This window comes from Salvelinus alpinus, chromosome 10 (genome assembly GCF_045679555.1).
Source record: "Salvelinus alpinus chromosome 10, SLU_Salpinus.1, whole genome shotgun sequence".
NCBI lineage: Eukaryota > Metazoa > Chordata > Actinopteri > Salmoniformes > Salmonidae > Salvelinus > Salvelinus alpinus.
Genome location: NC_092095.1, coordinates 17,835,075 through 17,905,468, shown reverse-complemented (window position 1 = coordinate 17,905,468; position 70,394 = coordinate 17,835,075). Strand labels below are relative to the sequence as shown.

Genomic DNA, 70,394 nt, shown 5'->3' with positions numbered 1-70,394 from the left:
AGAGTGGGCAGAAGAATTTCTTCTTATGGCTGGGTTGGTATTTATTCTGATGCTCCCCGGCTCCTCTGGCTTTCCGGATAGCATCCAAGTCCTTTTCCTCCTTGTTGTCCTCCTTCACATGGTGGAAGCAGATGTGAGTCCTCAGGGAGCCCTTGGATAGGTAGCGTTGGGGGCAGAGTGGCACTGGGCAGGCATATTTCGCATCAGTGCAGCAGCCGGTTTTATGCTCCAGTAACTCGCTTCGCGACTGAAAGGTGTTGCTGCACTGTGGGCAGCGGAACCCTGCCACCCTCTTTTTCCCCTCCACAGTCTGACCTTTCTGTCTCTCCCTCTCTTCCTCCCTCGCCCTCTCTGCAATCATCTTCCATTCGTCTTCCTGGGTTTTCCTCCTCTCTTGCTCATATCTCCACCATTGCGGCCCCGGAAGCTTTCTCCGTTTCCCCTTTTCCCCCCACATCTCTTTCGTCCTGCTCTCTCCCCCTTCCTCCATCTGCCATACCTCTTCCTCCCCTACCACATATTCTGTACATTCCTCCTCCTCCTCTGGATTTGAGTTTTCTATCACAAACACTCCCTCCACCTCCCCCTCACGCCCCGTCACATTCATTTTCTCTTTCCTGTGAATCTCTGTTACCATGGCATCATAGCCTCCATCCTCTCCTTCATATGGGTGAGTGTGTGAGTATTCCATCCCATACTCTCCTCCCTCATCCTTCCTCTCTCCTGTGTGTGAGTCTCCTATTTTCACCACTCTAATCTGGTCATAGCTCTCTGCAATGCTCTCATCCTCCCCAACATCTTCCTCTTTGATTGAACTAAACGACTTGTTGAGGGAACTAAACGACTTGAGGGAACTAAATGACTTGTTGACTGACCCCAACGAATTGTTCCAGCGATTCATCTGCGAATCCAACTCCCTGTCCACTGGCTCCTCCTTGATGCCGGCCATTTTTACTTCCAACATCCCAGTCCCCTTCGCCCTCTCAGCGTACACCTGTGAGAGATGAACAAGAAGTGTTTCATTTAGAAGCATTATTCATTATTATATAGAACATTATTCAATTCAAGTTATAGTGTTGAAGGTTGTGCTACAACAGTACATGTACCTCTAAAGCCCAGAAAGCTCAGATTCGCCCGCTCTGAAAGCTTTATAATGTCAAAATATGTTTGTTGGTCAGCGAAAATGCATATTTGGTGATCAAAGGACGGATTATTAACTTTGCATATCTGCTAAATGGGAGTTTGAATCAGAGCTTCCTGGGGGCACAGATAGATACTACTAGTTCAGGGCTACACTTGGTTTAATAAACTGTAGGCTAGGCCTGGAAGGCAATTTTAGATAGCTATAACGTCTTTCAAGATCAGCCTATAAGAACTAAAAATATGTTTTTGTTGGTGGAGTGAAAAGTTCAAGAAATGAACTAGTTAATTGGCGGCAAATGTTTGAAGCAATAACGCCGCCATCTTCTCTACTAAAACCTTTTCAGTCTACTGTCTTTGATTAATGATCCTATAGCCTATGCTACTGTCTTTGATGCTATAGCCTAAACAACAGTTTGGCACAATGTTAAATTAAGTTCAATAAAACATGTACAAATAATAATAATAATTGTAGGCTAGCCTCATAGCGCGAATATCATACTCACGGTGTGTTTCCGATAAGCCGATGTTTTATCAGTGGAATAAATCGATGGGATTGCGTCAAGATTTAATATTAACCTCGTGGTGAAACCGAGATCAAGTTTTGTGAAGCACTCTTCTGTAAAGTGGTCGCCACATAAACGGGAAACATCTGGAATTTGCTCTCCCGGGTTGCTTCCATTGATAAACTGCAGCCACCGTTGGCGTCTCTGGGGCTCCTCTGGTAAACTGTAATGAATAATTGTGTCCGATTGATTGGCGCATCCTCTAACAATGCATTTATGTATTTCCATTGCGTTCTTCTCTTTAGCCAGTTATTTTGTAATGAAACTGAGTCACAACTTGATGTACGTTTTAGCTACAAATGTTGTGTCGTCGCCGAGGTGTGACAGCTGCGTTTGCACACACTGACCCGGACTACCAGTATCTTTGTTATTGCTGTCTGCTAGCAGTTAGCACTGTGGCTAAGCTATCTACAGTGTAGAGTAACTAATTTATATCCGCACGATGACTTTCCACTTTCTCTCTATCTGGCTATGAAGTTCGAACAGTGGTGAATTCAGAAATATCCATGGATATGTGTAAATTCAACCACAATCATAATTTCCAGCTACCAAAATGTTATAATTTATCATGGATTGCTAAAATAGCTAGCAGGTTGTTACTTCTTCTGTTTTATTATCAGAAAATGTGCTCTATCGCCACCTACTGTAGTGGAGTGTTTCTACTGAACGAGCATTTAACCTAGGCTATATTATATTTATTCGAATGGATAATATAAAATATAAATATAAAATGTATATTTAATCGATAGGTTTTATTATTCTAAACACTTACCCAGTTCCAGCATATGAAAATTTTAAAATATTAGTCAATACGTTCCATATGTTTCCACTGTGTCTGTGGTCCAAGTACATTTACAAAGATATTTTCAAATTAATATATGATTTGTGTAATGGTTTGGTGTGTTTGATTTAAACGTGTAATATTGTTGCATTCCGAAACTTAAATGATAAAGGAAGACAGTAACTAGCTAGCATGGTGTATTGCTGTTTCACATGTGTAAATAAAGCTTTACCATTTTGTATGACATGTCATGCGCATGCGTAAACCGGTGCACAAGTGGTGAATTGGTTTTTCGTGAATTGTGCCGGGAGAAATTGGCCCGTTTTTCTTTCTCAGTATTGTTCATATAGCAGTAAGCGCCACCCAGGCACGAAGAGAAGATCTGAGCTGTAAAGAATATGCCCAAGAATAAAGGTAAAGTGTTAGAAGTGCCGTCTATTCCCGGAACTTGTCCCGCAGTCTCTGACTACTTCAGTCTCTACACGCAGTGAAAACGTGACAGTTGAATAGCTAGCTAACATAATGACTAACGGTAACCACCAGGTTCGTAGCATATATTTTCACAAATCTAGGTACGTACAAACTAGGTAAGTTAAGAGCAGCCAGCTCGCTGTATTGTCGTTCTGACGTTAAATTGTACTGTTAAGGGCGCACATGACTTGGCTTGCTAGCCATTTACGGTGCTAACACGGGCATTTTAATGGCAGTTAACGTTATTTACTCAATGAACCCATTCAAACCGCAGTCAGCTAGCTACATTTGCCTGAAGGATTTTAGCAGGAAGGTTTCACGTACTGACTGTAGTTGGCCATATGGTATATCTGCGCTCTATTCCTGTAAAACATGTTCAAATGTTGCTATAACACATCATGTACCTCCTGTGGTTGGACTCCCGAGTGGTGCAGCAGTCTAAGGCACTGCGTCTCAGTGCTAGAGGCGTCACTATAGTACCTGCTTCGAATCCAGGCTGTACCATTGGCCGGAGTAGACCGTCATTGTAAATAAGAATTTGTTCTTAACTGACTTGCCTAGTAAAATAAAAGTTGTTGATGTGGGGTTGACATTGAAACACTATAATAATACAGTATAGGTTAGCTATTGGGTGTGGTGCTGCGATTTCATAGTGAAAACTCAACCTTTACCGAACATAGCTACAGTAGTTAAATACAGTCTGAGCGAAAGTGTCTGCTAAATTACAAAAATGTGAGTGGTCTGTATGACTTAATTTTTTTCTCTCTGTTCTTTCCAGGTAAGGGAGGAAAGAATCGTCGACGTGGAAAAAATGAGAACGAGTCAGAGAAGAGAGAGCTGGTGTTCAAAGAGGACGGGCAGGGTGAGTGGAGGACGAGCAGGGTGAGTGGAGAGTGTAGGGGTCTCTGCCAGGGCTTGTGTGGGTGTAGGCTTTTGCGCCAGCCAAATGGCAACATGGCTGAATCAAGTCTTTGTTGAAGACTATGATTGGTTGATTAGTTGGTGTGTTACTGCTTTGGCTGGAGCAAAAGCCGGCACGCACACCAGTTCTAGAATTAGAACTGCCAGTCTCTCCCCTGTGTGGAATAACTCAAATGCTCCTAACAATGCTCTAGAATGTACAGCTCCCTTTTCCCCAAGTTTCTGGAATGCAGATAAAAATGCAGCCCTGTTTTTAGAGCAGACGTGCGTTGTATTGAGGGTGAAGGTATACAAGCATAATGATCAACATGGCCCTACTCCGTGGGAGCAATGTAACCCTCTCCCCTCTGCTGTAGAGTACACTCAGGTGTTCCCAACTCCTGTGATGTTGTGTATGTTAAGTCGTTCTCTCTTTCCTGTAGAATATGCTCAGGTGATTAAGATGTTGGGTAATGGGAGGTTGGAAGCCATGTGTTTTGATGGCGTTAAGCGGCTCTGCCACATCCGAGGAAAACTCAGGAAAAAGGTAGGAACACACACACACGCCCATCATATTGACACACAAGGGGAAACCCTGAATGATGCAGACTCAACGTTTTTTTCTTTTTTTTTCTCCCCACTATGGACTGTCAACTGCGACACAGCATGGGCTGCAGTTGTGTGTTAACCAATTCTTTAGATTGTTATCCATCCATCTGATTTAAGTCCTTGTAAAAGCGTTCTTGTTTTTCTTTCAGGTGTGGATTAACACGTCAGATATCATTCTGTTGGGCCTGAGAGATTACCAGGTGAGATGACCGGCAAGTTTACAACTGTTGTTGTTGTGGGTGACTGTGCATTTGGTTGTCACTTAGGGCTGGGCGATTTATATAGAATTAATTAGATTAATTCAAATGTGTTTTTTAGCACACAATGCCTGTGTCGCAAGAATCAAATTTTGTTTTTATGAGCATTTATGTCCACTTGTCTTTTTGGTCTTATCTCCTTTGCTCCGTCTGTGCCTGTGTGTACATTCCCACTCATACACCAAGTCCCTGCCACTCACAACAACAACAGAAACATCACTTCTTCCTCTATGACAAAAAGCTGTTTCAACTCGCTATTTGCATTTGAGGTTTGGTCCAACAGAATGGGTCCTATGGACACTGAAAGCCACAGAGACATTATTTGAGTAATAGATGAGAACTCAACCTTTCTAATGTTACCTTTTTATCTCTCAACTCATAAAACGCACAGAGAGTAGACCTATCAATGAACATTGTTTCTGGAAAAGAAATGCGCATTTTCTGTGCAACGTGCCAGTAGCAGAATTTTTGCCACCGGCTGTGCTAGCTATCTAGTTGTTTTATAAATGTGCAATGAGAATAAAAATACACATTAATATCAGGAATTGGCAACTAATTCTGAGAAATAAGCATCTTATCCAGGTAGGCTACTTGATTTCAACACCTGAACAAAGTGGACAGGCTAGCATGCTGTTCAAACAGTTGGAGGCAGACAGGAGGGTGTGTTCATAGGAGTTCAACTGTTCTACCTTGTTAGCTAGCAAATAGATCCCAAGTTGGCTAGACTTGAAATATAAAGATTATCTGACTACTCATTAGCATGTGGGTTTGTGCTTGAGAGATTGTTTATTAGACCTGTGTTACACAGGAGGTTGGTGGGACCTTCATTGGGGAGAACGTGCTCGTGGTAATGGCTGGAGCGAAAATAGTGTAATGGCATCAAACACATGGTTTCCAGGGTTTGATGGCATTCCATCCCAGGCATTATTATGAGCCTTCCTCCCCTCAGCAGCCTCCTGTGCTGTGTTAATTTTCTATTGTGCCTGCTACAATAAATGTATTAGTGGGGATGTGCATGGTTCTGGTTCAATTTGTAACAAAAGGACATTTTCATAGACTGAGTTGAAAGCCAGATCAGTAATTATTGCAAAAAAAGCTGGTTAAACTATTTGGATTAAATAATTACATTATTAGTTGGTCTTATGGTTGTGGAAGGCTTATATTTAGCCTAGGTATACTTACACACTCTCTGAATTCATTAGGTTATTGCTAACTGTTTTGAATGCAGTTTATTGACCTTTTAATTGTACAACAACGCTTATTCAGAGAACATGTAAAAAATCGATATATAAATCGGAAATCGGCCGCTAGTTTGGGAAAAATAAAGATGTTTTTTAGGCCATATCGCTCAGTCCTATTGTCACTGTATCATAAAAACAGGTTTGAGTTTAGTTTTTTTTTCTCCCGCTATAGGACAACAAAGCTGATGTGATCCTGAAGTACAATGCAGACGAGGCCAGGAGTCTGAAGGCCTACGGCGAATTGCCGGAGCACGGTGAGTACTATGAAGAGGAGCTTTCCCTACGGTAACAGCTAATGTGATTGGAAGAGTGGTCATGCAGGAGAAGAGACAAGGAAAGAAAGCTAGAAATGATTGAGACAGCCCATGATGACTACCGCTGGCCCAATGATTGGTTTTTGTAGATATTAAATTCATGGGTTGTTTTGTTTGCACATCCTTGTTGTCTCTCTGACTCCTCCTCTTCCTGTCTCCTCCCCTTAGCCAAGATCAACGAGACGGATACTTTCGGTCCCGGGGATGATGAAGACATCCAGTTTGACGACATCGGAGATGATGACGAGGACATTGATGATGTAAGTGCTCAATCAGTATCTTTTATTGCTTTCTGTAGGTTGGAACTGTTGCAATGACAGGATTAACCATCTTGTGTCCCTCCATCCGTATCTCTCTCCCCTCTCTCTCCCCACCTCCTCTCTTTTGTCCTCTCGTCCCCTACCCACCTCCTCTCGCCCACCTCCTTTCCTCTGTCATTATCCTCCAGATCTAAGGACCTTCTAGGGGAAGGTGTGATTTTTACCATCCGCTCTGAAAATCAGCACAGGACTTCGATACTTCTCTACCGGAATCACTGTACCCTCTGCCCACATTTGTGGCTGTGTTAAGTAGTGACGACCCGGCCCACACAACATACTTCAAGGACGTTCAGCCCTCCCACTAACTCATTGATAACATGACTGCAGCTGCTCGCAATTTCTTGCGGTGTCCTTTTAATGTATTTATATCGATTTCATGTGGAGTGGAATTTACTTACAAGTATAGAACCTCTAGATTTGAAATAAAAAGATTAACCATTTTATGTTTTATCCTGCGTTCTTTATATTAGGATTAAATATGTTTATTGATTACGGGAAACTGATTTCTCCTGAAGATGCCTCTGTATCCTTTGGAATGTTTCTTTAATTCTATATCGTATTCCGGTTAGCCATATTGCAGTTAGAGAACGTTTTGTTTCTATTGATCAATGCCAAAACGAAGGCTACATATCCCCACCTTCTGTTTTTCAACAGTCTGTATTTTCTTTTGTTTCCCCATGTGTATTTTGTCTGTTGGTTTTATGTTTTGATCAACTACCGGAGGAGTGTGTCACAAAGCATCACTCGGTTCAAGGAAGTTAGGCCCACCTTTGAAAAACATTCAGATATAGCTACTACTTTCTGATTTATTTCCTAAAATAATCTAGAAAATTTGATATTTGTCAATTAAACCAATGTCCATTTCATGTTATTTCAGAATATTTAGGAATGCTAATTGGCTGTTCCTGCTTTGTGACCCCCCCCCCCCCCCCCCGGCTGTGGTTTAGAGACTGCTGAGTTCTGTCAGAGGAAATGGCTACCTCCTAACTAGCCTGGTGGCCCAGTCTGTTGCTGCTGGAGCCAATTCCTTTGTTCCTTCACTGTCATGCCAAAGATGTCATGTAAGGCTTGGCATCTACAGAGGAGTTGGCTGCAGCTCATACACAATGGGACCAGGCTAGCTAAATATCACTGAACTGTGTCTTTAACACCATAGACAGCACTTGAGCTACTATGATGTAATAAGGCTGATTTATATAGGGATTTCCAATAAAGAACTTAATTCCATGGACTTTTTGATGTTACATTTTACACAGCATCTTTTTTCCCTGAGAAAGACTGTAGCCTGCGCTTGTATGTATCAACCACTAAGTGGTACCACTGAGCTACAGCTCAACCTCATCCACAGGGTTGTTGGTGGTGAGCATTAATAATGTTATGCGTTGAAGCCTTTTTTTGTAACTCCAGTAATACAAAGCTGTTGCAATACTGATATTTTTGTTTTTGCATCGAATGTTATTGGTGTTTACATTTGTGATGTTTGTGTGTAAATCAATGTCGGAGTGAGGATGACGCAGCAGGAATGAATAGGAGATGGTGACCTGTAATCTTATTTTATCCTCTCCTTCTCATATTATCACTGCTTCTGAAATGTAGCCTGAACAGACAGACCCTTTATAAGCAGGGCAGACGTCTTGTTTCTATATCCAGGGCAATGTATAGGTTAGTTCCTTTAGAACATACAGTATCTGACACACGTGTGAACTGTTATTTGGTGCCGCTGTTCTGCATAATACAAATCAAATTTGATTTGTCACATTCACATGGTTAGCAGATGTTAATGGTCACATTCACATGGTTAGCAGATGTTAATGGTCACATACACATGGTTAGCAGATGTTAATGCGAGTGTAGCGAAATGCTTGTGCTTCTAGTTCCGGCAATGCAGTAATAACCAACGAGTAATCTAACCTAACAATTCCACAACTACTACCTTATACACACAAGTGTAAAGGGATAGAGAATATGTACATAAAGATATATGAATGAGTGATGGTACAGAACGGCATAGGCAAGATGCAGTAGATGGTATAGAGTACAGTATATACATATGAGATGAGTAATGTAGGGTATATAAACATAGTAGCATAGTTTAAAGTGGCTAGTGATACATGTATTACATAAAAATGGCAAGATGCAGTAGATGATATAGAGTACAGTATATACATATGAGATGAGTAATGTAGGGTATGTAAACCTATTAAGTGGCATTGTTTAAAGTGGCTAGTGATACATTTTTACATCAATTTCCCTCATTATCCATTACACCCCCACGAGGCCCAGTGTTATCAGATCACTGCACGTGCCATGTACAACGATGCTCTGGTGCAGCACATTCTCTATAAGCGCTTACAGTAGCCAACCTTATTCAAATGTATACGTTTTCATTTGCCTAAATAATGTGCCTTTAAACGCTCACCAGGGAGTTATTTGTAGCTGGGTGAAAAGGGAGAGAGGGATGAGATATATTCTCTGACCAGCCATGGTGTAACTGCTGTGAAATGGCTAGCTAGGTGTGCGCTAACAGCATTTCAGTCGGTGACGTCACTCGCGCTGAGACCTTGAAGTAGTTGTTTCCCTTGCTCGGCAAGGGCCGCGGCTTTTTTGGAGTGATGGGTAACGATGCTTCTTGGAAGGCAGTTGTTGATGTGTGCAGAGGGTCCCTAGTTGGAGCCCAGGTAGGGGTGAGGAGAGGGACAGAAGCAACACTGTTACAATGGCTCGGAGAGAGAACCAATGGAGAAAAGATGGGATAATCGGATTTCTGCGTGAAACAGAGGTCTGAAAGAGGCTGTAAATTGCATTTGAATGAATCCCACCCCAGAAATTGGCTTCAGGAATTATAGTGCTTTCTTGTCATTCCATTCTGTGTGCCGCATCATGACTAAACAACTACACAGGGGACTATACCAGCCAGCCTGCGTAATGTAATTACAAATCAATGGTCAAGTATAAAACAAGTTTCATTTTGAGCACGTTTTGGCAACAATCAAGCGGCTCCATAAATATTTTCATGGAGCCAAACTATGCAGTAACAGCTGTTCCAGGTTTAACCATGCATGTGGCTCCTAGTTGCCTCCAGCCCTTCTCCGGGAAAGCCTGTGTGCCGTCAAGCTTCTATCTTGTCAGTGGGTTTCAAACCTTTTATGCTGTCCATTATGGGAGTACTTTCCCCCGACATCTTTGTCATAGACCCCGCTGCTGATTCTCTGACTATTAGTTGCTGTTATTCACTGTTCCCTCTGCGCTATTTTTAGTCCATGAATTATCCAATCGGGGTCTGCGTGTGTGGGAGAGACATGTGAGAGAGAGACAGACCACTGAACCGACATGTGTGGACTATTTGACGTAAATAATTATGTAATTTAGAGCCCTCTGGTACGTATGTGATAAGTGACTTAAACCTGGGAGATATGGATTAAACTCTCATTAGAAATAATACATTATTTTTTAAATGGCCAAATGTATCAGATGGATTGACTTTGATTACCTTCGAAGACACTCCAAAACATTAATTTCCCCCGTTGGTTTCTCTCTCTCGCTCTCTCTGTTTCTCTCTCTCGCACTCGCTCTCTTTCTCTCTCTTTTCCTGGCATCACCCCACTCTGTTTCTCTGTTATTTCTCTCTCGATTCTGCCGCAGTCGTGTTCAGACTGGTTTGATTTTCTGCTGCTGTTTTGCGGCGGCCGGCGCGAATCAGGGACAGTAGTGGTGGGAACAGAGATGACCACAGTCAAACCAGGCGCTGGGCACCAGGTGACAGGTGAGATGATGATGATGGGCTCAGGATTTACTGGCGGTTGTTTTGATTGGATGAAGGTAGTAGGCTTGGGATAAGGATATTGTTAGGGGATTGTGTTTTTTGCTCTATTCAATTGTTCTTCTTTTGCTTAAATTAAATATTTCCGTATTGATTAATGAACGGGCATGTTTGTATTATAGGGAATGTTACTATAACTCACCTGACTCAGTGAGTGTTAGCAGATTTGTTTATTTATTGATGTTAAAATGTGACTTATCTCTCAAGGTGAAGAAACCATTTCATTTAACATAAGCTGTGTTAATACCCATGGGGCAGATCTGACTGCATATGTTTACATAAATGTACAAAGCTTATGACAGGAAAGAACAACAGCTTCTTGCTGTGTGCATATAGCGTGTATATACACTGAGAATACAAACATTAAGAACACCTTCCTAATATTGAGTTGCACCCCCCATGTAAATAGTCCGGTGGTCATTTGATTAGTTGTTTAGCAGTCTTATGTCTTGGGGGTAGAAACTGTGGTTAGGGGTTAGGATTAGGATTAGGATTAAGAGTTTAGGGTTAGGGATTAGGTTAAGAGTTTAGGGTTAGGGGTTAGAGTTTTAGGGATTAGATTTTTGGGTTAGGGTTAGGGGTTAGAGTTTTAGGGGTTAGAGTTTTGGGTTAGGGGTTACAGTTTTGGGTTAGGGTTAGGGTTTTTGGTTATGGTTAGGGAAAATAGGATTTTAAATGGGAATCAATTATCCCACAAGCACACACGTAAAACAAACGTGTATGTTTGAGCATAGACATGATCCTGCTGCACGTCGTTGTTGTGCTGTTTCTGTCTATTGACAGTCTGTCAGACAGACAGCCATAAACCACACAATACCCTGCCCACTGTCCTCTAGCTAAATGGAGGGATGACCTCCAGGTCACCTGGACGATGTATATCTCTCCCCCTCACATACAGACTGGGTCAGGTGTCATCTAGGCCGGGGATATAGTGTCTGACCGACCGGAAATCAAACATTGAAATAGAATTCTATGGAATCGAACCTGCGTGTGTCCAGATTGACTGTGTGAGCCCACTGTGCTAATGTTTAATGTTCAGTTCTGGCAGCTGTGTGTGTCTGACTCTACCCTCCAATCAGCAGTCATGACCTCGCCCATCATCACTGGGACAAGACCACTCACCAAAGGGCATGTGTCCCCTTCTCGTCTGTCGTCCAATCACAACAGCCCATCGGTTTTACGTATTTTAATGATCTTCCATTGTATCTGTATGGGCTAGATTCATTAACCAGATTAAGTTTACTCCTGGACTAAAAAGCATGTATGTGCTTAATCCGGGTTTGAGTAGCTTTCTCCAAGATGGGCTAAATATCTACTGTAGATCCAGTTTGTTGTTCATTTAATGCATCTTAGTAGTGGTGCAAGCAGCAGTATACTTCGACCTCTCCAATGTGTTTCTAGCAGTATGAAACACGTGACGTTCTGTGAGTTTCCCTTCTGTTCGTAATTGCGCTCTATATGCTCACTGACTGTCTCTCTTCTTCGTGTGTGTAAGGGTCACCGCAGATGGACAGAGTGCAGCTAGTGAGAGGGAGGAGAGAGGAGAGAGAGAAGAGTCATGGTATGAATCACTGCTTCCAAATGAACTGACTGGATGGCTCTGTCATCTGTTGTTGTGACAAACACACCATGTTTGTTTTACTATCCTTGTTAGGACCAAACAATTGATTTCCATTCAAAATCCTGTTTTCCCTAACTCCTAAAACTAAACATAACCCTAATTCTAACCCTAAACCAGTGGTGCGTGGATAAGATCACAATCACTTTGGTGCGCCAGGACCATTCAATGTTGAGCTCGCTCAGTTTAGCTCAATGCTGATTGGCTATTATTTTATACTTTTTTTTGTTGAAGCCAAATGCTCGCTCGCTTCCCTTGCATTCAATGCTACCGGCGGCAACAATGTCATACTTTTATTTTTATTTAAAAAAAAAATTAAAATCTTGTTTGGACCAGACAGCATCAGATAAATGGCCTACACTGTTTTGCTCGCTTGGATGCTTTCTCATGTGAGATACATTCAGCCTCTTGCTGAAACATAGAGGGAATTAAGAATTTTTGTTTTTTCTTGGTCCATTTTTTGGGGAAGCCCGGCTTCCCTTGGCAGCCATGAATACATGCCACTGCTCTAAGCCTAACCCCTAAGCTTAAAAAAAACTGTTTTCCTTCTGCGGACAGGCGAAATGTCCCGACTTGTGTCACGAACGTTGTTGTAAGAATCGGACCAAGGTGCAGCGTGGTTTGGGTTCATCATCTTTATTTAACGTGAACCGGCAAAAAAGAAGAAAGAAACGAACGTGAAGCTATGCCGTGCTCAAGGCAACTAACACAAACAAGATCCCACAACCACAGTGGGGAAAAGGCTGCCTAAATATGATCCCCAATCAGAGACAACAATAGACAGCTGCCTCTGATTGGGAACCATACCAGGCCAACATAGAAATACAAAAACCAGTACCCACCCTAGTCACACCCTGACCTATCCAAAATAGAGAGTAAAAAGGCTCTCTAAGGTCAGGGCGTGACAGTACCCCCCTCCCCCAAAGGTGCGGACTCTGGCCGCAAAACCTGGCCCCTGGGGGAGGGTCCGGGTGGGCATCTAGCCTCGGTGGCGGCTCCGGTTCGGGACGTAGACCCCGCTCCGCTCGTGGATCCCTCCGCTTCCGTGGAACCGGACAGTGGATTGTTGCCGGAGGCTCCGGACCGTAGATCGTCGCCGGAAGAACCGGACCGTAGATCATCGCCGGATGCTCCGGACCGTGGATCATCACCGGAGGCTCCGGACCGTGGATCGTCGCCGGAGGCTCCGGACCGTGGATCGTTGCTGGGGACTCCGGACCGTCGCCGGAGGCACCGGACTGGGAACCCTCGCTGAAGGCTCCGGACTGGGAACCCTCGCACGAGGCTCCGGACTAGGAACCCTCGCAGGAGGCTCTGGACTGGGAACCCTCGCAGGAGGCTCTGGACTGGGAACCCTCGCAGGAGGCTCTGGACTGGGAACCCTCGCTGGAGGCTCTGGACTGGGAACCCTCACTGGAGGCTCTGGACCATGGATCATCACTGGAGGCTCCGGGCCCTGGATCATCACTGGAGGCTCCGGGCCATGGATCATCACCGGAGGCCCCGGACCATGGGTCGGCTCCGCCGACCACCCCGTGTGGACTGGCTCTGGTTCACACCTCGGCTCCGCCAACCACCCCGTGTGCCTCCCCCCCAAAAAAATTTTGAGGCTGCTTCTTGGGCCCACGTCGTGGCCGCGAACTCCGGTGTCGTCGCTGTCCTTCCTTCGCTGCTTCCGCCTGCTTCCATGGCAGGCTTTCGTCTCCTGCCATTACTTCCTCCCAAGTCCAGGATGTCCTTAACTCCTGGATCTCCTCCCAAGCCCAGGATACCTGCTCCTGGGCACGCTGCTTGGTCCTGGGTTGGTGGGATCTTCTGTCACGAACGTTGTTGTAAGAATCGGACCAAGGTGCAGCGTGGTTTGGGTTCATCATCTTTATTTAACGTGAACCGGCAAAAAACAATAAAGAAACGAACGTGAAGCTATGCCGTGCTCAAGGCAACTAACACAAACAAGATCCCACAACCACAGTGGGGAAAAGGCTGCCTAAATATGATCCCCAATCATAGACAACGATAGACAGCTGCCTCTGATTGGGAACCATACCAGGCCAACATAGAAATACAAAAACTAGAGTACCCACCCTAGTCACACCCTGGCCTAACCAAAATAGAGAATAAAAAGGCTCTCTAAGGTCAGGGCGTGACAACTTGTCTGAATGTTTGTTGTTTTACTATCCTTGGATTGACTTCTGGTCCCCACAAGGATAGTAAAACAAAACCACACTGTGTGTGTGTGTGTGTGTGTGTGTGTGTGTGTGTGTGTGTGTGTGTGTGTGTGTGTGTGTGTGTGTGTGTGTGTGTGTGTGTGTGTGTGTGTGTGTGTGTGTGTGTGTGTGTGTGTGTGTGTGTGTGTGTGTACCTAGAGGAGTTTTTGCGTGATAAAGAGCAACGTGTACGGCAGCAGCTGGAGCATTGTGCAGACAAACGAGGCAGGAAGATGGAAAAGCAGAAAAGAAGGGAGGAGGAGAGGAGGGCAGCAGTGGAGGAGAGGAGACGACAGCAGGACGAGGAGGAGAAGGTCAGAGGTCAAACTACTATGCTCCCTTCATAGAATTAGGAATTTGAATACTAGAATGGACAGGAACATTCTTTTGACAGTATAAAAGGTCAGCCATTTTGGTCAGGGAGTTGGTCAACCATGGTCAGCCTGTACTGTGATAAGATATTGTGTGAAACAATGAATTTGAAGAATTTATCTGCACTATTATAGCTAGCCAGACAGTTTTGGAGCATTTCGCTACACTCACATTAACATCTGCTAACCATGTGTATGTGACAAATAAAATTTGATTTGAACGATTCCATAAATTGGTCAAATGAACTGCCAATATGCCAACATCCCATTCAAACAGTGCAGTCACAGCCGTATTCTGGCTGAAACCAGCTGATGATAGGACTCAGACAAGTTGTCAATGCAACTGATACTGTATCATAATATAACTCACAGCTTTCCAAGAAAACAAACAAGGAGACTTTTATGGTCTGTTTACACATACTTTAAAGGCTATTTATACAGAACATTGTTATAAAACCTGGATAAACTGTATATATAACAATATTATATAACAATATTTTAGGTTGACAAAAATTCTATTACACAATTGCTGATATATCACATGCCTTACTTACATTTTTCTGCATAAGTAAAATCAGGAAAATAATCACTTATGCCTCTACTGCCATTCATTCCAATTTGTCTGGTTTGGATTTCTCCCTGACCAAAATAGCTGCCATCATCATATCATTCTGGAACTTTCAGGGTTTATGTCAAAGCCCCTCTAGTAATTTAACAGGATCACCATGGTTCTCTTCTGCTCCCTCTGTCTCTCTTGTCCTTTCCTCAAACACTCCTTCCACCTCCATCACTATTTTACCCCCACCCTATTTTCTTCATCTAGTCTCTCTCTCTCTCTCTCTCTCTCTCTCTCTCTCTCTCTCTCTCTCTCTCTCTCTCTCTGTCTGTCTGTCTGTCTGTCTGTCTGTCTGTCTGTCTGTCTGTCTGTCTGTCTGTCTGTCTGTCTGTCTGTCTGTCTGTCTGTCTGTCTGTCTGTCTGTCTGTCTGTCTGTCTGTCTGTCTGTCTGTCTGTCTGTCTGTCTGTGCGTGTGCGCGCGTTGGGTTAGTTTAGATGTGCTTCAAAAGTTAGCCATTGGTGAACATCTCAACTGATGATTTGAAACGGTGGACATTTTGTATTCCGTCTAAGCCAGGGCTGTGCTGGTGCGTTTAGAGTTAAGAACTCCCATCAGGGTTCTAACCCCAAGATTAAACTATTCTCTTCCCGCAGGGTGGGGGTTGGGGAGGGGGCATTGTGTGTCTATTGCATACAGCCCCTCCTCTTTATGTTAACGACTTAATGATTGGGCGGTCTCTGGGGCTGCATCATGACATCATCGCTAGCGTATCATATGTCATTTCCTGGAATTAGACAGTACATGTTGCATATATCTGTCATCATACACACTTCCCTTACAGAAAAACATTTGTTTTTGGAACACTTCACATGTGAAATTCATGTGCTTTTCAAGACACACACAGACAGAAATACATACACACACACACACACACACATAAATACACATACACACACATAAACACACACACAGGGTGTACAGTACCTGCAGGGTGTAGTTTCCAGTGTGGGTCTAGAAGAGGATCTAGACATGAACAGTAGTTTCCAGTGTGGGTCTAGAAGAGGATGTAGACATGAACAGTAGTTTCCAGTGTGGGTCTAGAAGAGGATCTAGACATGAACAGTAGTTTCCAGTGTGGGTCTAGAAGAGGATCTAGACATGAACAGTGGTTTCCAGTGTGGGTCTAGAAGAGGATGTAGACATGAACAGTAGTTTCCAGTGTGGGTCTAGAAGAGGATCTAGACATGAACAGTAGTTTCCAGTGTGGGTCTAGAAGAGGATCTAGACATGAACAGTAGTTTCCAGTGTGGGTCTAGAAGAGGATGTAGACATGAACAGTAGTTTCCAGTGTGGGTCTAGAAGAGGATGTAGACATGAACAGTAGTTTCCAGTGTGGGTCTAGAAGAGGATCTAGACATGAACAGTAGGACCAGCTAGATGACAGTTTCCTAATAGGATGTGATAGAATGGATATGAAGCCAGGGGTAGTCTATACAATTGATGTTGGTTGATTATTGCTGATCGATTAGATTTGTAAACAATACAAGTTAATCTATTAATAAAAAAAGCACTCAACTGATTAAATCTGTCTCTAGTTATTTAGAAGTGTGTGTGTGTGTTTGTGTGTGTGTTTGTGAGTGTGTGTGTGTTCTTCTGTAGAACTCTGTGGAGGTTCTATTTTAGGCTCCGGTTGGGTTCTGGGTTGCCGTAGCGACATCATCCACTATCACCTCAGATTACTCTGCTTCTCCCTCTCTCTCTCCCCCCTCCTACCCCTTTTTCTCTCTCTCTCCCCCTCCTACCCCTTTCTCTCTCTCTCTCTCTACCTCACTCTCTCTCTTTCTCCCTCTCTCTCTCTCTCTTTCTCCCTCTCTCTCCCACTCTCTCTCTCTCTCTTTCTCCCTCTCTCTCCCAGTCTCTCTCTTTCTCCCTTTCTCTCCCAGTCTCTCTCTCCCTCTCTCTCTCTCTCTCCCTCTCTCTCTCCCCCTCCTACCACTTTCTCTCTCTCTCCCTCTCACTCTCTCTCTCAATTCAATTTGCTTTTGCTTTATTGGCATGATGTAACAGTGTACATATTGCCAAAGCTTACTTTGGATATTTACAATTTGAAAATAATGAGAATCAAAATTGTCAACGGGACAACAGTAACAACAATAACCAAGGGTCAAAATAACCATACATTGAACAATAACAATAAGCATACAGTAGAGTACATGTGCAGGTTGATTGGTCTGTCAGATACTGTCCCTCAACTTATGGCAGGCAGCAATGTATTGCGCTGCCAACCCACAGCTCTCTGCGTCCTCCCCCAACAGGACGGGTAGCCTACTCTCATCAGAGAGGTCTTTGAAAACTTGAATAAGGGTTTCAAATTTGGGGAAATGACACTCTCTAATTGTTTTATATTTTTGAAATTTTGTCAGGATGTGCAGCTCCGTCTCAGGTTCTGCTGTGGTGCAGTGGTTGCACAGCCTTTCCTCTACAGCAGGGGTGTCAAACTCATTTCGCATCGTGGGCCACATACGGCCTAGGGAGATGTCAAGTGGGCCGGACCATTAAAATTATACCATACTCTGCTATAAATAACCAAAATATCATGTCTTTCCTTTGTTTTGGTGTAAAGAAGCACAAGAACATTAGGAAAATATTGAAATTTGTTTCCTCAGACCCGCCAGCAATTCGTTAATCTTATCTCTTCTCAGTTGTCCTTGCAAGCCGTCATATTTTTCGCTGTGATGAGTCTCGTAGTGGCGTCGAATATTATATTCCTTCAATACCGAAACTTGTTGCAAACACACCAAGCACGAAGGTTTTCCGTGCATCTCTGTAAATAAATAGGACGTGGTCCATTTTTCTTTGAAAATTCTACACTCCTTATCTACTTTTCTCCGTTTGGATAACGACATTTTGGCTAATGAGGGTGTAGCGGAGAGGTAGAGACCAAGGTATTAACAACGTCGTAACAAGCAGCAGATGGCGCATTGATACCGTCTGCTGTTTTCAGTCTGTCTCAGTGATGCGGCTTGTCTTCTACTCTGATGGAAAGAGTGCGCCCCTTAGCGGATAATCCATGAATTGCAGCGAATTAAAAATATTAATTCCATGTCTTTTATGCATTTTTTCCACTTTCAAATTATCCTGCGGGCCTGATCGAACCTCCTTGGGGGCCGGTTCCGGCCCGCGGGCCGTATGTTTGACACCCCTGCTCTACAGGGAGCCAGGTTTTCCTGTGTCTACCCCTTTCAATGACAAGGCTGTGCTCACTGAGCCTGTACTTTGTCAAGGTTTTTCTAAGGTTTTGATCAGTAACCATGGTCAAATAGTTAGCCATGGTGTACTGTCGATTTAGGGCCAGATAGCACTGCATTTTGCTTTGTGCTTGTGTTTCTCTCTCTTTCTCCCTCTCTCCCTCTCTCTCCCTCTCTCTCCCTCTCTCCATCTGTTCCCTCCTACCTCTTTCTCCCTCTATCTCTCCCTCCCTCTTTCTCCCTCTCTCTCTCCCTCCCTCTTTCTCCCTCTCTCTCTCCCTCTTTCTCCCTCTCTCTCTCCCTCCCTCTCCCTCTTTCTCCCTCTCTTTCTCCCTCTCGCTCTCCCTACCTCTCCCTCTTTCTCCCTCTCTCCCTCCCTCTCTCTCCCTCTTTCTCTCTCTCTCTCCTCCCCTCGGCTTCCCTCTATGTCTCGGTGTCTCTTTATCCTCTCCCTCTTTCTTTCCATCTCTCTTTCATCGGTCTTCACACCCCTCCTCCCTGCCTCCCTCCTAACCATCTCCTCTCCTGCGTGTGAGTCCCTCTTTCTCTCCCAAACTGAGGTGGGGTTTTCCCTTCATCACAGAGAACACTGCAACCTCAGCTGGCTCTTTCCCCAACACAGTTACAAAGAAGATGTATAGCAGTTTATGCAATGCGTGTGAATTGAAATGTGTGTAGGAGACGGATTGAAATGAGAGGGAAAGAAGGGGATGTGTGTCTGTCTCCGGTAAATGACATCAGAGCCTCTGTCTCTCTTTCTACTACAGATCTCAGTAGTCCAGACAGGCAGGAGTTAACCCACCAGAGAAATACAGTCACTGAGCAGATGAAGGAGTGGGGGAGAAATACAGGGAGGGAGGGAGAGAGTGGAGAATTCAACGGAAAAAAGAGCATCCGCCATGTGACAAAAGCAACCTGTTTTATTACCCTAGTCACATTCTGTGTGTGTATATATCCCTATGATGTGTGTGTGTGTGTGTGTGTGTGTGTGTGTGTGTGTGTGTGTGTGTGTGTGTGTGTGTGTGTGTGTGTGTGTGTGTGTGTGTGTGTGTGTGTGTGTGTGTGTGTGTGTGTGTGTGTGTGTGTGTGTGTGTGTGTGTGTGTGTGTGTGTGTGTGTGTGTGTGTGTGTGAGTGTGTGTGTGTGTTTGTGAGAGAGAGAGAGAACTTAGTGGGGTGTCGTTAACAGAGGGGTGGGGGAGGGGAATGGAGGTTACCTGCTGTCACTCTGTCTGGCTTTCTGAAATAGACTCATCATCTGAGAGAGAGAGGAGGAGAGAAAAAGGAACGAGAGAGAGAGAAAGGGGATAGGAATGAGAGAATATAGGGAGAAAGAGGTGAGCAGAGACAGAAAGGGTGGGGTGAGCAAGTGAGAGAGAGAGAGAGAGAGAAACAGAGCTGCCTAGAGGGAGCGGCAGACACTGACAGAGAGAGGGATAAAGAGAGAGAGAGGGGGTGGGGGATAGATAGAGAGAGAGAGCCGAGGCCCTAGTTCATTTATCAGTGAGCAGCAGACAGCGTGAGCGAGTGAACGAACCGACACACTTGGAGAAGAGAGCGACGGGTGAGGCTGCTGCTCTTGCTGAGGTGCACTGGTAACCATGGCACAGCCTTCTCTGTGTGCATCACCGGGTGCTCGTCGTCGTAGCGACGGTTCGGTGAGAGAGTGTCTATTTTTCCCCGTTTTGGAACGCAACGAACAGGAGAGACTGGAGGCCCTGGTGAGAAGAAGGGAAAGAACAGGAGAGAGGGACAGACAGATGGGGGAGGACAGCAGATACCCTATGGAGAACAGGCCTAAACGCTGGACCTGGGGAGGACCACCCGGAGGGGAAGAGGGTAAGTACACTTGGGGGGGAGGGGGGAGCATGGGGGTCAAACAGAAGGGAGAGACAGGCTGGAGAGGGGGAGGGGAGAGATTGATAGGAGGGTATGGTGGTTTGGGAGGTGTGAGATGAAGTGAGTGAGGGGGACAGAGAAAGAGAGAGAGGGGAGGGGTGATGGGATGTATTAAGGATGGAGGAAAGGGTGTGGACAGTTTAAGACAGCTAAATGGTAAAGGAAACTAGAGAAGAGAGATGGAGAGAGCGAGCGAGAGAGAGATGATGGGGGCAGGAGAATGAGAGATAGACCACCTGAAATAAAGAGTAGAGCGATAAAGGGCAATATGGAGAGAAACGAGGGATGAGAGAGGAAGACCAGATACCAGAGAGAGAGTGGGGAGGACAGAGAGAGGAAGAACAGATACCAGAGAGAGAGTGGGGCGGACAGAGAGAGGAAGACCAGATACAAGAGAGAGAGTGGGGAGGACAGAGAGAGGAAGACCAGATACCAGAGAGAGAGTGGGGAGGACAGAGAGAGGAAGACCAGATACAAGAGAGAGAGTGGGGAGGACAGAGAGAGGAAGACCAGATACCAGAGAGAGAGTGGGGAGGAAAGAGAGAGGAAGACCAGATACCAGAGAGAGAGTGGGGAGGACAGAGAGAGGAAGACCAGATACCAGAGAGAGAGTGGGGAGGACAGAGAGAGGAAGACCAGATATCAGAGAGAGAGTGGGGAGGACAGAGAGAGGAAGACCAGATACCAGAGAGAGAGTGGGGAGGACAGAGAGAGGAAGACCAGATACCAGAGAGAGAGTGGGGAGGACAGAGAGAGGAAGACCAGATACCAGAGAGAGAGTGGGGAGGACAGAGAGAGGAAGACCAGATACCAGAGAGAGAGAGTGGGGAGGACAGAGAGAGGAAGACCAGATACCAGAGAGAGAGTGGGGAGGACAGAGAGAGGAAGACCAGATACCAGAGAGAGCATCAGTGTGTCATCAGTGTGTAGGGAAACAGGCCTGATTCCCAGCAGGGGCCTAAAATACATATCTAACCTTGACACACACACACAAATTGACAGGGGATATTTACTGCGTATGTAAACACCCATCGTTGGGTTGGTGTCTCTCTACACACACACACACCATCATAATCTGTCTACCCGTGCTGTTGTGGCAGTGTTATGGATAAGCTTATTATAGGAATTGCAATTACATTTTATATTTGTATTTGTATAGTGTGTGTGTGTGTGTGTGTGTGTGTTTTCAGCGATGACACTGCCGTCAGTGAGCAGTACCAGAGCAATAGCCAGACTCTGTGGTGCATTTATAATTCCATCAATGATTCACACACACTCCATCCATCAGGCCTAGGCGGATGTAGAGGATCAGCCCCTCTTGTAGAATACCTAGTTTACCACATTCTTCAACAATACCTTATAGAATCCTACGGTATAGAATCCTACGGTATAGAGTCCTACGGTATAGAATCCTACGGTATAGAATCCTACGGTATAGAGTCCTATGGTATAGAATCCTATGGTATAGAATCCTACGGTATAGAATCCTATGGTATAGAATCCTATGGTATAGAATCCTACGGTATAGAATCCTACTATATAGAATCCTACGGTATAGAATCCTACTGTATAGAATCCTACGGTATAGAGTCCTACGGTATAGAATCCTACGGTATAGAATCCTACTATATAGAATCCTACGGTATAGAATCCTACTGTATAGAATCCTACGGTATAGAGTCCTACGGTATAGAATCCTACGGTATAGAATCCTACGGTATAGAGTCCTACGGTATAGAGTCCTACGGTATAGAGTCCTACTGTATAGAATCCTATGGTATAGAATCCTATGGTATAGAATCCTATAGTATAGAATCCTATGGTATAGAATCCTACGGTATAGAATCCTATGGTATAGAATCCTATAGTATAGAATCCTATGGTATAGAGTCCTACGGTATAGAATCCTACGGTATAGAATCCTACGGTATAGAGTCCTATGGTATAGAGTCCTACGGTATAGAATCCTATGGTATGGAATCCTACGGTATAGAGTCCTACGGTATAGAGTCCTACGGTATAGAGTCCTACAGTATAGAGTCTTACTGTATAGAATCTTACTGTATAGAATCTTACTGTATAGTGTCTCTTACAGTGAATACAACCCTGGTACAGTCGGGAGTATCACCACCCTTTTCCCTTCTTCTTCAATTACTGATCTCTACCATTACTATACATCACTGGTGTTCTAACTAGCAGATGGATGGTAGATTTGAACTGAGATCAGTTGATGCTGCAGCATGCAGGCTCCAGTCTCACGTGTGTGTCTGTGTTTGTATCAGAGACTCATAGGTATGTATGTATACAATTGCACCACATAGGTGTGTGTGTAGGTGTGCGTACACAGTACATATGTACGTATAATTTTATACTCAGGTGTGTGTGTAGGATTGCAACACCCAGGTGCGTGTGTAATGCTTTGCTTTCTCCGCTCTGCCACACCTGCTAACAGGTAACCCTAAGACCCCGCCCTCTCATGCTATTGGCTCAGCTCTGCCTCATCATCCCGCCTCTGCTGCCAGTCCCAACCAATCCAGGAACGGTACAGACCACCTGATACCCTTAGTGTGCAGTTGTTGTGTTTGGCTGCATGTGTGTTATGCTTTGTAATGCTAGTTCAAGACATTTATTCTTCCTTCGGGGCAATAAAGAATTCTATTCTATTCTATTGTGTCTGTATTCACAATAATGTTCATGCATTTTTTACATTTTGTCCCAAGTATCCTTCATCCTATCAGATTGTGTGCTGTGTGTTTTGCAGTGCATTCTGCTGCCTTCCTGTGTGGCCATGGGGGGGGGGTTCTGTGCATGAATATGGATATGGTTGTTTTCACCACACATGTTGTCTCCCTTTGGTCCTTGGGGTCCACTAGCTCCTTCCAATCAGAACAGAGAGTTCATATACTTCCTGTCTGCCTGCAGCAGTCTAACCACACATACACACAGCTGATAGGATAGGCAGAAGTCTCGACAACCCCCATCCCTCGAGACAGGTACTCAGACACACTAACATAAAACCATCCTCTCTCCTTTGTGCTAGAGGATCCATGTGTGTATCCATGTGTATCAATGTATACAGTGTATTCGGCAAAGTATTCAAACCCCTTGACTTTTTCCAAATTTTGTTATGTTACAGCCTTATTCTAAAATGGATTAAATACTTTTTATCTCCCTCATTTCCCCATAATGACAATGCGAAAACAGGTTTTTAGAAATGTTAGCAAATTTAAAAAAAATTAAAAACAGAAATACCTTATTTACATAAGTATTCAGACCCTTTGCAATGAGACTTGAATTGAGGTCAGGTGCATCCTGTTTCCATTGATCATCCTTGAGATGTTTCTACAACTTGATTGGAGTCCACCTGTGGTAAAATCAATTGATTGGACATGATTTGGAAAGGCACACACCTGTCTATATAAGGTCCCACAGTTGACAGTGTATGTCAGAGCAAAAACCAAGCCATGAGGTCGAAGGCATAGTCCGTAGAGCTCCGAGACAGGATTGTGTCGAGACAAAGATCTGGGGAAGGGTACCAAAATATTTCTGCAGCATTGAAGGTCCCCAAGATCACAGTGGCCTCCATTCTTCTTAAATGGAAGAAGTTTGGAACCACCAAGACTCTTCCTAGAGCTGGCCGTCCGGCCAAACGGATCAATTGGGGGAGAAGGGCCTTGGTCAGGGAGGTGACCAAGAATCCGATGGTCACTCTGACAGAGCTCCAGAGTTCCTGTATGGAGATGGAAGAACCTTCCAGAAGGATAACCATCTCTGCAGCACTCCACCAATCAGGCCTTTATGGTAGAGCGGCCAGACGGAAGCCACTCCTCAGTAAAAGGCACATGGCAGCCCGTTTGGAGTTTGCCAAAAGGCACCTAAAGGACTCTCAGACCATGAGAAACAAGATTCTCTGGTCTGATGAAACCAAGATTGAACTCTTTGGCCTGAATACCAAGCATCACGTTTGGAGGAAACCTGGCACCTTCCCTACGGTGAAGCATGGTGGTGGCAGCATCATGCTGTGGGGATGTTTTTCAGCAGCAGGGACTGGGAAACTAGTCAGGATCGAGGGAAAGATGAACGGAGCAAAGTACAGAGAGATCCTTGATGAAAACCTCATCCAGAGTGCTCCGAACCTCAGACTGGGGCGAAGGTTCACCTTCCAACAGGACAACAACCCTAAGCACACAGCCAAGACAACGTAGGAGTGGCTTCAGGACAAGTCTCTGAATGTCCTTGAGTGGACCAGCCAGAGCTCGGACTTGAACCCGATCGAACATCTCTGGAGAGACCTGAAAATAGCTGTGCAGCAACGCTTCCCATCCAACCTGGCAGAGCTTGAGAGGACCTGCAGAGAACTATGGGCTATTGTGTATAGATTGATGAGGGGGAAAAAACAATTGAATCCATTTTAGAATAAGGCTGTAACCTAACAAAATGTGGAAAAAGACAAGGGCTCTGAATACTTTCTGACTGCAGTGTAGATGGAACATACATTAGTCTCTTACTATACAACACGGAAGTCAAACTGAAGCCCAGTCAGTGTGTCGGATGTTTTGGTGAATTTGTGGAATAGTTGTTCACTAACTATGGTAGGCCGTCATTGTTGGGAGGCCGTCATTGTTGGTAGGCCGTCATTGTTGGTAGGCCGTCATTGTTGGTAGGCCGTCATTGTTAGGAGGCCGTCATTGTTGGTAGGCCGTCATTGTTGGGAGGCCGTCATTGTTGGGAGGCCGTCATTGTTGGTAGGCCGTCATTGTTGGGAGGCCGTCATTGTTGGTAGGCCGTCATTGTAAATAACAATGTGTTCTTAACTGACTTGCCTAGTTAAATAAAGGTTAAATAAATAAATCAATATATTAAAAAAAGAACAACTGCAGAGTAATGTTCTACTATTGTGTCTCCTATATGTGTGTATAGTGATTTGTGTGTATAGTGATTTGTGTGTATAGTGATTTGTGTGTATTGTGATTTGTGTGTATTGTGATTTGTGTGTATAGTGATTTGTGTGTATAGTGATTTGTGTGTATTGTGATTTGTGTGTATAGTGATTTGTGTGTATAGTGATTTGTGTGTATAGTGATTTGTGTGTATAGTGATTTGTGTGTATAGTGATTTGTGTGTATTGTGATTTGTGTGTATTGTGTGTCTCCTATTTGTGTGTATTGTGATTTGTGTGTAATGTGATTTATTTATAATGTGATTTGTGTGTTTCCTATTTGTGTGTAATATGATTTGTGTGTATTGTGATTTGTGTGTATTGTGATTTGTGTGTAATGTGATTTGTGTGTATTGTGATTTGTGTGTATTGTGATTTGTGTGTAATGTGATTTGTGTGTAATGTGATTTGTGTGGAATGTGATTTGTGTGTATTGTGTGTCTTCTATTTGTGTGTAATGTGATTTGTGTGGAATGTGATTTGTGTGTATTGTGTGTCTTCTATTTGTGTGTAATGTGATTTGTATGTATTGTGTGTCTTCTATTTGTGTGTAATGTGATTTGTGTTTATTGTGATTTCTGTGTATTGTGATTTCTGTGTATTGTGTGTCTCCTTTTTGTGTGTAATGTGATTTGTGTTTATTGTGATTTGTGTGTAATGTTATTTGTGTGTATTGTGATTTGTGTGTAATGTGATTTGTGTGTATTGTGTGTCTCCTTTTTGTGTGTATTGTGATTTCTGTGTATTGTGTGTCTCCTTTTTGTGTGTATTGTGATTTGTGTGTAATGTTATTTGTGTGTATTGTGATTTGTGTGTATTGTGTGTCTCCTTTTTGTGTGTATTGTGATTTGTGTGTCTCCTGTTTGTGTGTAATGTGATTTGTGTGTAATGTCATGTGTGTGTAATGTGATTTGTGTCATATGCATATATGAGTTCCCACCATATTTCAGTCCAATCCGAACCCTCCCCATTAGGGGAAGTGAACGAGTGTACAGTTCATGGAAGGTAGAGAAAATATGAATGTAGTATTAGAACTTGTGGGTTAAGAAGACTCCTACCTCTTCCTGTCCCTCTGGGGTGACTCTTTCTCATGCAACTCTCTGCAGTGTGTGACTTCCTGACACCACCCTCCCCGGACCAGCCAATCACTAAACGCCTCTCCAACTCTTCAGCCTCCCTGCACTCACCAGAAAGAGGTGTGTGTGTTGCCAAGCAACAGTATATAATATGACTCTCTTGTGTGTTTCTTCTTCGTTGTCTGTCTCTCTGCCCTATTATGACAATGCAGTGTGTGGTGTGTCCCCTCGCTTAGCATCCCCCAGCCCCCAGCGACCGGCCTACAAATGTTCCCCCTCCAGGAAGGCAAGCAATGGACCCCCGGAGGACAAGACCCCCAGAACACCCACAGTCAGTACCATAGATGTGTGTACATGCATTTATATTACTACATTATTATTCTGAGCACACGTTCACTTCTTCTTTTGTGTTTTTAGACAGAGAGAGGCCCCACCTCCTGTCTGACTGACTCTTCAATGAGACGCCTCGAATCTCCGACCACGCCCACCCGAAGCTCCTCCCCCAGAGCCCATAGCAAAGCAGTGGGCACGCCCAAAAGGTTTCTTGGTTTTCCTGTTTTTTATTTTGGATTATAATATATACTTATTGTAAAGAAGCTATACCTACTACGTAGTATAAAAGATACAAGTAAAGTGAATTGTTATTACAGGGTGAGGTCGACTAAGAGTCGTGCCCAATCCCCCTGCTCCCCGGGACAGTACCCTCCCTCCCCCATCCGCCAGCGACCCCCGGTAACCGAGGGCAACCATGAGGCCAGGGGTCATGGAACCCTGGAGAGGAAGTCCTCCAAGCCGGACGCAGAGAAGAAGATCCCCAAGTCCTGCAGCAGAGACCTGGCGGCAGGTAGGGATGTGTGTGTGTGTGCGCGTGTGATTGCATGTGCGAGTGTGCTCGTGGGTGTGTTCAGAACTCACCACTGATATATGCTTTACCCTTGAGAGGAGAGAGAGGGGTGGAGGAAAAGAGAGAGAGATATATTGATAGAAAGAGAGAGAGAGAGAGAGAGAGAGAGAGAGAGAGAGAGAGTCTGCAACCTGAGCCACCCTAGAGGAGACAACAGAATGCTTCAGAGAAAACTGCTTTCATCAGTGTCTGCTGTACACCAGAGTCCTCTGTCTCTATGTCTCTGCCCCACTCCCCCTCTACTCCACCGCTCCCCTTTCCTCCCTCCTCATAGATTCTCCAGGTACGCCCACAGGCAGGAACGTTGCCGGGACAACGGATGCTGAGGAGGCGTCTAGACTGTTGGCTGAGAGGCGGCGTCTGGCCAGAGTACAGAAAGAGCAGGAGGACAAACTACGACAGGAGGAGGAGAGGTGTGTGTGTGTTTGTCAGGTCAGAAGGATGTACAGAGGGATATGTGTATTTTTTTAATACTTTTTTTATTTAACCTTTATTTAACAAGGCAAGTCATTTAAGAACAAATTCTTATTTACAGTGACGGCCTACCAAAAGGCAAAAGGCCTCCTGCGGGGATAAGGGGCTGAGATTTTTTTTTAAATATATAGGACAAAACACACATCACGACAAGAGAGACACCACAACACTACATAAAGAGAGACCTAAGACAACAACATAGCATGGCAGCAACACATGACAACCCAGCATGGTAGCAACACAACATGACAACAACATGGTAGCAACACAACATGGCAGCAGCACAACATGGTAGCATCACAAAACATAGTACAAACATTATTGGGCACAGACAACAGCACAAAGGGCAGGAAGGTCGAGACAATAATACATCACGCGAAGCAGCCACAACTGTCAGTAAGAGTGTCCATGATTGAGTCTTTGAATGAAGAGATGGAGATAAAGCTGTCCAGTTTGAGTGTTTGTTGCAGCTCGTTCCAATCGCTAGCTGCAGTGAACTGAAAAGAGGAGCGACCCAGGGATATGTATGCTTTGGGGACCTTTAACAGAATGTGACTGGCAGAACGGGTGTTGTACGTGGAAGATGAGGGCTGCAATAGGTATCTCAGATAGGGGGAGTGAGGTTTTATAAATAAGCATCAACCAGTGGGTCTTGTGCCGTGTATACAGAGATGACCAGTTTACAGAGGAGTATAGAGTGCAGTGATGTGTGATGAGCATTGGTGGCAAATCTGATTGCCGAATGGTAAAGAACATCTAGCCGCTCCAGAGCACCCTTACCTGCCGATCTATAAAACGATGTCTCCGTAATTTAGCATGGGTGGGATGGTCATCTGAATCAGGGTTAGTTTGGTAGCTGGGGTGAAAGAGGAGCAATTAAAATAGAGGAAACCAAGTCTAGATTTAACTTTAGCCTGCAGCTTTGATATGTGCTGAGAGAATGACAGTGCACCATCTAGCCATACTCCCAAGTAGTTGTATGAGGTAACTACCTCAAGCTCTAACAGGTTAAAAAGTTCAGAGATAGGCTTGACGATGATAGGGGCAGCAACCTTAAAGAAGAAAGGGTCTAAGTCAAGTTTAAGGAGCTCCTTTAGCACCTCGGACTCAGTGACCGCATGCAGGGAGAAACTTTGTAGCGGGGCAGGGGAAAAAGAGGGAGGAGCATCGGGGCTAGTCGCATTAGAAGGAGTGGGAGATGAGGAAATGTTGGACGGGCAAGGAGGCATGGCTGAGTTAAATAGGAATCCTGACTTCATGAAGTGGTGATTAAAGAGCTCAGCCATGTGCTTCTTGTCAGTAAGAACCACATTATCAACATTAAGGGACATGGGCAGCTGTAAGGAGGAGGGTTTATTCTCCAGGTCTTTAACCGTTTTCCAGAACTTCTTGGGGTTGGACCCACAGAGAGAGAACTGCTGCTTAAAGTAACTAACTTTGGCCTTTCGGATAGCCTGAGTGCACTTATTTCTAATTTGCCTGAACGAGAGCCAGTCAGCCTGAGTATGCGTGTGCCGAGCCTTTCGTCAAATGGAATTCTTGAGGTGGAGCAACACTGTCAGATCACGGTCGAACCAGGGGCTGAACCTGTTTTTAATTCAAATTTTCTTTATGGGGGCGTGTTTGTTAATATTACCACTGAAAATGTCGAAAAGTAAGGTCTAAACGTCTTTGAACAAGGGGATCAAGCTAAGTATTGTGTATTTACTGTGTGTGTTTGTGTGTGTGTGTGTGCAGGCTGAGAGCTGAGGAGGAGCTGAGGAGAGAGCAGGAGGCGCGGGAGCGGCAGGCGAGAGAGGCACAACGAGCAGAGGAGGAGAGAGAGAGACGGGAGGGGGAGAGAGAGAGACGGGAGGAGGAGAGGAAGAGCAGAGAAGAGGAGGAGAGAAGGACCAAGGAGAGACGATGGAAAGACATGCAGGATCAGCTGGACCGAGAGGTCAGGGGTCAGGGCTCAGGGCTTAAACTTCACACCAGGGGAGAATGACTGCCCCCTCTCATTGAAGCCACAGATGTTCAAGGCCAACCGCGGTACTGCAGGCATTGCAAACAGAAACATCCATTCTAGTGAATGGGAAAATGGCAATCCTCGTGGTGAATCTTTGTGTAAATAAAAAACTACATTTGGTACCAATGATTGCTTCTAATACACCATATTTGTGTCCTTGAGCAGATTATTTTAAATTCACACACAAGAAGTTATAACGATAATTTCTTTGATAATGGTAGCCTGCAGTACCACGGTCGGCCTTCAACTTGAGTTATTCAATGAGAGGGGGCAGCACTGAGCTAGCCTGCAACGTCACTTCCTGGAGTAGCTTAAACTGCTCATGTTATGTCTCCATGACACGCCATCTTAACTATTTGGCTTCAATGCGCTATTGAGTCTTTACATAGGAATGAATGGTGTCACATGATGCGATGGCTTTGCCCATTCATATATACAGTCATTGGGCATCCCCGCTGCATGTGACGAAGATGTTTAGTCACAGATAGTCAATATGTGACCTCTCCAAGGCCATGTTGCCATGTTTCTAGCAGTTTCAGATCTATGTGGTTGATATACATGGCTCTATCTGCCACATTGTGCTTTTAGCCCTGAAAAGGAAACTGTAGCCAGGTGAGTTCACTCCCTACCTTTGCTCTCTGATCCTACATATTATATCTGACCCACAGCTTCCTAAATTCTAATCAGTTCAGGGAATTAATGAAGTGTGTGTGTGTGTGTAGAGAGAGGAGGCGTGTCTGCGTGCTCACAGGGAGGCAGAGAGGAAGAGGCAGGAGAGAGAGCTGCAGCAGGTACAGGAGGAGCAGGAGAGACTGCAGAGGAAGAAGGTTAACACACAGACACACACAGACACACACACAGACACAGACACACACACACACACACACACACACACACACACACACACACACACACACACACACACACACACACACACACACACACACACACACACACACACACACACACACACACACACACACACACACACACAGACACACACACCTTACTCCCGAATATGCTGCCATTTAAGCTGTGTCCCTAAACTCCTCTGTGTGTGTGTGTGTGTGTGTGTGTGTGTGTGTGTGTGTGTGTGTGTGTGTGTGTGTGTGTGTGTGTGTGTGTGTGTGTGTGTGTGTGTGTGTGTGTGTGTGTGTGTGTGTGTGTGTGTGTGTGTGTGTGTCCATAGCGGATTGAGGAGATCATGAAGAGGACGCGTAAGAGTGAAACGGACTCCTCATCCTCAGGTATAAACAAACACACACACACAGTAAATACTGCAGGGTGACTCAGCGGCAGGCACAGTTAGAGCTCCCCCGTGTGGTGGACAGGGTTGTATTGTTACTCTGTGTTACTCTTGACTATCAATGCATGCAGGTTTTGAGTTACTTACTAGGTGTGACCAACCCCCTCCTCTCTTTCTCAGGTGTATGTGATGTGAACAGGGGCCAGGCAGGGCAGGGCAGGGAGCTGGATCAGGATGAGTCCCCCCTCATCACGCTGGGCCCCCTGGAGAGAAAGACCTGTGGAGGGGACGAGCTGTCTGACGGGGTACAATCTATGGACGTCAGGTGAGCTGCACACACACACATGCATGCATGCAAATGCACACACAATCCCATGTGTTAACAGGCATATTTCACACTGTATCTGTCTCCCCAGCCCTGTGTCCAGGGATGACTTGGGTATCGTTCAGGACTTCTCTCCCGTCAGCGAGGCGTTAAACAGCATGAGTAACGCTCGAACCCTGGAGCACCTCCTGGACCTCACCACCCTGCCAGAAACACCCCCCTACCCCAGGCTGCAGCCGGGCAGTGCTGCAGCCCTGGGAGACCTCAACAAGAACCTGCTGATACAGGGTTATAACCCCGCCTCCTTAACTAGCTCCTCCCCCAGGTCCGCCCAGCTTCTCCACAGCCTCAGCCCTGGCAAACTGGACGTCTAGTAACGAGGTAACACACACACACACACACACACACATACTGCATATCCCACACACTGTGCAGTTCTGCTCTAATATTCATTATCCTCTTTCGCCAGGGTATTGTATAGGACTATTGGCTGTTGGGTGAAAAGAGAAGCTAGGAGCAGCAGGGGGGTCTCTGCTCTCCGGGACCAGCTCCACCCCCCCCCCCCCCCCTCTCTCTTCAGGGGAGAGGCCCTCCCCATGCACACCTGGACTCCACAGAGAGCAACTGCTCAATGTCTGGCTCCCCCCTTATATCTACAACTCAACACATCTACAGCTGAATTCCCCTATGTAAACACACACTGACATGTGCATACACACACACACACACACACACACACACACACACACACACACACACACACACACACACACGGTTAATACTCTCCCAGTAAAGTAAAGCTTTTTCTCTATGCTCTGGCTGTATGATATTGTGTATAAAGGTGTGTCAGTGTTTGGAGGCTGATGTAATATGGTTGTGTTATCCTCCTGTAGCATTAATTATGTGGTTAACACTGACCATGTAGCACCTTCACTGGAGAACACCTCCTCCTGTATATACTGTATACTGTTACACAGCTGTAACTCTAGGTAGAAGTTGCACCTAACCACAGATCTAGAATCAGATTATTCTAACCCTCATTAACCTTAACCTTTGGTCAGATGAAAATGTAATCTGACCCTGTATCAGTGGTTAGGGGCAGCGTCTGCCTATTTGTTGTAACGACTACGTTAGGAGTTTCTTTCTGTCAGTGTTTCTAGTGGTGGTCGGTTATGATCATCACAGCACCACTGACACGCTGTACTGCTGCTGTTCACCAGGAGTCTACAATCGCTATGTAGAACTCAGCTAGCCAGTCTAAATGTTTGCATCCTGCAACTGGAGAAACCTACTCATCTACAGATGTGGATGATTTAGTACAGTAAGACAAAAGTCTGGCCTCAGTTGATATGCTTCTGTCCACCAACGCACCATAGCTTTAGTGGTGCGTAAAAAAACACGTGGAACACTGAAGCATTTCTTATTATAATCTGAGCAAAAAGAAAACTGTGAACAGTCTTGTATTTCTTGCTATTTGCAGGGCTGGGGGATATTGAAAAGATGTGGCGTGTGTTTTTGGCTTGCTGTGTGTGCGCTAGCTGTGGTTTAGTTACTGTCTGGTCGTGTAACAGCTCTGAAAACACTCATCCCTACTCTGTTCTGGAAATACTACTCTCTCTATCTTGCCTCTGCTCTGAACTGGACTGTATATGCTGCAACTCACAGTTCTAGCAACTAGCAGTCAACCTACAGCAGGGGTCTCCAACTTTGGAGCTACTAGGTGGTCCTGGAGCTATTGGGTGTGCAAGCTTTCGTTCCAGCCCTATAGTAACACACCTGAGTCCACTAATCATGGTCCAGACTGAAGACGGTGATTAGAGCAGGGCTGGAACAAAAGCCTGCACATTCCGTTAGTGAACCCTGTCCTACAGTATCTCATCAGTCTGTGTAATCACTCAGTCAGTCAACAGCTATATTCACTATGACTGTGGCTTTACCTCATGGAGATCTATCTCACTACAGAGGACACTTCAGTCTGCTGTCTACTACTGCTGGGAATTCTACCAATCATACATGCTTCCTGTACTGTAACGGTCTTGTACCGATCTTACTGTAACACTTGCCTTGCTTTGCTCTCAGGGTCAGCATGTGTGCTCCCTCCTCTCAAGGTTTCAATCTCTGTTTCAGTTCCCCCTGAAGGGTACTGTGAGGTGTCAACCACTCCTCACAACCCAGCTAACCCTGTGAAGGGATGGCCACTGACTAGTGTCTATAATGGCTCTAATGTTGATGCTGTATCTCAATTACTGGACTAGAGTAGGTAAAGGCCTGGAATGTCTGTTTATCTTTGCTGTCTTCAGTGCACTTGACTCTTGATTTAGTTGCCATGTCTGTCCGTCCATCAGCCAGTCCGTCCATCTCTCTTCCTCTCTCTTTCTGTGCTCGTTCATAATCTAATGCTTTCTTTGTATCCCAAGGGTAAATTAAGTATATTTAAGACTTAAGGTCAGAATGTTATTCACTAAAAATCAGTTAACACTGTCACTGCAGCTTGGTGGAATATATAACTGTAGACGTGGTGCATGGATCTAACTGCTGAAAACAATAAAACGTCATCAAGCCATGTCTGTGACTTTGTTTATAAACACCGAGAACAAACAGCATACCCCCCTCCCTTTGCCCTCAGAGCAGCCTCAATTTGTTGGGGCATGGACTCTACAAGGTGTTCGATGGGCGTTCCACAAGGATGCTGGCTATGTTGCCTCCAATGCTTCCCACAGTTGTGTCAATCAATCAATCAAATGTATTTATAAATCCCATTTTTACACCAACTGATGTCACAAAGTGCTATACAGAAACCCAGCCTAAAACCCCAAACAGCAAGCAATGCAGATGTAGAAGCACGTGGCTAGGAAAAACTCCCTAGAAAGGCAGGAACCTAGGAAGAAATCTAGAGAGGAACCAGGCTCTGAGGGGTGGCCAGTCCTCTTCTGGCTGTGCCAGGTGGAGATTATAACAGTACATGGCCAAGATGTTAAAATGTTCATAGATGACCAGCAAGCTCAAATAAAAATCATCACAGAGGTTGTCGAGGGTGCAACAGGTCAGCACCTCAGGAGTAAATGTCAGTTGGCTTTTCATAGCCGATCATTCAGAGTTAGAGACAGCAGGTGCGGTAGAGAGAGAGTCGAAAACAGCAGGTCCGGGACAAGGTAGCACGTCCGGTGAACAGGTCAGGGTTCCATAGCCGCAGGCAGAACAGTTGAAACTGGAGCAGCAGGACGAGTTGGCTGGATGTCCTTTGGGTGGTGGACCATTCTTGACACACAGGAAACTGTTGAGTATGAAAAACCCAGCAGCTTTGCAGTTCTTGACAAACCGGTGCGCCTGGCACCTACTACCATACCCCGTTCAAAGGAACTTGCATCGTTTGTCTTGCCCATTCACCCTCTGAATGGCACACATGCACAATCCATGTTTCAATTGTCTCAAGGCTTAAAAATCTTTCTTTGACCTGTTTCCTCCCCTTTATCTACACTGACTGAAGTGGATTTAATCAATTACATCAATAAGCTAGGGATAATAGCTTTCACCTGGATTCACCTGGTCATGGAAAGAGCAGCTGTTCTTCTTCTTAATGTTTTATATCCTCAGTCTTGTGAAAAAATACTTTTGTATTCTACAGTGAGTTTTGTTTCAAAAATGAAATGTAGGGGACACATCTAGTTCAGAGGAAACAACTCAAGCAAAGATGATATAACTAACCCCCTTCGTCTGTGACTCAAACGTCCTAACGGTGGCGCTATCCTTATTGTGTGTGTTTCCGGGTCAAATTCTGTTTTGAAGTCGCGAGGCAAAGACAGTCAACTGTACAACTTCCTGAGTGTAGAAAATACGAACGTCCTTCATATGAAATATATTTGATCGTCATTACTTACTAGCTAGTAGTTGTATAATAAAATCGTGTGTGCGAGACTGGTGTTTTGGGTTACGTATCCTCTAGTTTTGGTAGGAACGTGCGCTGGGGTAAGTGCCATGCAGCTAGCAGCTAGATAGCTGGCTACGACATAGGCGATTAAACTCAACGATACACGATGTAGTTCAGCGGCGACTATTGTGGGCGAACTGGAGCTCCGACGTCACATAAAATTAAGTTTTTATTTAAAACGACTGATTTCAGCACCCAAATAATAACACACGACAGTGTTAATGTTATGTGACGTCTGAGCTCCAGTTAGGCTGGACAATAGAACGAGTCAAAATTCACTCAAGGCTGATAAACGGCCAAAGAACGGTCAGTCGCCGCTCAACTCCCATCGTAAATCGTGGAGTTGAATTGTCGGCTAGCAACGACAATTAGTAAAACACACAAATGTTAAGATATGTCGGTTAATCTGGTGTTAATCAGTGCTATTTATTTTACTGCTAGCTACGTTAGCTAGTATTGTTTGGTAGTAACGTTAACTAGTTAAATATTTCGTCGTTTGAGCTGATCATAGTCCCAAGTCTGGTTTTCTTCCTGACTAGTGGTTTTAGCATGGCCTAGCTAGCATACATAACGTTTCGTTCTCAATGTTATTCTACTACTGTACATTTCAATCCCTTTAGTTTCCAAGTTAAACGACATAGTAATGCTGGTTACAGTCCTAGGATGTTGCTGAATAATCTAAAATGTATATTGCTATAGATTCAGGACAGACATGACTTGTTCTGATATTTCTTAATTTCTTTAAGTTTTTGGGATTTGTGTGTATTGTTTTGCATTGTTAGGTATACTGCGCTGTTGGAGCTAGAAACAAGCATTTGGCTGCACCTGTGAGAATATGTGTAGGCGACATAACATTAAAAAAAAAAAATCTTATTGTATGGCGTCACGGCAAGGGAACTGTGTATTGTGGTATTTTACTCATGCATACTCTTTCTCTCTGTCCACTGATCTCTCAAGGTAAAGAGAATGTTGAGGCCACGGTCACGATCACCCCACTATTCTCACAGGTAAATATCTTCCACACTTCATTTGACATGCTAGTTCATGTAAGATTACTTTAGAATGTTGGCTCATCTCAGCACGCTGTATGAAAGGTGCTTTACAATTCAAATGTGTTATACTTTTTTTGTGTTATTGCAGAGTTAGTCCGCGCAGGCAGGATGGTCGGAGGTTCCCCTGGGACGACCCAGACTTCAACCCCCAGCAGGTGCTGGCTGACCTGGGCAGGCTGCCTGGGGAGGATCAGTGGGTTCGCTTCATGGACGAGATCCACCCAGATGGCCCAGAGGGCCACAGAAGACCTATGTCCCCAGGCCTCCACAAGCTTGACCACCACCTCCCCCCAGAGCAATTCCACCATCGCAGAACCCCACCGGCAGAACCCCACGAGCTGGGCTACGCCGAGCGCAGAAGGCTCTCCCCCCATGATGGCAGAGGGGGTGGCAGGGGAAAAGGAAGCGGGAGCGAAGGGCTGCCCCACTCCCCTCAGAGGCTACCCAGAGAGAAGCTGCCATCACTGGCCCCGCAGCACCCTCACTACAGTCCTGACCACCACCAGATAGTGTCCTCTGCAAGCTGGAGAAGAGAAGACCAGGACCAGAGCCAGGGAAGGTCCAGGGACCGCAGCCCCAGGGAGAGGGTTCAGGGTGGGGGGGAGAGGAGGGGTGGAGATTTTTCAGGTCCCTATGGAGACCAGAGCAGAGAAAACATGCATAGAGAGAAGAGCACCATCTCTGATCGGAACCGGAGGGAAGCTGATGAAGCGGTGCATCCTGGGTAAATTTGAGCAGTGTTCCGTTGGAATTTTATGGCCAAAAGCGAGAGAAGAAGATTGAAGAGGAGAACCCAGCTTCCTGTTTTTTCTAAGCGCAAACTTCACCCTGCTACTGTGTCCCCTGTGTAACCATAGAGTAGTAGTAGTAGTAGATTGAATTGCATAGCTTAACATGGATGACATGCTCTTGTCTCTGTGATCCTTGGAACCAGGTGCTTGCCATGACGTACACTGTGATATAGTTGAATACTTTACTATTATTACCCGCTGTAATCTAGAGGCTTTGTGCGCCTGTGATGTCATATGGCTTTGTTTATTGCTAATCAGCTCGCATGAATGACTGTTGTCATTAACCGATATGTAAGGTACTATCTATTAGCCCATAAATTCTATTCATATGCTATGTGTTTTCCTAAATAAATTGAAAGCTAGCTATTACAAAATCTGTATATTTGTTAGGTATAGTCAGCGTGATCGTATGTCCTCGGTCAGTGCTGAACCATGTCACCTGCTCTTTATGTCGACACAGGTACGGAAAGGAGGCAGAGTTTAGGGTGCGCCGCCCCTCATTGGAGAGGCCCCGGGAAGGGTACGGAGGAGCAGGGCCACGGGGGCGCAGGGGCCCCTCGGGGAGCCACGATGGCCAGGGGCCTGGAACCCTCATCGTGGAGCATGACCATGGTATTATAAACAGCAGAGGGCCAGAACTCTACAACAACCAGAGGGGCCGTGGCCCCGACCAGAGCCCAAGCCACGACCGATTCAGTCATCGTCACCATCGGGCCAGAGCCACTGAGGAGCGGTTCAGGAAGTCGGGTAGCAGGTCCAATACCAGAGAAGAGGCCAGGGGTCGGCTTGTCCATGAGGAGAGGAGAGGACCTGTCCATGAGGAGAGGAGAGGACCTGTCCATGAGGAGAGGAGAGGGCCTGTCCATGAGGAGAGGAGAGGGCCTGTCCATGAGGCGAGGAGAGGGCCTGTCCATGAGGCGAGGAGAGGGCCTGTCCATGAGGCGAGGAGAGGGCCTGTCCAGGAGGCGAGGAGAGGGCCTGTCCAGGAGGCGAGGAGAGGGCCTGTCCAGGAGGCGAGGAGAGGGCCTGTCCAGGAGGCGAGGAGAGGGCCTGTCCAGGAGGCGAGGAGAGGGCCTATACATGAGTCCAGAAGAAGCCCTGATCGTCATGGGAGAGCCAGCCCCATGGGCTTCCAAGATAGAGGTAGTCCCACAGAGCCTAGGGCCAGAAACAGTGCATTCCGTGGGGAGAGGGGGGCCCCAGCCCAGGGTGGCAAGAGACAGATGGGGCCCTCCATGAACCAGCCCCGGCCTCTCCTTCAGGGAATGCAGGGGAACCAACCCCGGGATGCCAACCCCCAGCACTCCCCTCCAGAGCACCAGGAGTACCAACCCAGGGGAGGCGTCTGGGACATGGAGCCCAGAGAGGAGGCACCCGGTTGGGCAGAGGTGAGCGACATGGAGCCCCGCTGGGAGAAGGACCGGGGACCAGGGCCGCGAGGAGGCCGGCCGCCAGCACAGGGCAGGATGGATCCTAGGAAACCTCAGCATAGAGATCTCAACCCCAACTGGAACCAACAGCAGAACGATATGGCAATGCCTCGCATGGGCGCCGGCGAGAAAGAGACGCTCACCATCAAGGTGGACATGAACCGGCCTGTGGGCCAGAACAGGTAAGGTGTTTCCGACAGCAACGTTTAGGGGTCAAGGGTGAAAGTTCATGCTTCTTTTCAACTCTCACTGTCGACTGCAGGAAGACAAAGTCAGAAGCCCTGAGATCATTGACAGCTAGAGGAGGAAGTATTCTTCTAACATATTTTTTAATTCTACAATGCAAGTATTCTACAAGCTGAGAATTTGTGATGGGACGCAATTTATATACATCAAACTAATCCTTCCTGATGTGGGGCATTGCAGTGATAAACGTGACAAATCGCCAAACGCCTTCTTTTAGTAGAGTGGCCATTTTACGGCATTGTCCTTCACATTCTCATGATTAAAAAGGTGAAATCAATTCATAGAGGAGGCAAGTCGGGATCTCCCAAATAACTTTTATTGTTCATCAAGAGGGGCAGAACATATCAGACCAGCTTTGCAACATTCTAGAGAACAGAGATGCCACAGTAGACTATCAACCATGTGAATAACCTAATGGCTCATGGCAGAGGTTTGGCTCATCGGTTCTTCAGACATCTCTCATCCAATGAACAACCCAGCAGAATGTGGCAACTCACAAAGGGAGTGGTTGCAGCTTCCCACAGCGAGAGCATCCCTGACAACCAAGACCAACCAGCCAAGAGACCAACCAGACGCCAGCAGTGTGTTTGCAGCTCATCCTTCACAGCTGAAATGAATAAAGAGCAAGCAGCCTGTGTGGTGGAACATGCTGAAGGAGCTCTGGAAAGTAAAGAGTGGATGGAGTGGAAGAGGCACAGTTCTGCTACTAACTACAGCTGATTGACCTGAGTCTTGGAGGAAAAGGCAGAACCCATGAAGACAGAAGGGGGGAAAGTCTTGGTACTAACCAAACTGAGAACCAAACAACTGCAGAAGAGTCTCCTTGGTATATAGAAGGATTTCCTGTATACATGATACCCAATACATTCTAATATGGAGTTGGTGAGCCTGATAAATGTCAGTCACTGAGCCACTGCATGGTGCCTTGGTCTTCGGCTGACTGAAGACGATTTGGGCTGGAATATGTCCTGAACTGCACCTCAGGAACATCAGTTTGAAACCATGTTTTTTTCAATGTCTTGAAACACCTGGAATTATCAGCTCTTAATCAGAGAAAGACTATTGTGAAAGGACTTATTTCAGAAGCAGTGTTTTTCTGAGCCAGGCAATGACCCTTCACCCTTACCCCACTCAGCCTGAGAGGATACATATGCCAAAACACCAGCTCTAGTCACAAGACTTTCAAATAGCTTAAACTAGCTCAAACTTTTGTATTTTATTCAGACCAATGTCCAAAGGTAAGTCAACATGTTCTTTCCATCATTGCCTATATTATTCTGCAGACTTCTAGAGGATTTTCATACTTATCTGTCAAGCAAGCATAATAATTTTAAGTCTTCATCCAATGTGTTTAATCTGAGGTGGACTCATTCCCACTGAAACTTGCCAAAGACTTTAACGACCTCAGTCGGCGTCTTGACCACCCTCAAGGCCACACATTAGCATGTTCCTGGTTGTTCTTCATGTCTAAGCCCATGATGCTCAAGAGTCTCAATGCCTAAAGGAGATTCTGCCACAGTCTCACAACACCTACGCTTCTGAGGCAAACTTGGATCCAAATTCTCAACACTCACCACATATCTTCAGAAACCTGGGCTCTGTTCTGCATGGGTCTTACGACCAAACTGGGTTTGGAGTGGCCATGCATACCTGTCAACAAACAGGTTCACTCAAAGAAATGGACTATAAAGCGCAGCACTGAGCAGACCTGACTGTCTGAACGACAACTCAAGGCAATGATGTTGTCCTTAAAGCAACCAAAGGCTACAGGTTCTTAGTATAACTCACTTTGAGCTGTACCAGAACAAAGGACAACACTGGATGACTACAAGTAAAGACCGGATGCTATGGCCTAAGTCAGATGGACGTGAACAGACCAGGGAGAATCAAATCATTGGATGGAGGAGCACAGTCATTAAACACACTGAGAGATCCACCTTCTGGATGAACTGAAGAAGGCCTGAGTGACCAGCTAGTAGACACAGCAAGAGTGGAGAAGAGCAGAAGGCAATGTGAAGGTCTGGAGATGACCAGGATGATGTCCAGTCAGAAAAGCAGTGGATGATGAATATCTGGAGATGACCTTCCACATTGGAAAGAGTGAAAAAATACTTTTGGACTCAACACATGAAAATAAAGCTTTCGGTTTGACTTCTACAAGCTAACGTTCAGCTGTCTTTTCCACCCCTATTGACACTGATACTCATGGACTAATCAGGGAGTAATAATCCTCAAACTCAATCCCACTAATAGTGTCTCTTCTCCAAGAGGCTCTCAGAGCCATATGACTATTGATGAACTCCATTTTGCACCAGGGAAACAGCTCTGTCAAAGCATTACAACAGCAAGGGGAAACCCAACTCAAGTGAGGACTAAGGTACTCCTGACAGCGAATCTGGACTCGGCCTAGTTAAAAGGCCCCAGAATGAACACTTTGGGAAGAAGAGGAATTGAAACCTCAAACACAGCCGATGTATCAGCCAATAGTTCAGCATGGATGAATCCTCATGAAAACCGTTGAGTATTGCTCTGAAAAAGGACATCTCAGAAACACTCCTGTACAGATGGGTTCTGTCAGTCTACACTTCATCTAGACACAACTTGCTCACGAAAACCACACCTGCAAGAGAACATACTGTCTACCTTGGACCAATCAAGGACAGGAACTACGCTGTCTACTCTGGACCGTTCAAGGACAAGCAACTACACTGTCAACATTTCACCAACCAAGGACAAGAACTACACTGTCCTGTGACTCACAGACATCCAGAAGTTGATTGACAAATGCAGACAGCGAAACATTTAAAGAAGCATGTATTTTCACCTTTGACCCATGCCAGTGTTACACTGGCACAGGAAGTGGGCAGGGATGTAGTGGAGGATAATCACTGTTCACACATTTTTTTTTTCTTCATCAAGAGCGTTGATGCACCTTTCACACCAAATACACTTTGTTAGCATTAGCGTTACCCCCCCCCCCACCTGTTATCTCGACTGGCGTTCAGCGTTTCACAACCACATCCCTGGAGACGAGTAATGTCTCACTCTCTTCCTGTTGCGTTTCAAACTCATTTTAAACAATTTGACCTTATTTGGACTTGGAAGTGCATTTTTGCAAACATGTCCAAACCAACAGTTCTTGATGATGTACTTAATTAGTCATTTTTCCTAAAGCTTTAAAATGTGAAGGTAAGTGTAGTGTGTTTGCAGATGTAAAGGTAAGTGTAGTGTGTTTACAGATGCCTCGGTCAAGGTAAGGTTGTTCAGTACACAATGTTTAGCTACATTTTATTTACATATAGAGATCCACTAGAGAACCACTTAACTCCCTTCAACAGTATTATTGAATACAGAATATATATATATATACCATTTATCAGATGCTTTTATCCAAAATGACTTATTCATGCATGCATACGTTTTGTTGTTCAGAACAAATTACTTAGTTCCACCCCCAAACTACAGTCTACTTAAATCAAACCCTTTCCACAAATGTCCCATCAGCTAGCTACCACAGTAAACTATGTTAGAAGCTACTAGTACTATAAGTTCATAGTTAAACCCTTGTATTCAGGCCTGATCTCAGATTGTAAAGCCTCCGTCCACTTCCTTCCTCTCCTCCGTTTCTCATCCCTCCTTCGTTTCTCATTCCTCCAGCCAGCTGTGCTACTCCTCAGACCGTCAGCTGTCGCTGGATCTGGTCAACGTGGGCCGCCAGCGCCTAGACTTCCTTCCCATGCTAGAGCATTCTGGGACTTACCTGGAGTCCGCAATGCACTCTGGGACTTTCGCCCAGGAGATCATCACCCTGGTGCACCAGGTCAAAGGTTAGGAAACGAAACAAATACAACCTGAATATGGGCGCGCAGTCACAGCCACTTGTGTACACACACACAACACACACACACCGTTCATTGACACTAACGTGCCCACCTCAGACAGAACCTTTAGTTAATTATCACAACCTTCAAGGCAATCAATCTCTTACTCTTTCTTTCTCTGGTTTTCTCCAGAGCATTACTTTAGGGGTGATGGTGTGATGCTGAACGAGCGTTTCTCTGGCCCCCAAGATGGAGGTCTGCCTGAGGAGGAGGAGCAGGAGGAAGAAGGACCAACTCTGAACAGGTACATGAACACCTGGTTACTACGGTAATTTGAATATCTTTAGAGCTTTTGTTTAAGCCTTTAATGTGCTGTTTACAAACACTATATTTGTATTCCTCTCCCTCTCATCCAGGCTGTTCAACATGAGTATGTCAGAACCTGATATGGAACCTGTCTTCTCTAAAGTTGGCCGCATGCAGGTACAATAATGTGTACAGGTTTATGATCGATATGTCAATGGACTGATCGGTCCCTGAATGTATTGGTTGATTGAGTGATGCATTATTGATGTGTTGTGTGATCAGAGGCAGCAGCAGGCAGTGAGAGATCCCGGAGACCTGAGACATGACCTGGAGAGGAGGAGACAGGAGAGGCTGGAGGGAGTGAAGGTCACCATACCTGGAGGCAGGCTCTCACAGCACCCCCTGGCTGCCGGGAGGTAGTACAACACAGTGAAGACATGATGGGGCTTCTTTTGAATATTACAATTATTCCTTCCTCCCTTTCTTGGAGTCATCACTGATCTATGGATCCTTGTGTTCACCCAATCTGTCAGATCAGTGATTACCTTAACAAGTGGAGGAAGGGTGCATTTTTACACCATCTCTCCCTCTCACACTCTGTCTCAGTGACCATCAGGGGGGGTATGGTAGAGAGGAAGACGAGGAACAGGAGGGCTTTCCAGGCTCGTCAGGCCCACCACGGAGAGGGAGGAGGTGGCCTGGAGACATGGTGAGAACTGTGTGAGGGTGTGTGTGTTCACATTTAGTAGGGAAGTGAATAAAACGGATATTATCTGTATCTTTCTTTTAATATATCTTGGACGTTTCTCTCTCGCTTTCTCTCTCTCTCTCTGTAGGGGGGTCAGAGGAGAGGGGGCATGATTAGACAAGACATGGGAGACCAGCAAAGGAACAACTGGCCTCCTAATAGCCCTTGCAACCGGCCTGGACCAACGAGACAACAGAACCACAATATTAACGGTCAGTTAGTACCCCAAAACATAAGTATATACAGTCAATGTAAACCAGGAAATAGAAGTTAAAAAGTACCGTGTGTTGTCATTCACAGACCTGTTCAGAGAACCACAACTTCCCAACCATGTTCAGTGACCTCAGTCATTCACTGATTGGTTGGTTGATTGACAGTGTAATTCCTATGACTGGCCTCTGTTTACCTTCCTGTCTGGTTACGTACGTTAGTCAGTCAGTCTGTCCATCTGTTCCCTAGATCTCATTTATGTCTGACCCTGAGCCAATCAAGTCCTCTCCTTTCCTCTAGACAATCATCTTGTCCACTGATAGGACCATTACAACCCTAGCTGCCCTGCTTCTTAACCTAACACCTATATTCACAAGACCTCTCTCTCGCTCTCTCTCTCTCTCGCACTCTCTCTCTCGCACTCTCTCTCTCGCACTCTCTCTCTCGCACTCTCTCTCTCTCTCTCTCGCGCTCTCTCTCTCTCTCTCTCTCACAGGTGCCAACTGGTGAATTGAAGCTTGGAGCAATCCAAATGAAGTCAGTGGTTATGTGAGGTCAGCCCGGAGGTTAACTGTTGATAGGCTGTATATATTATAGATCACACTGCTGCAGACTGACCACAGCCTGAACCACGACCACCTGACCTACTGACACTCTGTACCACGCTGTCAATGTAAAGCCCATGCAATGTAGCTGCTCTCCTGACAGAGAGAGTAATGTGCTGGGGAAGTAAGATGGCCAACTGATATTTAAAGATGCACTATGCATAAATCGTTCCACCATTTCCTGGTTGCAAAATTTCAAAAGGTTTGCCTAATTTCAGTTTGTTACAAAACGAGCAGGTATAGTGTAGAGCAGGGGTAGGTAACCGTGCTCCTGGAGCCCCGCTGGTACTGCAGGATTTTGTTCCGTCTAGGCACCACACCTGACCAACTGACAGGGCCGGCGGCAGAACTAATCAGTTGGACCGGCCTTTGATATCCATAGGCGGGCATGTTTTTTCCCGGGACCACCTATGTGTGCACCCGCTTGCATGTTCAAATTGTAATAGTAAAGACCATAGGCAGCTGGTGAGTTTCAAGTTTGTGGATGCTTCCATTTTACCCTAGCATTTCTACCGTTCTTAGTGCCAGTTATGATAATTTTTTTATATGCACATTTTTGTGCAACAGTTTCATTTCAATAATAAGATTTTATTTTCTCAATCATTGTCACGTGGTTAATCATAAAAATCTGAAATAAAATGATAAAAATGTCAAAGTTAAAATTCAACTGAGGTGAGAGCAGCAGCCTCTGCCATATGAACACATTGATACACTGTGATCCATTGGCGGCTAAAGAAATGAGCTCATAGAACTCCGAGATAGCCTATAGGCCAATGTAGCAGTAGGCCTATCCATCTCAACTAAGTAAAGCTGACAAATAAAAACAGTAGAAAATAACCTGATAAATTCTGGTTCTTTCAATCACAATCATCTCTCTTCTCCACCTGTCTGCCTCCCTTTCTATCTGTCTTGACTTGAGCTATTGCTAGTGAAGTGCAACATTGTATCAACTAGCCTATTCTGGGCCCTCAAGAGTTTCCCACGCCAGTGAGCTCTAGACAGACCCATCAGATCATGATATTTTGCTCTTTCACACCGAGGCGTGGTGATTATCGAGGCCGGGAGTGTTGGAAAGATTTTTCTAATACTTAGGAACTATCATTCGCAATGGATGTTAAAAAAACAGACTTCGTTGGCTTGTGTGAGGCAAATAAAAAATGACTGAGAAACTGCTTATTAGTGGTTGACGTGGTGAGTTAAGACAATCAGTAATCCAACATTGCCAAATGAGCACGTTCCTACATATGCATGTATTCTAGAGACATCCATATCTTCACCACACAACCCCTCCCCTTTTTGATGCAACATTTTAAATTATACTCAAAACACATTAACTTCACACATATTTTAGATGCTTTTCACTGACCACGCAACTCAATCAGCTAGACACATTCCCACGTGTGCCCAAATTGTGGGCATCCCAAATAGGCATAGGCCTACACACTTGTGATTTGAAACAATCCACAGCTATTTAAAAGAAAAAACAATAAGCTAATGATCGTCTGTGGATAAGGCATGTACCTGGTGAAGTATTTTGAATGTTTTTATTTGGACAGGAGTAATTGTATATATATATTATTTTACTTTAGCGCAGTCCATCATCCTAGCAGTGCGCTGTGCACTCCCCTACTTTCTTTTCCAATTCGCAAGAAGCTGAAACCAGAGATCTGTATGTAATGACGAGATGCTAATTTCTCTGCCCTAACAATGGGAGTCTTTGTCCCAAAGGCGGGAAGGCAGGCGACAAGCTTAAGTCTGCATATTATTCCCATAGAAACGCGTTGGGCTTGTACTGGACATATTCTGGCAAGAGTGAGCCCTCTTGCTTTGCCTCGCCTATTGCTCTGCTGAAACTATATCACCGGAGAAAGCATCTGATCGAGCGAAACAGGGCCCTCTATATGTGCCCATGTATCTGACGCTGTCGGACAGAAATTTTACGACATGCCATACTCTTGGTCCAGACAGCATCAGATACATGGTCTACACATACTGAGACAGAGGGACGCTGTTTTGCTCCCGCCCATGCTTTAACTGAGACCGATGAGTCTTTCTGTCGGCACGTTTTCTCGGTCAAATAAATGCTCAGTATTTCAATATTTCATTTGGACGCCGGCCCTGCCAAACTGAGCTAATTGATCAGTTCAATATTTGCCTAAATTCAATACACCTGATGTTCCAGTTTGGTTAAATCAAAAACATGAAGGGCTAGCAGCACTTAGTGAAATACCTTTTACATAACCAAAAAATTTGTATTTTCAGTCGTTTGAAGCGTGTGTACAAAACCGAAAGTAAAAGACGCAAAAATGAAACGTAAGAACGGGAAGCATAGAAATAGTGCACATAGAACATACAGTTTAAGTCGGAAGTTTGCATACACCTTAGCCAAATACATTTAATATCAGTTTCACAATTCCTGACATTTAATCCGAATAAAAATTCCCTGTCTTAGGTCAGTTAGGATCACCACTTTATTTTAAGAATGTGAAATGTCAGAGTAATAGTAGATAGAATGATTTATTTCAGCTTTTATTTATTTCATCACATTCCCAGTGGGTCAGAAGTTTACATACACTCAATTAGTATTTGGTAGCATTGCCTTTAAATTGTTTAACTTGGGTCAAACGTTTTGGGTAGCCTTCCACAAGCTTTCCACAATAACTTGGCTGAATTTTGTCCCATTCCTCCTGACAGAGCTGGTGTAACTGAACCAGGTTTGGGGTTCTCCTTGCTCGCACACACTTTTTCAGTTCTGCCCATAAATCTTCTATATGATTGAGGTCAGGGCTTTGTGATGGCCACTCCAATACCTTGACTTTGTTGTCCTTAAGCCATTTTGTCACAACTTTGGAAGTATGCTTGTGGTCATTGTCCATTTGGAAGACCCATTTGCGACCATGCTTTAACTTCCTGACTGATGTTGCTTCAATATATCCACATAATTCTCCTTTCTCATGATGCCATCCATCTATTTTGTGAAGTGCACCAGTCCCTCCTGCAGCAAAGCACCCCCACAACATGATGCTGCCACCCCCGTGCTTGTTCTTCGGCTTGCAAGCCTCCCTCTTTTTCCTCCAAACATAACGATGGTCATAATGGCCAAACAGTTCTGTTTTTGTTTCATCAGACCAGAGGACATTTCTCCAAAAAGTACGATCTTTGTCCCCATGTACAGTTGCAAATTGTAGTCTGGCTTTTTTATGGCGGTTTTGGAGCAGTGGCTTCTTCCTTGCTGAGCGGCCTTTCAGGTTATGTCGATATAGGACACGTTTTTACTGTGGATATAGATACTTTTGTACCTGTTTCCTCCAGCATCTTCACAAGGTCCTTTGCTGTTGTTCTGGGATTGATTTGCACTTTTCGCACCAAAGTACGTTCATCTCTAGGAGACAGAACGCGTCTCCTTCCTGAGCGGTATGATGGCTACGTGGTCCCATGGTGTTTATACTTAAGTACTATTGTTTGTACAGATGAACGTGGTACCTTCAGGTGTTTGGAAATTGCTCCCAAGGATGAATCAGACTTGTGGAGGTCTACAATTTGTTTTCTGAGGTCTTGGCTGATTTCTTTTGTTTTTCCCATGATGTCAAGCAAAGAGGCACTGAGTTTGAAGGTAGGCATTGAAATACATCCACAGGTACACCTCCAATTGACTCAGGCTAATTGACATCATTTATCAGAAGCTTCTAAAGCCAAGACATTTTCAGGAATATTCCAAGCTGTTTAAAGGCACAGTCAATTTAGTATGTGTAAACTTCTGACCCAGTGGAATTGTGATACAGTGAATTATAAGTGAAATAATCTCTGTAAACAATTGTTGGAAAAATGACTTCTGTCATGCACAAAGTAGATGTCCTAACCGACTTGCCAAAACTATAGTTTGTTAACAAGAAATTTGTGGAGTGGTTGAAAAACGAGTTTTAATGACTCTAACCTAAGTGTATGTAAACTTCTGACTTCAACTGTATATACCGCTTCTTAGACTTGCTTTTAATGAGAATGACAGATCTATTAACACATTTCTATGTGAATTTGGTCCGTTGGCCAAAAAGTTACATATTGCAGCTTTAATTTAGGGGAAGTGACTTCATAATGCAAGCATCCTGTTAGTGAGGAGCCACCTAATTCATTTATCTGCGATCGTATTTGTTTATGTTGATGGTTTGTTTGACCAGTGTACCATAGTTGATGTTGTTGACCTGTCTCTACTGTATCCTGTGTTGCCAGACCATGTTATTGTTTCTGATCTGTCTAGGTTTGATACACTCCACATGAGGAAAGGCCCTACTAATCTATTGATGTCATTACTGTAAATATCAAATAAAAGAGATTACTTCTCATACCAAGTTGGCAAGCGTGTTGATGTTAGGTAGTGTTAGTAGCTCTTTAGCTTGGTAGTAATGCATGTTACATGAGTGGATCCTGTTTAGAGGGGAGCCTGTTTAGTCATTACCTGTGTATTAATAGGCAGGATTGTCCACATCTCTCACCTGTACACACCTGTCAGGTACAGAAGTGATCCTTGCAGATATTTAACAGGTCAATCTTGCCTACTTCCACCCAGGCCTGCTTTAGGTGAACCGGGCTGGCCAGGACTATTCAAGGAACAGAGTTAATGCCCCTGCCAGACAGATAGGTCAGAGGTCAGACTTTTCTAGGGTCAGCGGAGCCTGAACCATGGAATAATTCCCAGCTGGACTAAACAGAGCTGACTGGTCATGAGGATACCCAACTGTACAGGTAGTTAGTGCTTAGCAGCAAAGGGCAGGCCTTAACCTTTAACCCCACAGTAGCAGAGGCGATGTGGGAGAAAGTCCAGTCAGATCACAGTGAAACACATGGTGTATTTATTTCAAACAATGTAGGTAGAAACACAAAGTCTTTACAAAAATAAGATTACACCACTGTACCATGATTTTTTAAATATCATTTATAAAAACATTTCCACTTTTAATACAATTTCATTGTTTCAAGTAGTTTTTTTTAGCTGCTCAGTTATGTCAGCGCTGCAATACACATGCACAAGACACTGACACAAACCAGGAGCTACACTGAAGAGTTACAACATCATATGACTGGTTATAGCAGGTTATGAATGCCCTCTGACTGCATTAAAATACAGAATTGTCATAGAAACACCATCAACCTTCATAAGGCACAGAACTAGAGAGCCGTGAAAGAGAGAGGAAAACTCCCAACAACCCCCCTGATCAGCAACATCATTATTCAGCTCTTCAGTTATCTCTGTATGGTCCACCAGTGTTCTGTTGTGTTTTCCAACCAAGATGACCCCTAATCCACACTGCAATCAGATCTCATAGAACTGGAGAGCTGTAAGAAACACGGTGGTGGCTCCACCTAGTCTTCACCATCTATGCCAAAGCATGTGATCCTGCAGCCTGGCTAGACTATACAACGGCAGAAGCAGTGTGGGGGGGGACGATGTCAACTGTCTGCCCCTTGTGGTTCATTTGGGTGTGTGGCTGGGGAGGCCCTGTGTGTGAGGAGAGTGCCCTCTGGTGGTGGCTCAGAGACGAGGGTCGCAGGGCAGAGGGCGGAACGCCACCTCAATATTCTCCTCCATGATGATGTCATAGCGACACATCAGCGGCCTGGAGGGAGGAGAGAAAGGGAGTATATAGGGAATGCAGAAAAGAGGGGGAAAAGTGTGTAACTCAGGTGTGTGGTGGTCTCTCACCTGTCGGGTTGCTCCAGGGGGGTGAGGCGGATGTGGATTAGTCGGATTTTGTAGCGAGGGCCTATCACGTTTCTGGTAGCAATGCTGAGGGATATCTTCTGGATGGGCTGAAGGTCCTCATCAAACTGGACCAACAGACGGGTGGAGGTGTACTTCTCAAACCTGAACAGCTTACTTTGGAGGAGAGAGAGGGTGAGAGGGATAGAGGTCTTACTGACACAAATGTGTGTGTGCGTGTAAGCGTGCGAGACTGACCGGTCAATGCGTGCCTCAGTGAAGTTCCTGCCACTGTGGAGTCTGAGGATGAGGACTCCCCAGCGCGGGTACCGGTTCCATGTCACCATGTCCACCCTGTAGCTGACCTCTATATATATGTATGTGTATATATATATATATATATACACACACACACACACACACACTGTGTTATATATATATATATATATACACACACACACACACTGTGTTATATATATACACACATGCACAACGTGTCACACACAATTAATCTTTAAGAACTCATTGCTTCAGAAGCATTATGTTCACTATATATACAAAAGTATGTGGATACCCCTTCAAATTAGTTGATTTGACTATTTCAGCCACACCCGCTGCTGACAGGTGTATAAAATTGAGCATACAGCCATGCAATCAATCTCTATTGACAAACATTGGCAGTAGAATGGCGTTACTGAAGAGCTCAGTGACTTTCAACGTGGCACCGTCATAGGATGCCACCTTTCCAACAAGTCAGTTCATCAAATTTCTGCCCTGTTGGAGCTGCCCCGGTCAACTGTGATGTTATTGTGAAGTGGAAACATCTAGGACCAACAACGGCTCAGTCACGAAGTGGTAAGCAACACAAGCTCACAGAAAGGTAAGCGCGTAGTGCGTAAAAATCGTCTGTCCTCGACTGCAACACTCACTACCAAGTTCCAAACTGCCTCTGGAAGCAACGTCAGCACAATATTAATTAATCACGTTTCACCATCTGGCATTCCGACGGACGAATCTGGGTTTGGCCGATGCCAGGAGAACGCTACCTGCCCGAATGCATAGTGCCAACTGTAAAGTTTGGTGGAAGAGGAATAATGGTCTGGGGTTGTTTTTCATGATTATAGCAGTAAAGGGGCAACCAACTATGTTAATGCCCATGATTTTGGAATGAGATATTCGACAAGCAGTTGTCCACACACTTTTGGTAATGTAGTGTATATTAATCACTGCTAGATAGTCAGGGGTGTTGAACTTACTTTTATAGGGCAACGTGGCAGTGGTGGTGAAGTATACCTTGGTCTGACCCAATCGCAGCAGAATATCCCTCCACCTGCTGACGTCATAACCTGGGGCGGTAACCATGGATACAACGTTATTGTTGGTATGGCAACCAAGCCACTTGATCAATGATTTGTTGACAAGCATCTCTTCCCTTGTTTACGGATTCAGTGAGATTCTGGGTTGACCAGTGGGAATGCTGTCCTCACCTAGCATAGGGCAGGGTGCGGGCTTAAAAGCCTCACACTGCAGGCACCGGCCGTCCAGGAAGTCGCTGTAGGAGGAGCAGGGGTAGGCTGTGAGACTGCAGGTTCGGTTGAGAGCACACAGGTACAGGAACACAGAGCGCTGGTGGTCACACATGAAATATGACTTCCCTACAAAAGACAAAGCGGTGAGTTATTACAGTGTTATTACGTGTGTGTGTGTGTGTGAGAGAGACTCACCTGAGAAGATGGTCTTGGGGCAGCCTGGCTGGTCAGATCCTCCGTTGGCGTAGTAGTCAATATGACCATGTTGACCTCTGAGACCAAACGCTGCACGAACAAATAGGAAGATAAAAACACACATCTAAAGAATCCCTCGCCACGCACACACACAGCATGTCAGTACTTACAGTTCATGTCAGTGTGTAGTACATCTACAAACATGGCGTCTGAAGGGTCTAGTCTCTCCTCAGGTGTCGCTCCAGTGAACATGGGCCCCGCTGGGTCCAGACCTGGACATCAATTAATGATCCAATTAAACAATTAATTAACCACTTAATACATAAATTAATTGATACATGTATTAATGAATTAATCAAATAATAGGTTCAAAGAGCACAGACTCTCTTATCCTACCTGTGATGCGGCCGATCTTGCCCTTCAGGTTTGCTCCTACGAACCCAGCCAGGTGAGCTCCCAGACTCGACCCGATCAGGTGGACCGAACTCAGAGGCGCTCCCTCTGCCTACACACACACACACAGTGAACATTAAGCAACATTGACCCAAGACTCATAGAACAACTGAAGATTCTCAGTAAATGAGCAACACTCCACAATCCCCCCCCTACCCCCACCACCCCCCCGTCCCTCAAGCCACACACCTGCATGTTGAGTATGAAGCCGGTGAGGTTGTTGGCAGCCTGTCGTGTGTTGGTCACAGCAGTGAAGTAGTTGAGGTTAGCAGCTCCTCTGTTCCAGTCCACTACCAAGATGTTCATGTCCTCCTGCTCAGACAGCAGCTGGACGACGTGGTCCACCCAGAACGGAGGGGCCCTGGTGGGCCGGTAGCCGTGGATGACGAAAGCCGTGGGCAGGGAGAGGTTGAAGAGTGGCTGGGAGGACAGCTGGTGGTGGTTCAACTCTCTGCCGCAGCGTAGGTTATACCTGAAGGAGGGAGAAGACTTTATTCAGAAAATGTCATTACTTTTTATCCAACTGCTTACACACACACACTCTCTCTCTTTCTAACCTACTTGGTGTAGAGCAGCAGCTTAATGTTCAGGGTGGTCCCGAGGAAGCACTCATGGAAGTCCAGGTCTGTAAAGTCATCACACAGTGCTCCTACACCACTATCCTGGCCTGGGGAGAGAAGGGGTGTGTGTGTCAGAGGAGGCTGGTTGGAGGAGCTATAGGAGGACAGGCTCATTGTAATGGCTGGAATGTAATTCATGGAAAGGAGTCAAACGTGATTTCTATATGTTTGATACCGTTCCATTTATTCAATCCCAGCCATTACAATGAGCCTGTGCTCTCCTCCTATGGCTCCTCCCACCAGCCTCCTCTGCTGTGTGTGTGTGTTCATTGATACGCTGCTAGCCCTAGGTCAGGGTCAGGTCATTCTCTGCTCTTACTGTGAACCCCAACTTCTTCTTTCATTTTGCATTTAAACATGATCAGGCAGCTGGTGAATACTCTAACTCCAACCTCTTCAACCTCAGGAGGCTTGTGAAGAAATGTGGCTTGTCATCTAAATCACTCAAACTTTTACAGATGCACAATCGAGAGCATTGTCATGACGTGGCCCTTTCTGGGTATAGATCGTGGGTTCTCACCCTCTCCTACACCCAGGTTCTGTTATCTCAGGTCCTAAATTCCTGGTGGAGACTCTCTCCCCCTGGCCATGCAAAGAGAGGGGCCTCAGAGTGAACAAAGGATTTCACGTGGCCGAACTCCTAAATCCCCAAAATGGGAAAATGAAACTATATGTCCACTTGTGGGAAGAGTCCGTGGACAGTTAGGGACAGTTATGTTGAGTGTGTTTCATTTGGTGACCTCATGAAGGACTGGAAACACACATAACTATATCTCTGAATGTGTACATTTCTCAGTTATGGTGTTTGCATCTAATTCTTGTATAAAATGAATGAGTAAAGATAAAACTATGTGTAATGTGATGTTAAACCTTTAATGTGAGAGAATTGTATTCCCTTTACAGTTTAACTAAGTCATTGGCCCTCCCCCGTGAGCACAGACATGATCTGGTGTCATGGAACAGCCCTTTCCTATTGTTACGAATAAAAACCCCTCCTGAGGAAATCCTCTTAAGACTGAGCAAACCCACAGCGTGAGCTGTGATTGTGAATAGTTTAGACCATGCATACCTCGGTGTAAGCTGAGGTGGCACAGGTTTGAGTACCAAGATTAGAAAACCATAACACGTGGAGCATTGGCTACACGGCTGGAAATGGTTCAACTCTGAGACTATCGATCCCTACAGAATAATAGCAAATCTTAGATACTAATTACTAGTCTGTAGCTAGAAATGATGTAAACCTGGGATACAAATACCGACAACCGCCGAAACATCTATTCTATGAGAACATTTCTGAATGGTACTCTGAAGTATCCATTCTAACCTACGAAGACTGATCTTCAGGGAAACAGAAAGAGAGAGAGAGACTCGGATTAACTCTCCAGCAGACGGACATTCAAACACCATAATTGAGAAATGTACCCATTCAGAGATATAGTTATGTGTGTTTCCTGTCCTTCGCGAGGTCACAAACATGAAACAAAATGGACCGGGTCGTGGCTGGCTTCTCCACCGACCGTTTACACACTCAGTTCTCAAATTCTGTGATGTAGTAGAAGTTCCTTTGTTCTACTGTGAAACTCTCCATACTGCATGGCCAGGGAGAGTCTCTTTACGGAATTTATGACGTGGGGGTTAAGTTGTAAAACTGCATCCCCCCCCCCTCCCAACAGGAGAGGGGGTTGTTCACATCTCTGCTAGCCAATTCACTGAAAGGGCTAGCTTCATGACAGCATCCTGTCGGGCTGTATCACCGGCTGGTACGGCAACTGCACCGCCCTCAACCACAAGGCTCTCCAGAGGGTATTGCGGTCTGCACAACTCATCACTGGAGGAAAACTACCTGCCCCCCAGGACACCTACAGTAACCGATGTCGCAGGAAGGCCAAAAATATAATCAAGGACAACAACCACCTGAACCACTGCCTGTTCACCCTGATATCATCCAGAAGGCGAGGTCAGTACAGGTGCATCAAAGCTGGGACCGAGAGACCATCAGACTGTTAAACAGCCATCACTAACATAGAGAGGCTGCTGCCAACATATGGACTCAAATCTCTGGCCACTTAAATAAATGAACTTAATGAAGGTATCACTAGTCACTTTAAATAACGGCACTTTAATAATGTTTACATATCCTACATGACTCATCTCATATCTATATACTGTATTCTACACCATCTACTGCATCTTGCCTATGCCGGACGCCATCGCTCAATCATATATTTATATGTATATATTCTTATTCATCCCTTTATATTTGTATGTATAAGGTAGTTGTTGTGAATTTGTTAGATTACTTGTTAGATATTACTACATAGTCGGAACTAGAAGCACAAGCATTTTTCTACACTCGCATTAACATCTGCTAACCATGTGTATGTGACCAATAACATTTGATTTGATTTTTACATTGTTCTTGACCCCTACCAGTATTTTCAAAAAGAAAAACTAAACTAAATGCAATTGGAATAAAGTTTTTTTAATTTTTTTTATTTCACCTTTCACCAACAAGTTCTCATTTACAATTGCGACCTGGCCAAGATAAAGCAAAGCTTTTTATGTTTAAAAAGTTTCATTCCAAAACACTATTATATCAGAAATGTTGGTAAATTAGCTTTTATAGTTTAACCTCTAAAAGTCTAAGTCGTTGGGGGAGGGGAGTACTAAGCTAACGTAGAGTTGTTTTAAGACGGTCATACCATGGATCTTTTTGCTATTTGATTTAGAATTTTAGGACCCCTTTAGGTATTCCCCCAAAATTGAAAAAAATATATTTTAAGAAAATGTTGAATTTGATCATAGAAAAACATTGAATAGCACACGGGCCGCCCCCAGGTGGTGAGGGCAGGTAGGAACACATCTGCAACGCTGATCCGCAACACTGGAGCTCCCCAGGGGTGCATGCTCAGTCCCCTCCTGTACTCCCTGTTCACCCACGACTGCATGGCCAGGCACGACTCCAACACCATCATTAAGTTTGCAGACGACACAACGGTGGTAGGCATGATCACCGACAACGACGAGACAGCCTATAGGGAGGATGTCAGAGACCTGGCCGGGTGGTGCCAGAATAACAACCTATCCCTCAATGTCACCAAGACTAAGAAGATGATCATGGACTACAGGAAAAGGCGGACCGAGAACGCCCCCATTCTCATCGACGGGGCTGGAGTGGAGCATGTAGAGAGCTTCAAGTTCCTTGGGGTCCAAATCAACAACAAACTAGAATGGTAAAAACACACCAAGACAGTCGTGAAGAGGGCACGACAAAACCTATTCCCCCTCAGGAGACTAAAAAGATTTGGCATGGGTCCTGAGATCCTCAAAAGGTTCTACAGCTGCAACATCAAGAGCATCCTGACTGGTTGCATCACTACTGCCTGGTATGGCAATTGCTCGGCCTCTGACCACTAGGCACTACAGAGGGTAGTGCGTACGGCCCAGTACATCGCTGGGGCTAAGCTGCCTGCCATCCAGGACCTCTACACCAGGCGGTGTCAGAGAAAGGCCCTAAAAATTATCAAAGACCCCAGCCACCCCAGTCATAGACTGTTCTCTCTACTACCGCACGGCAAGCAGTACCGGAGTGCTAAGTCTAGGACAAAAAGGCTTCTCAACAGTTTTTACCCCCAAGCCATAAGACTCCTGAACAGGTAATCAAATGACTACCCGGACTATTTGCATTGTGCCCCCCCCCCCCCCCCCAACCCCTCTTTTTACGCTGCAGCTATTCTCTGTTTATCATATATGCATGGTCACTTTAACTATACATTCATGTACATACTACCTCAATTGGGCCGACCAACCAGTGCTCCTGCACATTGGCTAACCGGGCTATCTGCATTGTGTCCCACCCACCACCCGCCAACCCCTCTTTTACGCTACTGCTACTCTCTTTTCATCATATATGCATAGTCATTTTAACCATATCTACATGTACATACTACCTCAATCAGCCTGACTAACCGGTGTCTGTATGTAGCCTCGCTACTTTTATAGCCTCCCTACTGTATATAGCCTCGCTACTGTTATTTTTCACTGTCGTTTTATTTCTTTACTTACCTATTGTTCACCTAAAACCTTTTTTGCACTATTGGTTAGAGCCTGTAAGTAAGCATTTCACTGTAAGGTAACTGTAACATGTTGTATTTGGCGCACGTGACAAATAAACTTTGATTTGAAATGCGAAAGACACATTTCAGTTGAATGCATTCAGTTGTACAACTGACTAGGTATTTCCCTTTCCCTTCATAAATGGCAAAATAAACAGTAAAAAAAAATAATCATAAGGAATAAGGTTTTGAAGTGTCTATGCTATGTCTAGGGGATATAAGAAAGCTCAGGAAATATGTGATTTTTTAAACATATTTAACCCCACATTTTCGTGAGAGAACTGATTTTTGGAATGTCTCATGGCCTGACAAACACCGCTGTAGCTCGGCCACCTTCCAATCAGATGCGGAAGGCCGACATGTGGATGCTGTGGATTGAGACGCAGCCCATGCTATCTCTAGCTTAAACTGACCGATTTTTTTTTTTGTCACTTAGATTGACGCACAGGTGCATCAATCAAACTCTTAAGGATTAACGGATTTATGAAAGATTGGTGTGTTTTTTCACTATCTAATCATGGCATGAGGTTGTTCAATGACAGATGTATTTGTTTGACATCAGTCACTTGATGGTTTCATTTCAGAGAGAGAAAAAAATCATGTTTTTTTTTTAAACGCTATTATATCTGCCTCCCTCTCAGTGAAATAAGTAGTACTGCAGGTTGTGCCTGTGGTAGAGATGGAAAGTGAAGAGTGTTTACTGGTTAAATGGCCTGCTGTTTATAACTGGTAATGTCAGATAGGTTAACGGTTTATGAACTTCTATGAGTTGATTAAAATATGCTAGGGTTTTGATGTTTAGTGAGGCAACAGTTCCCAAATACTACCAATAATAACATACAATATAATTTCCGACTCCACCCGCCTTTCTGTATCTCTCGCTCTCTCTTTTTCTCTGTCCCTTCCTCACTCCTGACATTTTGTTTTTCCGGTCTCATTGTTGATCTGAGTCGGAGTGAGTAGAGGTTTTAAGACGTCCAGTTTCATCCTCTCACCCAGTTCACTCTCATTCTGTCTCATCTTCGCCCCCTCCCCCAGCCACTGTTCAGGTGAAAGGTTAAAGGTGCCTCACAGAAACTTGCTCTGGAAAGTTCTTCTCTGTGGTTTGTTGTACTGTATGATATTTTATTCTCTCTCCTTGGCTGCAGCCAGGCTTTGACTTTTTAGACTTTTAGCATGTAGCATTAGCCACAGGACTGAGTTTTAGCATGTAGCATTAGCCACAGGACTGAGTTTTAGCATGTAGCATTGAGTGTCATTACTCGGTAGCATTACCATGTAGCTTGTTATTGTTCAAGCCACATCAGTTATTAGTGTCAGCTGTGGTGGAAAAAGTACTCAATTGTCATACTTGAGTAAAAGTAAAGATACCTTCATAGAAAATTACTCAAGTGAAAGTCACCCAGTAAAATACTAGCATTTGGTTTTAAATCTACTTAAGTATCAAAAATAAAAGTATAAATAATTTCAAATTCCTTATATTAACAAACCAGATGGCACCATTTTCTTGTTTTTTAAATTTACGGATACCCAGAGGCACACTCCAACACTCAGACATAATTTACAAACGAAGCATGTGTGTTTAGTGAGTCCACCAGATCAGAGGCAGTAGGGATGACCAGGGATGTTCTCTTGATAAATGCGTGAATTTAACAATTTTCCTGTCCTGCTAAGCATTAAAAATGTAACGAATAAAATGTATTTTCTTTTGTAATGTAGTGAAGTAAAAGTAAAAATTGTCAAAAAATATAAATAGTAAAGTATACATACCCCCAAAAAATAACATAAGTAGTACTTTAAGGCCACATTCTAATGTACTTTCCATAAATATGACAATTTATGTCACATTAATACATATATCACTTCTAAATTGACAAACATCAAATATACTTTTTAAAAATACATTAGCACATTTAATACATTTGTTTCAAGCAGTAGAGCATATGCTTTGAATACTAGTCTGTTGGACAAATATGCAGTTTTGAGCAAATTCTCATGTCACTTTGCTCAATTTGTCACATACAAGGATTTTGTATGGCTGTTGAAATGTGCAGAACATTAATCAGCTATGCCTGACCCATGTAAGAGACAATACTGTGCAGCCGTATTCATCGACCTGGCCAAGGCTTTCGACTCTGTCAATCACCACATTCTTGTCGGCAGACTCAACAGCCTTGGTTCCTCAAATGACTGCCTCGCCTGGTTCACCAACTACTTCTCCGATAGAGTTCAGTGTGTCAAATCGGAGGGCCTGTTGGACCTCTGGCAGTCTCTATGGGGGTGCCACATGGTTCAATTCTCGGGCCGACTCTCTTCTCTGCATACGTCAATGATGTCGCTCTTGCTGCTGGTGATTCTCTGATCCACCACTACGCAGACGACACCATTCGGTATACTGTACTTCTGGCCCTTCTTTGGACACTGTGCTAACTAACCTCCAGACGAGCTTCAATACAATACAACTCTCCTTCCGTGGCCTCCAACTGCTCTTAAATGCAAGTAAAACTAAATGCATCCTCTTCAACCGATCGCTGCCCACAACTGTCCGCCCGTCCAGCATCACTACTCTGGACGGTTCTGACCTAGAATATGTGGACAACTACAAATACCTAGGTGTCTGGTTAGACTGTAAACTCTCCTTCCAGACTCACATTAAGCATCTCCAATCCAAAATTAAATCTAGAATCGGCTTCCTATTTCGCAACAAAGCATCCTTCATTCATGCTGCCAAACATACCCTCGTAAAATGACTATCCTACCAATACTCGACTTCGGCGATGTGATTTACAAAATAGCCTCCAACACTCTACTCAACAAATTGGATGCAGTCTATCACAGTGCCATCAGTTTTGTCACCAAAGCCCCATATACTACCCACCACTGCGACCTGTACGCTCTCGTTGGCTGGCCCTCACTTCATACTCGTCGTCAGACCCACTGGCTCCAGGTCACCTACAAGTCTTTGCTAGGTAAATCCCTGCCTTATATCAGTTCACTGGTCACCATAGCAGCACCCACCCACAGCACTCGCTCCAGCAGGTATATTTCACTGGTCACCTCCAAAGCCAATTCCTCCTTTGGCCGCCTTTCCTTCCAGTTCTCTGCTGCCAATGACTGGAACGAACTGCAAAAATTGCTGAAGCTGGAGACTCTTATCTCCCTCACTAACATCAAGCACCAGCTGTCAGAGCAGCTCACCGATCATTGCACCTGTACATAGCCCATCTGTAAATAGCCAACTACCTCATCTCCATACTGTATTTATTTATTTATTTTGCTCCTTTGCACCCCAGTATCTCTACTTGCACATTCATCTTCTGCACATTTAACACTCCAGTGTTTAATTGCTATATCGTAATTACCTCGCCACTATGGCCTATTTTATTGCCTTATCTTACCTCATTTGTACACACTGTACAGTCATGGCCAAAAGTTTTGAGAATGACACAAATATAAATTTTCACAAAGTCTGCTGCCTCAGTTTGTATGATGTCAATTTGCATATACTCCAGAATGTTATGAAGAGTGATCAGATGAATTGCAATTAATTGCAAAGTTCCTCTTTGCCATGCAAATTAACTGAATCCCCCCCCAAAAAAATTCCACTGCATTTCAGCCCTGCCACAAAAGGACCAGCTGACATCATGTCAGTGATTCTCTCGTTAACACAGGTGTGAGTGTTGTCGAGGACAGGGCTGGAGATCACTCTGTCATGCTGATTGAGTTCGAATAACAGACTGGAAGCTTCAAAAGGAGGGTGGTGCTTGGAATCATTGTTCTTCCTCTGTCAACCATGGTTACCTGTAAGCAAACTTGTGCTGTCATCATTGCTTTGCACAAAAAGGGCTTCACAGGCAAGGATATTGCTGCCAGTAAGATTGCACCTAAATCAACCATTTATCGGATCATCAAGAACTTCAAGGAGAGCGGTTCAATTGTTGTGAAGAAGGCTTCAGGGTGCCCAAGAAAGTCCAGCAAGTGCCAGGACCATCTCCTAAAGTTTATTCAGCTGCGGGATCGGGGCACCACCAGTACAGAGCTTGATCGGGAATGGCAGCAGGCAGGTGTGAGTGCATCTGCACGCACAGTGAGGCGAAGACTTTTGGAGGATGGCCTGGTGTCAAGAAGGGCAGCAAAGAAGCCACTTCTCTCCAGGAAAAACATCAAGGACAGACTGATATTCTGCAAAAGGTACAGGGTTGGACTGCTGAGGACTGGGGTAAAGTCATTTTCTCTGATGAATCCCCTTTCCGATTGTTTGGGGCATCCGGAAAAAAGCTTGTCCGGAGAAGACAAGGTGAGCGCTATCATCAGTCCTGTGTCATGCCAACAGTAAAGCATCCTGAGACCATTCATGTGTGGGGTTGCTTCTCAGCCAAGGGAGTGAGCTCACTCACAATTTTGCTTAAGAACACAGCCATGAATAAAGAATGGTACCAACACATCCTCCGAGAGCAACTTCTCCCAACCATCCAGGAACAGTTTGGTGACGAACAATGTCTTTTCCAACATGATGGACCACCTTGCCATAAGGCAAAAGTGATAACTAAGTGGCTCAGGGAACAAAACTTCGATATTTTGGGTCAGGAAAACTCCCCAGACCTTAATCCCATTGAGAACTTGTGATCAATGCTCAAGAGGCGGGTGGACAAACAAACTCCAAGCATTGATTATGTAAGAATGGGCTGCCATCAGTCAGGATGTGGCCCAGAAGTTAATTGACAGCATGCCAGGGCGGATTGCAGAGGTCTTGAAAAAGAAGGGTCAACACAGCAAATATTGACTCTTTGCATCAACTTCATTTAATTGTCAATAAAAGCCTTTGACACTTATGAAACGCTTGTAATTATACTTCAGTATTCCATAGTAACATCTGACAAAAATATCTAAAGACACTGAAGCAGCAAACTTTGTGGAAATTAATATTTGTGTCATTCTCAAAACTTTTGGCCTCGACTGTACATATACTTTTTTTCCTACTGTATTATTGACCGTATGTTTGTTTATTCCATGTGTAACTCTGTGTTGTTGTATGTGTCGAACTGCTTTGCTTTATCTTGTCCAGGTCGCAGTTGTAAATGAGAACTTGTTCTCAACTAGCCTACATGGTTAAATAAAGGTGAAATAAAAATGTTAAAAATATATGTAAAGCCCTCCTTGAGTTGTTGCTGGGCCTACGCTTGGCACACTCCATTGAAGCAGCATCAGCTCTCACAACTCCTCTCTGATTGCTCCAGTGTCACCAAAGTGCTATCAAGCCACAATTTGTTCTTCACATTATGATATAGCAGTGGCTCCCTCATTGAATGTGGCTACTGCCATACTGGCTGTATCCCAGCAATCTTTTTTTTTGGGGGGGGGGGGGGGGGTGAATAATTATGCATGCTCAAGTTCTGTTTTTTGTCTTATTTCTTGTTAATTTCACTATAAAAATATTTTACATATTTGTAGTGGTAGGCATTTTGTGTAAATCAAATGATACAAACCCCCCAAAATTGAATTTTAATTCCAGGTTGTAAGGCAACAATATAGGAAAAATGCCAAGGGGGGTGAATACTTTTGCAAGCCACAGTATATACAGCAAGTCACCTGACAATAATGGGCTACTCTCCCTTTTAATTTACCTGTCATGTCTCTGATATGAGCTTAGAAGCAAGGAAGGAATCCCTAGGACTTTGCTTATTTTCTTTAGAGTTGCATAACCAAGTCCGTGGGCTAGAAGAACCATCCTCACATTTATATCAAATGCCATATCTCCCCTGGAGCACTCCTGCAGCCTTGAGGAAGTGTAAACACTCCTCCGAAATGCATCACGATCACCTTCACAGTCTGCACATTCTATCATGACAGAATTACAGAATCACTGGTTGATGAAGTCTATGGTGATTTTCAGTCCAGTGTTTATACACTTAGGGCAAATCAAATAATGTACAAGTTAGTTTATTTGAGACATGTGGAATAAAAGCCACTGTTTGGCTGGCTGCTGTCTGGTTGATCGCGGCTAGTTGTCGTCTTCATCTCAACTAATTTGCGTCTCAACGCGCAGCTGCGGGCTACCTCCTATTCCTCCTCTACATGTACTGCCTCGATCGTCGGATCAGGCACATTTTTTCTTTCATTCACTGCTTTTCTCCCATTGGCTAACTGAGATCACCTATTTTTATTCACATACTGTATGTATATTCTTCGAGATTTTATCATTTTGTCTCTCTTTACGTTGATTCTTCGCAGGAGATATTCTCAAACAAGGAAGTGGCACATTAGGCATTTTAACCAATCAGGTTCCCGGAAAGGGCCTTTAAATGCCAGTAACCAATTGGATGTCAGGAAATGACACATTTTTCAGCGCGGAGCACTATGTCTACAAAGGATACAGCCATGTATGGACTAGCTAACGATATGCTCCGGAAAAACAAGCGTTTGAATGATATATATGATTCAACATAAACGGTTTTAAAAATTGCGGTTGAAGTTCTACATCAAATCAAATGTATTTATAAGCCCTTCTTACATCAGCTGATATATCAAAGCGCTGTACAGAAACCCAGCCTAAAACCCCAAACAGCAAGCAATGCAGGTGTAGAAGCACGGTGGCTAGGAAAAACTCCCTAGAAAGGCCAAAACCTAGGAAGAAACCAGGCTATGAGGGTTGGCCAGTCCTCTTCTGGCTGTGCCGGGTGGAGATTATAACATGAAACATGCTATCAAGAACGACATTTATGGTAGGTGTAGTTGAGGGTGTTGGGATAAAATGACATTATTGCCGATATTTTTGTACATTTTATGAAAGTTATAGTTGCAAAATATCCCAAAATCTGAAAATGGACAGATGGAAGCAAAATCACAATTTTGGCCCGTGGTGCCTGGCCTTAAAGTATTTTTACTTAAGTACTATACACCACTGGTGTTAGTGTAACAGTATAACTTTAAACCGTCCCCTCGCCCCGACCCGGGCGCGAACCAGGGACCCTCTGCACACATCAACAACAGTCACCCACGAACATAGGCGGAAATCCCAGGGGGGACGGGGGGGGACACGACCCCCCCATCCTGGGGAAAATATGATTTGTCCCCCCCAATATATCACTGTAAACATAACTATGTAATTTCAATAATATTAATAATACGCAATGAAAGCACTTGTGCTGATTATAGACACTTAATAGCGCGTTTTTAAATTTCACAAGATTGCGACCCCCCCGCCCTTTGCCTCACAATGGTTTGATCCACTGCCAGTTCTTTAGCTGGCAAGGTAATAGAGGGCTCGTATCTACTGTCAGAAAGGCACTCAGTGTACGTAACTGACGTGAGGTTAATCCAGTCAATCGCGCCTTAGCAATGTATATATTTGTTTTATGTTGCAGGGTTCACACACTAGCTGAATTTGCAGAGCTAGCGCGCAAACTAAAGCAAACATTAACTATCAAGCTAGCTAGTACCTATTCCATTTATGTGGCGTCGTCAAAGATGGAATATTTGCTATCGTCAGTTTATTCCAAGATTAGCATGCAGCTGTAGTGCTTCAAAGTCCCTGTGATAAGGTTAGCGATAAACTGAAGTCCAAACTGAACAGAACTACACTCTCTTATACCATTGTCTTAAATATATTTAATGGTCTCGTTGCAAAAGCTAAATTGTCGCTAGTGAATTTTTTATTTTTTTCACCTTTAACCAGGTAGCAAAGATTATAGCAAACACCACAGAAACGGAATTGATGCTCGCTAGCTTTGCAAACTCAGCTATTGTTGGAAGCCTGCCAATATGAAACAAACTATGTTAAAATTTCAAAACGTTGCAGCATGTGTTGTGTAAATGTGTGTGTGCAGCTAGACCGGTCAGCCAGCCAGCCAGGTAGAAAAATGTCAGAAAAAAGTAAAAAGACGGACATCAGAGTATTTTTCAGTACACCAAAACGCAAAGTAAGAACTCTAGTAGCCTAATATCTCAAAGACCAGTTGATAAAATGTTCATAAGAAAGAAGTGAAATGCTAATGGAAATGTTTCACAATGATGTCATTAGGCAGAGCAGGCCACAGATGGCACACAGACAGAACTGGGTACAGATGGGTAGGGACAGGGAGTCTCAGGTAAGTTTGTTGAGTCTTTGTTTGGCAACATTATGAAAGGTTCTCAATTTTTTTGACTTGTAAAATAGGGACATAATTGGAAAATGCCATGGATACCCCCACTCTCAACTTAAACTGGTGACTAAACTAAGATTTGTTTACGGCAATGGTATTGCTGTTGTGATTAATTGTGTAGTTTTGGGTACCGGTAGTTAGGAGTACAGCAAACACCTTATTTATTTTCTAGGAGACAGACTGAGTCAGTTAGGGTGGTGAAAGGGAAAGAGCCAGGGAGAGAGACTTCAGAGGTGAGTGTCACAGCCACGGCAGGACCAAGTGTCACCCTTGTTAGGGGACAGTGGCACAGCATTGTCCAGTTACCACAGTGATGGCACAAAACCATATCAGCCACACCCACAATTTATAGAACCGCAAACTCTTGCCAACAGAGTGTTGACGTTTCAAGAGAGATGGTTTCGCGATTTCCCCTGGCTACATTATAATCCATCAGTAAAAGGAGTGTTGTGTTTTCACTGGAGCCAAGGGTTTTCAAGCCAGCCATCTTTTGGCCAAAGAGCTGATGCTGCCTTCATTAGTGCAGGATTTAGGAACTGGAGAAAAGCCATTGAAAAATTCACAGCACATCAAAATTGCCAAACCCACCGCCACTTTGTAATTGTAACAGCACACCAGCTAAATCCAATCAGTGTCCAGTTATGTCCAGCGCGTGGGGTAAACAGCAGGATGACGCAAGGCATTGCTTGATGAAAATTGTTAGTTCGGTGCGGCATGTAGTAAGACAGGGACAAGCCTTTAGAGGCCACACGGATGACAGTGGGAATTTATACCAGATTTTGAAACTTAGGGCAGAAGAGGATGATCCCATTTTACTGAAGTGGTTAACAGAGCGTACCACAATGTACACAGGCCCCAAAGCACAGAATGGAATTCTGAACATCATGGCCAATAGTCATTCGAGGCATTGCAGCTGAGATTAGGTCTCTTCCGATTGTACAATTTTCATTAATTGTTGATGGTACTCAAGATGTCTCTGGTGCTGAACAGGAGAATGTCTGTCTGCGTTATGTTGACCATGACCATGTCCCTCACAAGGAGTTTATTGGGCTATACAGGGTGTCGGAGACAACAGGCGAGGGCATTGCGAAAGTGCCAACTGATGTGTTGTTGAGGAAACCCGCAAACATATGCTCGGTTCTTTTGTTCAGTAGTGTGTATAGCAGTGGTTCTCAACCTTTTTGGGGTACTGGAACCCCTGCATATTTTGAGGCAAGGCAGGCAAGGTTTTGAGCGGTCCTCAGGGACCTCCACCCCCTCTATATTATATGTAAACTTACTGGAAACCTTGTGGTACTGACTACATTCATTACACTTTTTTATTTCACGGACCCCTTGCAATTAGTCCATGGACCCCTGTTTGAGAACCCATGGTGTAATTGATAGTTGTTCTTTTGTTTAGTAGTTTTCAGTACACTTACAAATTATTTATTTCATGTTATTTTATTTAAAATTGCATACTTTGTGCGACATACTTGTCCATAGCTGCTGTTTGAAGAGTTGAGACACTGACTGAAGGATATTTTGTTTGATTTATTTGGGTTTTTCATTGAAGTAGTTATTTTGCTTTTAGAACTGTACTTATTTTAAGCTTTTTGTTCTTGCAAAGATATTGTAGACTCAGGCCAGGTGCACATATTTAATGACGATATAAATGTATCAGAAAAAGTCAAATTAAAAGGTCAATTCAATACGGAGACCAACTTTGTGATGGTTCTCAATGGAGATTCTTTTAGATGTGATCACACCATGTTCATTGTATTTATGAAAACTACACCCATACAGTGTACAGTACCATTGTCACCTACTGACCTTTCTTGATATTGCTGGTTGTAAGTACGAATACCTGCATACATACTGGACTGGTAAGGAGCACTGCTATAACTATTATTAGTAGTAGTATTATAATGATTTAAACATTTGAACAAGTTGGGAAAACCCTTCAGTTAACTACTGTACCTATCAATTATCCAGTTGTAGGAATTATGGTTCCTCAATATACATTTAACAACGTATGCTATGTGTTACAGCACTACTTTTGGTGTCCCCCTCAGGAATTGCTCTTGAGAAAATTTAATGTAATTGTCCCCTCCAAGGTTGATCTCAGATTTTCGCCCCTGCCCACGAAGCGTCGTTACCCATCGCTCCACAAAATCCGCGGCTCTTGCAGAGCAAGGGGCAACACTACTTCTAGGTTTCAGAGCATGTGACGTAACTGATTGAAACGCTATTAGCGCGTACCCGCTAACTAGCTAGCCATTTCACATCCGTTACATTAGCATGTAGGCTAGCGTTCAGCGTCATGTCTCGCGACTTTAGCATTGATCCATGCTCTGTGATCCTCTGCTGCTGCTCTCAATTGGATCATATTGCTATAAAAAAGCAGCTCATCCCGTCACAGCTTCCTCCCGCCTCCTCCTCTATGCAAGACGTGATTAGTGATAATGGGTGTCTGTCACACAGAGGGTTGGAGCAGGGGTCTGTGGACCCACATCTCATTCTCCACAATCACCCTCTGCTCTCAAAGACAGAACTGGAGCAGATAGGGAAGTTCCAGGCTGTTCTTTTACCTCTGGCCCCTCTCTGTCTGTGGGGGCACACACACACACACCGCACACTCTAATTCCTCCACTTAGGGATATTTGGGGAAGAGGAGGAACATAAATGGCAGTTCTTTGAGTCTGTTCTGGAGGGGGTTTAGAGACATGTCTGTTCTGGAGGGGGTTTAGAGACATGTCTGTTCTGGAGGGAGTTTAGAGACATGTCTGTTTTGGAGGGAGTTAAGAGACATGTCTGTTCTGGAGGGAGTTTAGAGACATGTCTGTTCTGGAGGGAGTTTAGAGACATGTCTGTTCTGGAAGGAGTTTAGAGACATGTCTGTTCTGGAGGGAGTGTAGAGACATGTCTGTTCTGGAGGGAGTTTAGAGACATGTCTGTTCTGGAGGGAGTTTAGAGACATGTCTGTTCTGGAGGGAGTTTAGAGACATGTCTGTTCTGGAGACAGTTAAGAGACATGTCTGTTCTGGAGACAGTTAAGAGACATGTCTGTTCTGGGGGGAGTTTAGAGACATGTCTGTTCTGGGGGGAGTTTAGAGACATGTCTGTTCTGGAGGGAGTTTAGAGACATGTCTGTTCTGGAGGGAGTGTAGAGACATGTCTGTTCTGGAGGGAGTTTAGAGACATGTCTGTTCTGGAGGGAGTTTAGAGACATGTCTGTTCTGGAGACAGTTAAGAGACATGTCTGTTCTGGGGGGAGTTTAGAGACATGTCTGTTCTGGGGGGAGTTTAGAGACATGTCTGTTCTGGAGGGAGTTTAGAGACATGTCTGTTCTGGCGGGAGTGTAGAGACATGTCTGTTCTGGAAGGAGTTTAGAGACATGTCTGTTCTGGAGGGAGTTAAGAGACATGTCTGTTCTGGAGGGAGTTTAGAAAGACATGTCTGTTCTGGAGGGAGTTAAGAGACATGTCTGTTCTGGAGGGAGTGTAGAGACATGGCTGTTCTGGAGGGAGTTTAGAAAGACATGTCTGTTCTGGAGGGAGTTTAGAGACATGTCTGCTAACAGATACGAGACAGAAAACAACAAATGTCACTCTTTCTCTATCTCTCTCTGTAAACTGCACTCTTAGAAAAAAAGGTGCTATCTAGAACCAAAAAGGGTTCTTTGGCTGTCCCCATAGGAGAACCCTTTGAAGAACCCTTGTTGATTCCAAGTAGAACCCTTTTTGAGTTTCATGTAGAAGCCTTTCCAGAGAGGGTTCTACATTCAATCCAAAAGAGATCTACATGGAACCAAAAAGGGGTTCTACCTGAAACCAAAATGGGTTATCCTATGGGGACAGCTGAAGAACCATTTTGGAACCCTTTTTTCTAAGCGTGTGTCCTGGGTTAGACCTGGGTTAGGCCTGAGTTAGACCTGGGTTAGGGGGATAGAGAGGAGGCCTCACACAACTAGCTCAACACACACACCACTGAGGTCACAGAAAAATGAGTCTTACCTTTGCAAAGCGTTAGGAAGCCCATCAAACCAAAGAGTCGCCAGAGTAACATCTTACAACCAAAAGAAAGAGGGAAAGAATGAGGGAGAGAAGACCGGACAATACTAGAGGGAGCCTTGTATGAGAGAGGAAAGACTGGGAGCTCTTAGTAAAACAGAGATTGAGGCGGGAGGGAGAGAGAGAGAGAGAGAGCAGAGAGAGAGAGAGGGAGGAGGGAGGGGGAGAGAGAGCAGACAAGAGCTCACTGACAGTGACGAGCAGAAAGAGAGAGAGAGAGCAGAGAGATGTTGTAGTCGTTGAGGTGACTAGGTGGGTTGGTCTCTGGGTTACCTAGTGAAACACACACTGCCAACACTGAACACACCACAGACACACATACCTCACTGACCTACACATCTGACTGACCTACACTGAACACACCACAGACGTACACACCTCACTGACCTACACACCACACAGACGTACACACCTCACTGACCTACACACCTCACTGACCTACACTGAACACCCCACATATCTACACACCTCACTGACCTACACACCTCACTGACCTACATACCCTACTGACCTGCACCCCACTGACCTACACACCCCACTGACCTACACACCACTGACCTACACACCCCACTGACCTACACACCACTGACCTACACACCCCACTGACCTACACAACCCACTGACCTACACACCACTGACCTACACACCCCACTGACCTACACACCACTGACCTGCACACCCCACTGACCTACACGCCACTGACCTACACACTGACCTACACACCACTGACCTACACACCCCACTGACCTACACACCACTGACCTACACACCCCACTTCAGACAGAGGAGAATGATAGATGAAAGTATTATTAACTTATTTCTACTTGATCCTATACTTTTGTGTCTTTGATAAGATTTAGTGCCAATTAACGCATTATTGAATTGTACTGCAAGGGGGGAGAAGAAAGTCACAAGACATGCCACTGATTATTATTACCCTCCCTTTCCTCTGTTTCCAATGAGTCACAATGGCTGCGTTTAAACAGGAAGCCCAATTGTGATATTTTTTTCCACTAATTGGTCTTTTGACCAATCACATCAGATCTTTTCACATCCAATATTTTTCAGAGCTGATCTGTTTGGTCAAAAGACCAATTAGTTAAACAAATATCAGAATTAGACTACCTGTGTAAAAGTGCCTCACTCTTTGTCTATCTCTCTCTCCTT

At 44.7% G+C, this 70,394-nt stretch overlaps 5 protein-coding genes across 10 annotated transcripts in view; 3 read left to right on the top strand and 2 right to left on the bottom strand.

Annotated features, from left to right (window-relative positions):
* The window catches only part of LOC139531598 (PR domain zinc finger protein 5-like), a 2,968-nt gene extending 631 nt beyond the window's left edge, over positions 1-2,337 (bottom strand). The window contains exons 1-2 of the mRNA XM_071328191.1: positions 1,647-2,337; positions 1-994 (exon numbers count right to left, since the gene is read on the bottom strand). The exon at positions 1-994 is cut by the window's left edge and continues 631 nt beyond it. Of these exons, the coding sequence (XP_071184292.1) occupies positions 1-994; positions 1,647-1,934 (1,282 nt within the window). The 5' untranslated portion in view covers positions 1,935-2,337. The remainder of the gene's footprint in view (positions 995-1,646) is intronic.
* Positions 2,338-2,681: 344 nt separating this feature from the next.
* LOC139531599 (eukaryotic translation initiation factor 1A, X-chromosomal) lies at positions 2,682-7,830 on the top strand. The gene is made up of 7 exons (XM_071328193.1): positions 2,682-2,901; positions 3,737-3,820; positions 4,302-4,405; positions 4,617-4,667; positions 6,138-6,219; positions 6,448-6,539; positions 6,728-7,830. Exons 1-7 carry the CDS (start codon positions 2,886-2,888, stop codon positions 6,731-6,733), a joined length of 435 nt encoding a protein of 144 aa, XP_071184294.1. The 5' UTR covers positions 2,682-2,885; the 3' UTR covers positions 6,734-7,830.
* A 2,378-nt stretch (positions 7,831-10,208) lies between these two features.
* Positions 10,209-33,852, top strand: map7d2b (MAP7 domain containing 2b). 6 transcript variants are annotated; one of them, XM_071328185.1, is made up of 16 exons: positions 10,210-10,362; positions 11,915-11,980; positions 14,404-14,558; positions 20,122-20,257; positions 22,770-22,859; positions 26,363-26,452; positions 26,569-26,663; positions 26,750-26,871; positions 26,983-27,176; positions 27,511-27,649; positions 29,448-29,649; positions 30,441-30,545; positions 30,908-30,965; positions 31,145-31,289; positions 31,381-31,670; positions 31,759-33,852. In XM_071328185.1, exons 1-15 carry the CDS (start codon positions 10,323-10,325, stop codon positions 31,661-31,663), a joined length of 1,920 nt encoding a protein of 639 aa, XP_071184286.1. In that variant the 5' UTR covers positions 10,210-10,322; the 3' UTR covers positions 31,664-31,670; positions 31,759-33,852. The 6 variants fall into 6 exon arrangements, with proteins under 6 accessions (XP_071184288.1, XP_071184286.1, XP_071184287.1 ...); XM_071328187.1 differs by lacking the exon at positions 26,363-26,452 and having other exon boundaries at positions 10,209-10,362; positions 26,545-26,663; XM_071328186.1 differs by lacking the exon at positions 11,915-11,980 and having other exon boundaries at positions 10,211-10,362.
* Positions 33,853-35,117: 1,265 nt separating this feature from the next.
* On the top strand, positions 35,118-45,263 carry LOC139531594 (bcl-2-associated transcription factor 1-like). The gene is made up of 11 exons (XM_071328183.1): positions 35,118-35,255; positions 36,175-36,224; positions 36,358-36,993; positions 37,521-38,672; positions 42,394-42,563; positions 42,750-42,861; positions 42,974-43,040; positions 43,146-43,279; positions 43,470-43,572; positions 43,700-43,823; positions 44,318-45,263. The coding sequence occupies exons 2-11, from the start codon at positions 36,184-36,186 to the stop codon at positions 44,329-44,331; spliced, it is 2,553 nt and encodes an 850-aa protein (XP_071184284.1). The 5' UTR covers positions 35,118-35,255; positions 36,175-36,183; the 3' UTR covers positions 44,332-45,263.
* Positions 45,264-49,250: 3,987 nt separating this feature from the next.
* On the bottom strand, positions 49,251-69,304 carry LOC139531595 (lipase member H-like). Its single transcript, XM_071328184.1, has 11 exons — positions 69,171-69,304; positions 52,860-52,965; positions 52,488-52,770; positions 52,242-52,350; positions 52,016-52,117; positions 51,846-51,935; positions 51,609-51,776; positions 51,378-51,467; positions 50,380-50,488; positions 50,125-50,298; positions 49,251-50,038 (listed from the first exon to the last, which is right to left on the bottom strand). Exons 1-11 carry the CDS (start codon positions 69,220-69,222, stop codon positions 49,954-49,956), a joined length of 1,368 nt encoding a protein of 455 aa, XP_071184285.1. The 5' UTR covers positions 69,223-69,304; the 3' UTR covers positions 49,251-49,953.
* Between the last annotated feature and the right edge of the window lie 1,090 nt (positions 69,305-70,394).

Excerpts from the sequence above, each read along its gene's own strand:
- LOC139531594 (XM_071328183.1), top strand. The coding sequence starts at position 36,184 with ATGTTGAGGCCACGGTCACGATCACCCCACTATTCTCACAG. Across the intron at positions 36,225-36,357 it reads TCACCCCACTATTCTCACAG|AGTTAGTCCGCGCAGGCAGG; the intron begins GTAAATATCTTC and ends GTGTTATTGCAG. Across the intron at positions 38,673-42,393 it reads CGGCCTGTGGGCCAGAACAG|CCAGCTGTGCTACTCCTCAG; the intron begins GTAAGGTGTTTC and ends TCATTCCTCCAG.
- LOC139531599 (XM_071328193.1), top strand. Across the intron at positions 3,821-4,301 it reads GTTCAAAGAGGACGGGCAGG|AATATGCTCAGGTGATTAAG; the intron begins GTGAGTGGAGGA and ends TCTTTCCTGTAG. Across the intron at positions 4,668-6,137 it reads TGGGCCTGAGAGATTACCAG|GACAACAAAGCTGATGTGAT; the intron begins GTGAGATGACCG and ends CTCCCGCTATAG.
- map7d2b (XM_071328185.1), top strand. The coding sequence starts at position 10,323 with ATGACCACAGTCAAACCAGGCGCTGGGCACCAGGTGACAG. Across the intron at positions 20,258-22,769 it reads ACCACCCGGAGGGGAAGAGG|GTAACCCTAAGACCCCGCCC; the intron begins GTAAGTACACTT and ends ACCTGCTAACAG. Across the intron at positions 27,177-27,510 it reads CAGCAGAGACCTGGCGGCAG|ATTCTCCAGGTACGCCCACA; the intron begins GTAGGGATGTGT and ends CCCTCCTCATAG.
- LOC139531595 (XM_071328184.1), bottom strand. The coding sequence starts at position 69,222 with ATGTTACTCTGGCGACTCTTTGGTTTGATGGGCTTCCTAACGCTTTGC. Across the intron at positions 52,771-52,859 it reads AAGCTGCTGCTCTACACCAA|GTATAACCTACGCTGCGGCA; the intron begins GTAGGTTAGAAA and ends TCCCTCCTTCAG. Across the intron at positions 51,777-51,845 it reads CCCCAAGACCATCTTCTCAG|GGAAGTCATATTTCATGTGT; the intron begins GTGAGTCTCTCT and ends TGTCTTTTGTAG.